The 72,089-nt window shown below is 44.1% G+C and overlaps 1 protein-coding gene and 1 pseudogene across 5 annotated transcripts; both read right to left on the reverse strand.

The window, feature by feature from the left end:
* Positions 1-18,655: 18,655 nt before the first annotated feature.
* LOC117865322 (probable cleavage and polyadenylation specificity factor subunit 1) lies at positions 18,656-48,652 on the reverse strand. Of its 5 annotated transcripts, none has more exons than XM_034749489.2 (26): positions 48,024-48,652; positions 47,774-47,911; positions 47,208-47,361; positions 46,801-46,927; positions 45,681-45,826; positions 44,734-44,829; positions 44,586-44,638; positions 43,048-43,179; positions 42,918-42,969; positions 42,699-42,815; positions 40,151-40,288; positions 39,830-39,955; positions 38,333-38,410; positions 35,693-35,812; positions 34,144-34,238; positions 31,031-31,227; positions 27,753-28,525; positions 27,181-27,261; positions 26,769-26,834; positions 26,604-26,681; positions 26,079-26,309; positions 25,869-25,997; positions 25,596-25,775; positions 23,801-23,986; positions 19,952-20,319; positions 18,656-18,995 (listed from the first exon to the last, which is right to left on the reverse strand). In XM_034749489.2, the coding sequence occupies exons 1-26, from the start codon at positions 48,359-48,361 to the stop codon at positions 18,881-18,883; spliced, it is 4,314 nt and encodes a 1,437-aa protein (XP_034605380.1). In that variant the 5' UTR covers positions 48,362-48,652; the 3' UTR covers positions 18,656-18,880. The 5 variants fall into 5 exon arrangements, with proteins under 5 accessions (XP_034605380.1, XP_034605378.1, XP_034605381.1 ...); XM_034749487.2 differs by having other exon boundaries at positions 39,830-39,952; positions 46,801-46,936; XM_034749490.2 differs by having other exon boundaries at positions 34,144-34,229; positions 46,801-46,936.
* A 5,537-nt stretch (positions 48,653-54,189) lies between these two features.
* Positions 54,190-72,089, reverse strand: part of LOC140223409 (uncharacterized) — a 20,971-nt pseudogene continuing 3,071 nt past the window's right edge.

A 72,089-nucleotide genomic window follows, 5' to 3' on the forward strand; every position in this document is an offset into this window, starting at 1 on the left:
CAAAGGCGGTTTGGACCTGACACGCGCCTGGGAATTGATGGGGACGGTGGACAAGTGAAGCTATGCTTTGTGGTGAGCGGATGTCGTGGGATTATTTCCACTGATGAGGACATCACATGCTTGGATACAGCCATATTGGCATCTTTTGACTCCGAGGTGAAACAATTCTTTATCATAATTATATGTCATACATTTGATGAATTGATGCTGCACCATGATGTGTATTCGTTGTCAATTTCAGAAATACATACATGGATCAAAAATAGTGTTAAACACACATGGAAGGCATGGAGGACCAAAGAAGTAGATTGGAGGCCAATTCCAAGTATTACCAACGTCCTCCATCAGGCCACCACGTCACTTTTGGGCCAAGGAAAGAAAGAGTTCCAATCCAACATGTTTTGGGGCTGGATTCGGACTGCAACTCTATGCCAACTTGCAACAGCTGCCACGACCACATCCGGACTCCGTTTTGAGCGTTCAAGTACTCCTTAGAATCCTTATGAAGTCTATTTTCATATGGATCTAGACCCATGTCTATATCTATTTTGAGGCGGCCGCAATCATCGAAATACTACCAAGAGGTTTTCTATCCAGAGGTGCTGCGTCGCCTTATTTTGGCCCAATGGGCCGTGTATCAAGTTGGGTCCATTAGGGATATGTCCTAGGGTTGGAGCACGACCCCAACACCCCCCTCTCATCCTCCTAGGTATTAATAAGGATTAGAGCCGCCATGAGCAGGTTGGGTTTTATTTTGTTGAAAGTTTAGCCATTGCTACTTCCTTGTAGACGCGTGTGTCGACTAGACCATCCGTTCTACTCGATTCAGAACCCCAACTTTGTGATTTTAGATTTATTTTTCATCTCCATATTTGCAATTGAGTTGCTTGTTCTACTTGTTCTTGCTTGTTCTTCGATTGCTTGCAGGACGAGTGCCCTAGTGGCCGGGTGTCGCGCTCCACAAGATCGCGGCAGCCCTTGGAGGTGGTGTATCGGTTGCTAAGGCGCAGCTTGGAAGGCTATAGTCGGGCTGTGAACATCATCTTCATTGACCAATCGAGTTATCCCACGCCTCTCATCGAAAGATCGGGAATCAACCCTAGCGGGTCCATATCATCCACCATGCATGGTTAAACTTGGATCGATTCGTCTGCCTCTCACAGCTTGAGACTACTTGATCACTATGCTACACTGAGTAAGAAGAGGACATGTTGATGATGATAATGCTAATGTTTTCTATTAATTGTTTGTATAACCATGCTTGTTCAGTATGAGCTGCAAATGTAGAATGGTTAATGACTAGAATTCATGGCTAAAATGTTGAAAGTAAGGATCCACCACTAGTCGCTTTTGGCAAAACAACCCCTCTAGCCAAACAGCCTGCATGTCTAGGTGTTGGTGGATTAGTACCACCGACGGGTAAGTCTTGTTGAGCGTAGTCGCTCAGCCTTGTTGTGGCTTATCTTTTCAGGTTTTATTTGGAAGAAGGTATCGCTTGGCCCTCCCAGCTCCCTTCGGGATAGACAGTCGAGTGGGCTCCCTCCTCGGACGGTGAGGATGGAGGTTACTAATGTCGTGACCGGCTTCGTCATGGTGTTGGGCGTCGACATTTAGTTACTGTTGTTTATTTCCGCTGCTGAACACTTTGCAAACGTGTGTTGAATTTCGAACTCTTTTGTTGTAATAAACTTATGCACTTGTTAAAAGAATGGATTGTTGTAATCTCTACAACCGCTCACTCTCGGGTGAGTTCGCTTTCGCGATTCTGTAGCGTGGTTTCATCAGAAAGAATCCGACAGACGACCAAATTGGCTTGATTAAGGTGCACGATCGCATGTCAGGTGACTTAAGTGTGCTTTAGCCAAGTTAATTTGGGCGGTTCTGCCACAGTAGCTTTCACCTCAGAGTATTCCAAGGGTATCGAATCCAAGAGAATGTGTGTGCACTAACTTCTATTCTAGTCGGTCCAAGAACACACCAAGATAGGTGGCGTGTGTAGATAGGATTACTAAAGGTAGCACTTGAGGTAAGTTGAAGGTCGATTTCTCGACTATGGATACTTAGCTTCAGGCACCGGCTTACCCCTGGTCTGCCAGATGACTTTGGCTAACGGCTCTATCCTATATCTGCACATGGAGGATTACAAAGGGCCAATAAGGCTGTCACCACCTATGGCCTACCTCTAGCAACCTTTGGGATATAAGATAAATGAAGGATAACCCCTAGCCTAGACACCACATCTACATTATTGATTACTACTACAGTCTAACTATGACTGACGTCCCATAACAAACTACAACACTCTATATAAATATAGAGCGATGAACCTGCAAGCAAAGAGATCCGATATCACTTAGATATAAGTACTACTAGTGTATACTGTATCAAGGTCTAAAGGCATAAATGAGAGTGTAAAAGTCTATAATATGATGGTAAGGGTATATAACTAGCATTCGAGCATATAAACTAGTTGTATCAACATAGCAAGGGCATAGGACTAACTCATGTATAAGAACCAAGTATAACACTATAGGAAGGAACCACGAATACTCACTTACTTTACTCCGAAGCAAGCCAGCATCCATAGAGGTAGCTGGAAGGAGAGTGCTAACACCTCATTACTCCTCCCGAGCACCCCTCACTCTCTCCCTATTCTAAGCACTAGCTAGGCAGGGCTTCGCCTTTGCAATGGAGCACTAATTCTCTCTTGTGTGGTGTGTTGAGACAGGGGGTAGGGGGTCCTATTTATAGTGTGGAGGTGCCTTGGGAGAGTGGAGATGCTCCTACATCCAAAGGGAATATTCTCTATCTCTTCCTCTTCTTGTGCCACCTAGCATTGTTTGAGGTGGTAACTTCACGGCGAAGCAGTCATAATCACCTTTGGGATGCCACGAGGAGCCAACACATGGAAGATGGCCACGAGAGGCCACCTGAGTGGTTTGGCCCAACATGGGGTTCGGCCAACCCCTAGTTGGCTCCCCTCGCACCGCCTTTCATCCGAGACATTACAAGGTGGGTCCCCAAGTGGGTACATGATGATTGGTGGTAAGTTTAGGCAATTTAACCCCTAATGTGGGCCTATGAATCCGTGTGCTCTCCCTTGATTGGCTGGAGTTGTATTTCTTTACTCCTTGGGTGTATTTTCTTATTCTTTATATTGATAAATCACCTACATACAAATATTCACCAACACTTGTGGAAATGATTAGTAATAAATCCCTACCACTAGGTTTGGTGATTGATCTTGATAGCTTTTATGAAGGATTTGACGGTCAAATGTGGTACTTAAGGACCGTGAACAACATTGCTAGCTGATCAAACCATGCATGATATGGGTGCTGGTATGTGTAAGATTGCTCCCTAAGATTCAAACCAAACTAACTCCTCATCACCTCGGCTATCTTTCTTGCTAAATCCTTGTTGCCTTTCCCACCTACCTACTGAGCTTGAATAGGAACTGTCTGCACAATATTTCCAGCTCCCTGGAGACTTGGTCCACTTATTTGTTGCTGTTGTAGGGAAATTGGTTGTACATTATTCCCAGTGCCTTGATCTTGATGAGCTCAAACAGATTACCTCCAGAACGAGCTCTCTGGGTGTTGAATACTGCTTCTCAGTCTCAATAGTATTTGATGCTGGAACAATTTGAGTAATCGGCTGGCCAATAATTGGTCCTACCAAAAACTGTATCGTCGGCTATCCAGAGGACCGTTGGTATAATTAAAAAATGCGAATAAATCTGCCAGTGTACGAATACCTTTGTAGCTTTCACCTCAAAGTATTCCAAGTGTACCGAATCCAAGGGAACGTGTGTGTACTAACTCCTAGTTTCATCAGTCCAAGGAGACACCAAGATACGTGGCAAGGGTAGAGACGATTCCCAAGGATAGGTCTATAGGTGAGTTAAAGGTCGATCTCTTGGTTAAAGAACTCACTTCAGGCACCAGCTTACCCTAAAGTAGTCAGGCGCCTTTGGCCAACGGCTCTACGCTATATCCGAACATGGAGGACTACAAAGGACCAATAGGGCTGTCACCACCTACGACCTACCTCTAGCAACCCATGGGATATAAGGCAAATGAAGGATAACCCTTAGCCTAGACACCATGTCTACGCTACTTATTACTACTACAGTCTAACTACGTCTGACGTCCCATAGCAAACGTACAGCACTCCGTATAAATATGGAGCGGCGAACCCACGAGTAAGAGAACTGATCTCACTCAACTATAAGAACTATATAAGAAATGAATCACGAATACGAACTTACTTCATACCAAAGGAAACCAATATCCGTAGAGGCACAAGCTTGGATATGGGCGCTGACTGTAGGGATACGAGGTAGGCTACGCTAGCGAAAAACAAAAAAATTTCTACCGCGTAAACCAGGAATAACTGTTGTTATAAATCATGGGATTACCACTCGACGCACAATTGCGAAAGTTGTAGATATGCGTCGGGGTAGCAAAGTCGATCACACGTCGATGTAGTGTAGTCGAACACGTCGACGTCGAGCAGCTCGTCCAGGTGCAGCGACTCCCTCCTCGCACCACAGCTCATCAGGCTCATCGTCGGCTTGTCGTCGGCTCGTCAGGTTCCTCATCGGAGCAACACCTCCAAGGTATCCACACGTGCGAGGAGGAAGCGTCGCAAGCCGGACTGCTAGGTTTGCAGGTTGCAACAAGGCAAGCGTTTGGGAAGCGCAGCTGCTCTTGGTGCGAAAGGGATTAAACCCTAGGGCGCCCCCACCCTTAAATATATAGGGATTCCTAACAGGTCTCTGGGTCCGAGGCCCATTAGCACTCCTAAACCTAGTCCAATTTAGATCACATTCGAATTGGGATTCTAGCCCTTTAAGTGTGCTTGGAACTCTTCTAGCTAACAGCACCACCGTTTAGCATAAACACAAATCCTGATTGTGATTTTGAATCGTCTCTATCGGTTTGGAAACTAGAATTGGTGTAACCTGTTACAATGAGCTCCTCCTCACCTCCATAGTCGAAGAACATATCTTTAGTCCTTCTGAAGTACTTAAGAATGTTTTCCACCACCTTCTAGTGACTCTTACCTAGATCAGACTGATATTTGCTTGTCATACTTAGCGCATATGAAACATCTGGGTGACTACTTATCATTGCATACATGATAGATCCGATAGTCGAAGCATATGTCACTCTACTCATGCGATCCCGCTCATCAGTAGTCGAAGGACACTAAGTCTTGCTAAGGTGTATGCCATGTGACATAGGCAAGAACCCTTTCTTCGCCTCTTCCATGTTGAACCATTTCAACAATTTGTCAATGTAAGTATCTTGGCTTAATCCTATAAGCCTTCTTGATCTATCTCTATAGATTTTGATGCTCAGAATATATGCTGTTTCCCCTAAGTCCTTCATCGAAAAACTATTTTTCAGTGAAGTCTTTACGGACTCAAGCATAGGAATGTTGTTTCCAATCAGTAATATGTTGTCCACATATAAGATTAGAAATACTATAGAGCTCCCACTAACCTTCTTGTAAACATGAGACTCTTCTTTGTTCTTAATGAAGCCAAAACCTTTGACCACTTCATCAAAACGAATGTTCCAACTCCTAGATACTTGCTTCAACCCATAAATGGATATCTGAAGTTTGCATACCTTCCTAGCATTGTTCGGATCGACAAAACCCTCGGGCTGCATCATATACACGTCCTCAATTAGATTTCCATTCAGGAAAGCTATCTTGACATCCATCTGCCATATCTCGCCTCCACGATCAGATCATAAGGCCTTAATTTTCGTGCCACGCTGATTTTTGACTTCATTCTTAAATTCCTTGAACTTTTCAAAGGTTTTAGACTTGTGCCTCATCAAATAGACATAGCCATATCTACTAAAATCATTAGTGAAAGTTATGAAGTATTGGAATCCTTCTCTAGCTGTCGTGCTCATTGGTTCGCATACATCGGTATGTACGAGTTCCAACAAGTCTAATGCTCTCTCAGGAAAACCTGTGAAAGGCGTCTTGGTCATCTTGCCTAGTAAGCAAACCTCACATGTCTCGTATGATTCAAAATCAAATGAAGTTGTCCATCAGAATGGAGCTTCTTCATGTGCTTTTCACTTATATGACCCAAATGACAATGCCATATGTAGGTAGGACTCAAATCATTAGGCCGAGGCCTTTTAGGACTTATGTTACAAACATGTGAATCATCAAGATTTAAAACAAACAATCCATTCACAATGGGTGCAAAAGCCATAAACATATCATTCTTAGAGGTCACATAACCATTGTTTTCACTTGCAAAAGAATAACCATCCTTCATCAAGCATGAAGGAGACATAATGTTTCAACTTAAACTAGGAAAAAAATAACAATTATTCAACTCCATAATAAATCCTGAAGGGAGGTGGAGTTGCAATGTCCCGACGGTCAACATAGCAACTCTTGCATTATTGCCCATGCGGAAATCAACTTCTACTCTTTTCATGCTTCTACTTCTTATCAGTCCCTACATCGAATTGCAAATATGAGCAACCAATCCGGTATCAAATACCTAAGAATTAATAATTGTATCAGCAAGAAATATGTTGTCTATAACATTAACAACAAGCGTACCTGAGGTGGAAGTATTCTTACTTCTGCCATTCTTCAACGAAGCTAGGTACTGCTTGCAATTTCTCTTCCAGTGACCAAGTTCGTGACAATAAAAGCACTCTTTGTTTGGAGCAGGTCTAGGTCCAGCTTTAACCTTGGGCGCTGGGTTTGGCTTGGCAGCCTGGCCCTTCTTCTTCCAATAATTGCTCTTCTTCTTAAAGCTAGGCTTGTTCTGTATAGCTATCACATGGTTGCTACTATCACTTTTCTTAATGTCAGTCTCTGCTGTTTTAAGCATCCCACACAATTCATTTAGACCCTTCTCCGTCCCATGCATATGGTAGTTCGAGATGAAGTTCTCATAGCTAGACGGAAGCGACAAAAGAATGAAATCAGTGGCCAACTCATGGCCCGCGGGAAGCCCAGCTTCTCCAACCGTTGAGTGTAACCAACCATTTTGATTACGTGTGGTCCTACTGTTATGCCTTCTGCTAGCTTGCTTTCCACAAAGGCCTTAGACAAATTGAACCTTTCAGTCCTAGCCTGTGTTTGGAACATGTCTCTAAGCGCCATGATCATATCGTGCACCTCATGGTTTGTTTCGAACTCCATCTGCAGCTCGGGTTCCATGCAAGCAAGCATAAGGCAGCGTACTTCGAGGTTAGCATCACATGCTTTCTTGTAAGCATTCTTAACAGCAGCAGGTGCACCATCAGTGGGTTCTTCTCGTAATGGGGTGTCTAGAACATCTTCCTTTTTCTCAGCCCTGAGAATAATTCTCAGGTTACAGATCCAATCCAAGTAGTTTGTTCCATTCAACTTGTCCTTCTCAAGGACCAAACGCAAAACAAATGGTGTGGTGTTGCTAGGTGCCATCTACAATAAAATAATAATGCAAAATACTAAGACAAACAGAACCATGACAGAGCAAATCACATTAAACTATTTAACAGAATCTACTCCACTAAAATCAATATCCCTCTATTGATACTTAGTGATTTAGGATCCACAACTAACAAGTCTACTAGTGAGCTTTAGCATCACCGCTAGCAGGCAAGGTAGATCGGTAAGCAACTCCTTGCTAATCATATCACATATGACTCCTGTGTTGGGTGACATCTCCATGTCTTGGCTCATCGTTGGAGCTCTTGTGCAGCGGCTCGTCCAAGTGCTGCAGATGCAACACCTCCAAGGTATCCACACATGCGGGGAGGAAGCGTTGCAAGCCGGACTGCTAGGTCCCCGGGTTCAACAAGGCGAGGGCATGGGAGGCGCGGCTGCTCCTGGTGCGAAAGGGATTAAACCCTAGGGCACCCCCACCCCTCAATATATAGGGGTTCCTAACGGGCCTCTAGGTCCAAGGCCCATTAGGACTCCTAAACCTAGTCCAATTCAGATCACATCTGAATTGGGCTTCCAGCCCTTTAAGTGTGTGACCCTATAGGTTCATATACGTATAGACATGGCCCGAGTACTCCTACTCGGCCAATAGTTAGTAGCAGTCTCTAGCAAGACATACTAACTCCTATACGCACGTGAAGATCATATCAGACGAACCATCACAACATCACGTACATACTATTCCCTTTGCCTCACGATATTTGGTCTAGCTCCAAGCCGACCACTCTTTCTCGATGCTGTGATTTGGAATCCCTTTCTAGGTTAACTCTTATCCTCATGTAGCATGGTCATGCATTTCTGGATTTGATCACTCGAGGGGCCTAGAGATATCTCTCTCAAATAGAGAGGGGCAAATTCCATCTTAACTGACCATGCCTCACAGTATGCTTCTTGACAAACCCGAAAGCTACCTTTATGACTACCCAGTTACGGTGTAGTGTTTGATAGCCCCTAAGTAAGTCGATCCACATCTTGAGTACGTGCGACAGTCTCAGGTTTAAGGACAAAGCGTACACGTTGTGTAAAGAGAGAACTACGTAACTCATTTTGGGTCAGTCCTAGCACATGTCTCTACACGTGTCCACATTATTAGTTTGACATCTTCATGTGCATGACTTGTGAAACATAGTCATCAACTAATACATGTGCTAGTCTCATATTCATGTGTGTCCTCATATGAACTCCGACTAGGGACACTTTTAGAATAACCATACAAGTAAAGAGTTTCACATACAATTCACATAATTGCAAATCAATTCAAGTAGCCTTTAATGGATATTCAAGGAACACAATATAAAACATGGATACAAAGGAATATCATCATCTCTATGATTGCCTCTATGGCATGCATTGGTACATTTTGTTGCTACCCGGATGAATAGAGAACTTGGAGAGATGTGCCTCATCAAGGATTTGTTTTCAGAGATAATGATTCTTTGGAACAACCATGCAGTCCTAAAACCATACAACTCCCTTCCAATCTTGGTGGAAACATTTATATTTCTCTTCCCCTTGAGAGAGCTTCTGCTTTATAATTTTTATACCTTCATCATCTAACTGTGCCATAACAATTTGATCATGCAAGGTAGGTTCGATAGAAATGTGATTCATTGTGCCTTGGGGAATAATTTTGTTGGGGGGAAATATTAACGACCTCCTTACGCCCCTTAAAACAACAATCATGAAGGCCTAGGCCCACCTGCGGTAATGACGATCACCGCCAACCCGGCATGGGCAAGGAGCATCCCACTCCGTCTCGCCCAACCCAGGGCCCCGGGGTTGGACACGCCCGACCCCTCGATGGCGGAAATTTGCCTCGCCCGACCCACGGTCCCAGGGTCGGGTACGCCCGACCCCTGGCGTAGGGGGTTGGACTCATCCGAGCCCACAAGACAAGGATCCGCCTCGGGCGCAGACCAGCAGATGAGCGTGCGGATCTCGTGGGGCCCCCACCGATCTTGCCATAAATGCATCGTGGCTCTGGCACACAAAAAGGTGCCCGCGCCCCTCGACGTGACCCGCCACAAGTACCCGGGTGGAACACTGTAGCCACGACCGCACAGGATACAGTGGTCGTGGCTCCCCCTGATTCGCCATAGGGCACTCATTGCATGCGCCACTCGGCACAGGAGGGAGCGCCGCCCGTTCTCGTGCTCGGCCTATCTAGCGATAGGGACGTGACGTCCATGTTCCGCAGGCCATAAGAAGGACAACAGGGGTCAGCCGTCTCCCCCAACTTGCACAGTTGCCACGGTCGAACACTATCATCATGTTCGGTGGCAACGGTCGCCCGGAGGATCGGTGACAGGATCCGACGACAGCCGCCCCCCTTCGGTAGCTGCGCTGATAGGAGCCGAAGGCCGGAGCAGGAGGCGGCGGTCCAGGGACTTGGTGCTTCTCCTTGTATTTTATTTTACTTAGCTTATATCTTTTACTTCTTCACAGACCCGGCTCACCTATAACACTGAGCCCTCCTTGCGCTATAAAAGGAGAACTAGGGGCCCCGAGACCGAGAGGACTCTCGAGAAAACAGAACCCACACACCCTCTTCACGAGCATCAGTGCATACCCAAGAGACTTGGGACCAGCTCCCTCTCTCGTCCGTTTGTAACCCCTACTACAGACCTTGCGTGAGCAACATGAGCAGCTCCTCATACTGGATGTAGGGCTTTCCTTGCCCAAACCAGTCTAATCCCGTGTCCTCTCACGCCACCATCCGAAGCCTTACGCGCATAAAAGAAATTTACTAGCCGTAGTCTTGATTCGCTAATCTTGACAATGACAAATTTCTAAATTAAGCTTCCTCATTTCATGACATAGAGTTTTTGTAAAGGATTCTACGGAAAGGCAATTGCAATGAGCCTTGTGGCTTAATGCATCCACAACCACATTGGCCTTCTCTGGTTGATAGTGCACCTCGAGATCATAATCCTCAATTAACTCCAACCACCTCCTCTGATGCATAATCAGATCGGCTTGGGTAAAGATATACTTGAGACTTTTGTGATCTGTGTAGATATTGCAATGAACACCCATCAGATAATGCCTCCAGATCTTTAGAGCATGAATGACAGCCGCTAGCTCGAGGTCATGTGTTGGGCAATTCTACTTGTGAGGCCTAAGTGCACGTGAAGCATAAGCAATGACTCGATTATCTTCCATAAGAACACAACCGAGACTAGTGCCAGAGGCATCACAATAAATATCAAAGGGCTTGGTGTTATCGGGTTGAGCTAAGGCTGGTGCTGTCAGTTGTTTTCGCAGAGTGTGGAAAGCTTCTTCACACTTTTTGCTCCACACAGACTTGACCTCTTTCTTTAACAACTCCATCAGTGGCATAGCAATTTTTGAGCAATCCGGAATGAAACGACAATAATAGCCCGCTAGACCAAGAAAACTTCTGATTTGATGAACGGAAGTGGGCGGCTTCCAATCCATCACTTCTTGTACCTTGCCTGGATCAACGGCTATGCCTTCACTAGAGATGGTGTCCCAAGAATTTCACACTATCCAACTAAATTTCACATTTGGAGAATTTGGTGTAAAGCAGATGATCTCTATGGCGTTGGAGAACAATACGGAGATGTTGGGCATGTTTTGAAAACCAAAGTGAGCTGAGTGTCTAGGAAATCCTGGTAGCTCACCACCTGGGTTGGATGGATGTTTCGCCCACCCTGGTGCTGCTGTTGTTGTTGCTGTCCTTGGACAAGTTGTCATAGCAACTCGGTTTGGGCAGCCAAAATTGCCTCCATGGAAGGCGGGGGGGGGGGGGTGGTTGCCGTTGCTCACTGCCACTACCTCCAAAACCGCCGGGGTTTTGACGTGTCCCATTCACCATCTGCAGGGTGAACCCTTCCATTAGTCACATAATTTTTAAATTTGCTCACAAAAAGATGAAACAAGGTAGAATATGTGCAGAATATTAAAGTTCAAGATGCAGTTAAATAATGTGGGTCTCATCTTTGGTCAGTGAGTAAGAAATTTAGTATGCTACAACTTTGGTATTCAACTCAAAGACCAATTCAAGGGTTATATAGGCCGAAAATTCCATCTTTGCCTCTCTGTTCTGGTTGTTTTTCAGCAGGCTGAGCTTAATAATTCCATCTTTGCATCTCCATTGCCATCTCGAGTTGTAGTTTAATATTGCCAATCTTTCACTGTCCCTACTTCTGAAGGACCTTTGTGAGGCGTTGTAGCTTGAGAAATAGTCTCTCAACGCAATTTGTCGGCACAAGAGCTTCCCAGTTTTGTTGCACTCCTTCCATGGAGCAAGAGTCCAGGTGCATGCTCACGGTGTAGAAGGAAAGGAGCTAGTTTTGTGCGTGAGAAAGGAAGAGAGGCGGCATTTGATTTTCAGAAGGAAAAGGAGGATGCCGGCCGTGCATGATGGTGGGTTTGCACAGAGAAAGAAAGAGACATGAGAGAGGGTGGAGGTCATGTGGACTGGGCTTGGGCCATGGTGGCTGATTTTTTTATCAAGGGTGACAAGGAATGATTTGGTTTGGGATAAGATACAAATTAGGATGCCAACAGGTAGAGCAAGATCAGATTGCGCTAACATGGGCTGCTGTAGATTTTGGCAGTGCATAGGGTTATGGACCAGCGGGGTTTTAGGGTGGTTTAGGAACCAAACGAGTCGAGCTACACACTAACTCGAAACATATTCGAGTTTGAAAATATTTGAAGTAATTTTCTCACTCAATAAACACTATGCATGCCGGTATGAATGCAACAAACAAAATTTTATAACCTATGTTTGTTTAATTTGTATTTAGAAAATAAATTTATTTTCAATTGTTTAGACACACTTGCTAATCCATTCTAACAAATTTTAGGAAAAAAATTTAAAATCCTAGAAAATTTAAAACTAGGGTGTTACAAATATTTGGGGGAATCTCCTCTAACCCATGTAGGAAAGCCGTCAACTGCCACCATGCGTCAGCTAGAGACGAGGGGAGACATAGGTGGTTCAGCTGAACCCCTAGTTCGACCGACCCTCTCTTGGCCCCACTCGCAACCACCTTCGTATGGTAGACTTCCAGGTGGGTCCCAATGATGGTTGTGGGTGCTACCCACCTCGGTAAGGTGGTTTGCTGCGGTTTGTGGGCTCATGGATCCGTGTGCTGCCCCCATGGCAATCTCTCATTGGAATTGTGTTTCTTCGTCATGGGAGTGTGTTTTCTCCTTCCTTTTGTGCTTATTCACGTGCACCCAAATAATCTTCAAGGACATGTGGAACTACATTATTCTAAACCAAATATGCATGTAAGAAATGCCAATTCTTCTTTATTCTTAAGAATATTGATGGTCATATTTTGTACTTAATGACCGTCAATAACGGCGGAGCGCGGCGGCGGCAGCGGTGAGCGACGGTGGCGACTAAACCCTACCAAGGGCGGGCACCGCAAGTGACCTTGCAATAAATGGGGAACGGCGGGTCAGCACGAGTGACACGATGTTGGATAAAGTCATAAAGGTATAGTGCGCAGCCACACAAGATGATGGGTAGGAATTTTCTACCCAACCTTGTTCTAGCATAAGGATATTCCGGTCTTTGCGAACATCCCAAGCCAGACAAATAGTCAGGCAAGTTACATTAAACGACAGGATGTTCCAGTGTTTGACAATATACCGAACCGGATAAACAACCAGTCAAATAGGCATTCGAAGATTTTGAAAGACGTTACATGATGTTTCGGTGTTTGAAAATACACCAAACCAGATAAACAGCTAGCCAAATGGGTGTTCAAACATATTGAGATGCGTCAAAAGGATTTTCCCACAACTACTAGGATAAAAAGTCTACATCCACATATTGGTTCATATTTATACAACAAATGAGTTCAGATCGGATCAACCAGAACATTAATTGATTTCACTTGCTAGTCCTCGTCATCGTCAGGTACAGGATTTTCATCTTCAAGATAGTTTCATCCTCCTCGTCATCAAAATTGATTTCGTCCAAATCATCCATGCTTTGCTGGAGAATGGAAGTAACTTGATCCGCTGGAATGACAGTCCATTCCTCCTCGTCAACAATAGGCCCCGGAACCTCCGAACCATCACCAATACCATCATCACTACATTCTTCAATTTTGTCATCTTGATATGCAAGTCCCATGCCACTAGGCTGCTCAATTTCATTAAAGCTCCACAAATGTTTGTGCTCAAATTTTTGCACCACTCTCCATGGGTCTTGTAGTAGGGTGTCTGGCAAGTAGAATACCTTCGTTGCTTGTTTAGCAAAAATGTAGGGATCACTTTTGTACTAGTAGCTTCCAGTTTTGATGCTTGTGAAGTACCCATCCTTTCTAATCCTTGGTTCCCTCTTCGTCCCTCCCAAATCATACCAATCACAATGGAATAATACAACAGTTTGATTTATGCCACGTTGTGATGAGGTATACTGTAGCTCAATAATTTCTTTTATACAACCATAAAAGTCAAATAGCTCACTGCTGCCATAATCCTACTGTTCTGTGTCTTTCTATTTTCCTCTCAGCCATGTGTGTGGTACCATACACCGCCAACAAGACATGGTGAATATTTTCATCCTTGTCTATCTAGTAAAGCTAATAATGCATATAGGTCCTCGGAGACCTCTCCTTCAAGCATCTTTTCAATCTGTACAACAAAACCATAGTTTCTTAACTATACATGTGACTTAATTTATATACAGGTCCATATATAGGTCCTCGCCAGCTAATACACTTACATGCGATTTAAACCATCAGGCAAATTCTTTCTGAATTCTACTGTCAATAACCTAGTCCGACACACCTTTCGCTTTTAACTAATTCTTGTATATCCTACAAAAACATATCCATCTGAAAATTAGACTGAAATAATCGCAATACAATAATTGCAATACGGATTACATACTCGATATGGCTCAACCTCTTCGCAATTATTTAGCACATACAAACTAGCTTGTCGTAATCTGAATCAAGGTTCGAAGTCTTCGGTGTTCCAAGTACATCAACATTATGCTAGAAACCATAAATCGCCTTATCATAACAAATCAATATTCTCTCTATTCCTTCTTTCCTGATTGAATTATCTGTCCCATGAAATGCTTCAATGTGCATAGCCTTCTTTCGACAGGATACATCCATCCATACTGTACTGGGCCTCTTGGGATTGCTTCCTTAGGCAAATGGACAGCCAAGTGCACCACAACATCAAAGAAAGTAGGAGGGAAAATTTTCTCAAGCTTGCACGGAATTATTAGGATATTTGTTTTCAGTTTTTCCAAAACATCCAACTTCAGAGTTTTGCAACATAGTTGCCGAAATAAGTTTCCTAATTTCCCTACAGCTGAGTATATCTCCTTATCCACTAAACCTCGAAGGAAAGAAGGCAAAATCCTTTGGAGTAGGATATGACAATCATGAGTTTTCCGTCTTTGGAGTTTGCATCCATCAGCGGCAATACATCTTGATAATTAGAAGCATATCCATCTAGGAACTTCACCTAACTTATAAAATCACGGAACACATTTTGTTTAGTTTTACCTATTGTATATGGAGCTTCTGGCATTTTGCATGACTGTCCTTCTGTAGCATTCTACATGTGTAGATGTGGTCTAATGCCCATCTCTTCCAAATCAATCCTATCATTAATCGTGTCCTTTGTATTCCCAGCAATTTTAAGCAATGTTCCAATAACGTTTTCGCATATATTTTTCTCAATATGCATGACATCAAGATTATGTGGTAGCTTCAGAGTTGTCCAATACGACAAGTCAAACAAACAAATCCTTGGGCTCCAACACTATCCAGATTCCCGCTTCCTTTTCTGACATTGATGAGACTTTCTTGGTTTAACATCTTTAACCTTCTCTAGTTGCTGTTGAAGCTCCTCAGGAGTAAATTGCTCTGGCCTCTCTCAGTTTTCAGTATTACCATCAACCTCTGCTTCTTTCTTCTCCATGGATGGTCAATTGGAAGGAAACGACGATGGCCAATATAACATACCTTGTTCTTCAATCTCCTTTAGCAAGGATCCTTGTCACAACACACACAGGCATAATAACTCTTGTGACTCGCCCCACCGATGTGCTCAATGCTAGATAATCATGTATGCACCATATAACCGCAGCACTCAGAGAAAAGAGTTTACCACTACAAGCATCGTATGTATCGACATCCTTCCAAAGGACCAATAGCTCATCTACGAGCTCAGCCCAGAAATGAATAATGCCATCATGAAGTTTGATTCCTCCATGCATACCCATGATGGCATGTTATATGGCACAACAAATACTGGCCACATACTATATGAGTTGGTCATGTTGTCAAATGGATTGAAACCATTGATTGCAAATCCAAGTCTAATGTTCCTAGCCTCTTTTGCAAAATCTGACCAAGTTTTATTGAAGTCTTTCCATGCCTTACCATCAGCTGGATGGCTGAGCTAATTGTCCACCTATTTTTGCTTCAACTTGCGCCATTGTGCATCCTTTGCGGTTTTCGATGAAATAAACATCCGTTGCAGCCTTGAAACCAGATGAAAATGACTCAATACCTTCTAAGGAATGTGCATCATGGTGTTTGCATCTTTCCAACTTGAATCCGCTTCACAACACACTAGGTACACATCATGTTTTGCTAGGTCCTTGCGAAACGATACACAATTATTCTTGCAAACATGGATAGATTCATAGCCTCATATGTAATTGCCTCATGATGTACTTCATTGCCTCATCGTAAGATGTCGGAACACACGCATCCAGGAATGCAATGGATAACACCTTCAAAATCGCATTGAATGCGACATTGCTGATCCGATAGAAAGACTTGATATGAAGTAACTTCACAATAAATGAAAATTGTGTATCTCTAGATCTCAGTGACACCTTTGTTTTAAATGATCCTTAACATTCTAACATTTTCCCTTCACAAGCTCCTAAGCCTTGCACATGTCGGCTATAATTTCAGGAAGTCCATCTTCAGTGCCTTCATCCTCCTCCATACCGATACGTGTTTGTTTTCATGAACCATTCCTTGATCACCATCTTGCTGCAGAATTGCATTATCCTCAACCCCCTCATCCAGCAAAATTGCAATTTTCTCAACCCCATCATGATGCAGAATCGCATTTTTCTGAACCCCGTCATCCTGCAGAATTACATATTCCTGAACCTCATTATCCTATAGATTTGCATTTTCCTAAATCCCATCCTCGAATGTTTCTCTATGATGGATCCACCTAGTGTAGGTGCTTGCCATACCATCGTAAGTAAGTGCATACGCACCTCTCGTACAGGACATCTAAACTAATTCAGGCATCCACGACACGGGTATAGTATTTGTTCATCCTCAGAGTATCTACTCTTAACAAATTCCATGAAATCTTTGACCCCTTTCTCATGCTTGGGGTAAATAGTTGACAACCATGTATCCAACGTCTATTTATTAAATGCTCATTGTTTATCTTTTGAATCAAGCAGTAGGTTGGAAGTGCCTTACATCGAAAGATCTTAATACGAAATGAAATGTAGGCGAATTCAACTTAAAATTTTGACCACATTGACATGCCGCAGTAGGAAGCACCAGATTTGTGCTGCTGTAAGACTGAGCTGCCGCGGGGAGCCGCAGATCTCCGTCAGAGTGCTCCGTCCTTGCTGCCTTCTCTCTGTTCTATTTTCCTATCATGCGAGCGCGGCAGCAGGTAAACCAGTTTTTGGCTGCAGCATGGGCTTTTTTACCACCAACTACCAAACTCACCTGAAACTTACATGTGGGATCTGGTTGCGGTAAAGACTTCCCATTTGATCGGTAATTGGTTTGACCACGTTTTCCTTTTTTATTTTACCACCCTATTTATCAATCTAAACTTACATGTGGGACCCTAGTTGGTTTATTACATTTTTGTGGATCTTATATCGTCACAAAACCACCATGTAACAACGAGTGACGTTTTCTTTTTAGCTTGGGTGGCAACTTTTATGACGTTCCGTAATTTTATCACTAAATTTGCTCAGATGTAAAATTTTATGACGCTTTCAGCCAGAAACATCATAAATTTATGACGAAAACAAATATATCATAATATTATAGTCATAGATCGAAAGATTTCCTGTAGTGAAATTCTGCATCCACAAGTAGCGGTCCCGAAGAGGGAGCGAACTGTCGAAAGTTGACTCTATAGACGACGATGCAGCCGGGCGGCTCCACACTCGTGACCATCGGCAAAAGAACAAGCCTTAACGCAACCGCATCGGGAATGGGGATAACGAACGTGCTGTCTTTGCCGCCCACCATCATGGACGATAGGAATAAGGTGGTGAAGACTAGCGAGAGGCTCTTCATCTAAGGGTGACACGGCTCGTAGCGGCTACGAGACGCGGGGCGAGGAGACATGGCAGATGTCATCTCTGCCTAGGGGAGACAGCGGATGGGCGACGGAAGCAAGCATGGCTCATGCGGTCGAGGAGGTTGGTCACACAGTTGAACCAAGACACGGCATGGTTGGCGATTTGCTCGAGCGGCGAGGACTCCGCACTCCCAGTGACGCACAGGGAGAGAGCAAGGACACCAGATGCTCGAGGTTGCGAAGGTCCGTCTCAGCGGCCTCTTGGAATGTGAGAAGCTCGTTGGCACCAGCAGCTCTGCAAGAGACGACTGCACCGGCAAGGAGGGCGGGAGTGAGGACGGGAAGGCGAAGGAAACAACAAAGAAGCAGGCGCCGGATCGACAGCCACAGCCTTGCCATCGGTAGGGCCACAACGGCTAATGAACAAACTGACTTGGGTACTTTATTTAGAGGGCTAATAGATAGAGTAGTACTGGATCTACAGGTTTGGGCGGCTTCCTAAACTTCTCGCCGCTGGGAAGGTCGCTGGAGGGAAGGGAGGGGCCCATGCTGTTGCAGCGCTAAGAACCTAGGCGAGAGCGAGGCAGAGGAGCTAGAGAAAGAGGCGCACTAGTGGAAACAGATGAACCTGTTGCGTTTCGTGCACTGAATTATGCACCAACTGTAGATCCTTAATGCTTTCGTCAAAGTCAGTTGTTCAACTAAGACCGGCGGTGTACAACCCCTCCCCACTCATTTTGCTTCAAGCTCCGCCATTGGGCTTGCTAGTGGGTGAGCTTAATTAGATCTAGACTTCCCTAGATAATCATGTTTCGTTCTCGTACCAACTCTTAGCAACACACTACAATCCCATGAATTCAGGTTCAATACTAGCGGCTCAGATAATTGGTTTTTACTGCATCGTTTCCTAATACCAATAATAGGCTAGTGAAAATCCAATGTCCAGTTACACCATTAAAACCTAAAGTCCAGCAACCATGTTTACAATAGATTTGTTGCAAGTGGTGTCGATTGAACTGGGACTAATTCTTCACGCAGCTACTGAATTACCAAGCACCAGTAACTTCCCCATCAGAGTGACTTACAAGAAACTCGTGCCCAATGAAAAGTCACTGAAATTGGAAAGAATTTGTGAGCGGGTGGTTCCAATCTGTTGGGCAATATCAAGCTGTTCTTCTAAAGACATCATCTCATAGCTGCAAAAAGAGTGAACAGAATGGAAAATGCGCGTTTAGGAATTTATGAAATGGTAAAAAGGTTAATAAGGAATGCAAGAACTTCCCACAATGGCGATGGTTTACAAGGAAAAAATTGGAATTGTATTTGATGTTTATAATACACAAGTAGTGGATGTAGGTTTCCAGGAAACACTATCAAGCAATTCATTTAATGTTATGCATCCAGAACTGCATTTCAAAGATCACTAACTTTATAAAAATCATGTTCGGATTATTCGAGAAATGAGTTCATTTTTTCTAGTTCCTATGTAGAAGTACTAGTACTTGGTCAGTGCGGATGGTGTGCTACAGGCAAACATTGCAGAACAGTTATTAGCTTTCTTTTTGTACAAAAGTATAATTCAATATAATGGTACCAAATCAGTAAGAAAATATATTTTAATCCCAAATGGTAGACAGACATAATTGCAAGTAAAAGCCAATGTGAAGTGACAATCCATATCACTATTAAATGATATGATACAACCACTACTCTTTTTCCAAATCATTTACTAAACATAGTGCGAGAAAATATGGCAATAACTAAACTCTTGATATTCTTAATGAACAAAAATTGTGAAAGGTTTTCTCTGAAACTGTAGGACAAACACAATGGAATGGAGGGATTTAGGTAGAACTACATGATTACCTACTTCCAAGTAAAAGCCACTGTGAAATGATAATCCATTTCAATAATAAATAATATGATAGCGCTTCCTTTTTTTCAGAGCATTTACTTAGTGGTAGTGTGTGAAAATATTGCAATAACTAAACTCTTGATATTCTTAATGGATAAACATTGTGATTTGTGAAAGGTTTTCCCCAGGGTCATGGACAAAAATAATGGAATGGAGGGACTTTGGTAGAACTCCATGATACCCCTATGTTACTGGATGAAGAAAAATGACAGGACAATGCAATGAAGATTGACTTACTGAGAAAGAAGCTCAAAGTCAATGATGTTATCCGGTCCAGGTCGATGTGCCTTCCCATTGGACTTAAAATGCCTAAATGATCTTGGATTCAGGCCACACACGTGGGGGACAGCATCTACAAGCTTCCTCTGTAAGCTCTGGAGCCGACGAAACGTTAATTCATCAACAGGTGCAATGCACCCAATGCCACCATCCAACGTTCCAAATACAAGAGCAAAACGATTTGTCTTTTCAGATACCAATCCTTGTGTGGGCAACATCTGTAGTCTCAAAAACTTCGCCACATTGGCTCCAACATGAAACTCTGCTCTGGAAAGGAGCTTTTGCCCCTTCCAGCTCTCCACCATCTTGGGGGCATAGTAGAAAATCTGCATGGTGTTATTTGTTACTCTACTGAAATGTAATTAACTAATCATGTGAAAAGTAACCTCATTCAGATGGAAAAAGAAAGATATGGTAGAAAAAATTGCAGAAGTCTAAACTCTAAAGGAACCAAACATGGCACATGGAACATTATTATACAAAGAATATAGGATTGCAATCTGTGTTAATTGTTTTGGTGTCAGCAATTTACAAATATCGAAAATCCATACAATAGGTTCTTAGTAATTCACAGGTGTGAGCAGACATTTGATTGCGGAACACAAGGAGGCATGGCTGGCCTCTTATCACCTGACTTAAACTGAAAGTCAGTAGTACATGAGGCTGGAGAAGGATAAAAGAACATAATCTGGGAGCTTCGGACGCAAACTTGCTCTAAGCCTCCAACCCCTTGGGCGAAGGGACCGCCCTTTGTCGCTCATGCTCCGTTGAGGACTTGAGGAGTATACTGAGCAGTTCCTTACTCAGAACCCTTGGGTGTGGTATCACTAGCAGATCAAAATTTACGCTACTGGTCACAGTGGGCCTCAAGACCTATGTTGAGCTACTGGTGCCAACGACTTTGGGGGATGCTTATAGTATTGTGGCGGCTACTTCTTAGGAGAATGCGCCTGACGGTGTAACCCTTGTGCTAATCTCTTTTGCTAGACTTTTCTATCCTACAGGCCAGCTTCGCCACTCAATGGGTAATGCAAACTGTTGATCTAGTATGGGGCAGCCATGTCTCCACTTGTGCAACAGTCAGTAGCAAAGTAAAAAAATGATCATTGCCACGGTCAGTAGCAGTTGTAGTAGTGGGAGCATGGTATCCACTGTTGCAAGGTAGGCAACACTTTCATACGGAACCTTTGCAATTAAGGGTCTGTTTCGTTGTTCCCATTAGTCTAGCCAGGCTTAGAATCTAAGCCAGGCCAGCACAAGCCTGGCTTGAGCAATGCAATCTACTGGTGTTTGGTTTGCATGTATAAGCCAAGCCTGTATTGCAAAGATGGTGTTTGGTTGCTTGCCTACAGAAATACAGTGACCTTGCGCTCATTGGAGGTGGAGTTACCGCACATGCCTCTCCGAGAATTTCTCTTGCACTACTCGAGCTCGCTGACCTCACTGCCCAGAGCACGGCGTACTTGTTTAGGCCAGGCGGAGCTCGCAATTATCACCGCACATGCCTCAAATTGCAGACAATCAATGAAATCGAAGCATATGAATTCTGAAACTCCTGTGAGATAAAGCAACAAGGAACTCTCTTATTCAATCGAATAAACAGCCCCTGGCACCCATCCCACCCTCCTCTCCCCTTCTGGCAACGGTGACCCCAATCCTGACCCCAAGCTGAAGCTGCCACTCTCCCAGCATCCAACGAATATGACTCGGGCGATGGTCTGTCGGCACCGAGCTCTGCCACCACCCCCTCTCCCTCCGCGCGGACGAATCAAGGGGATTCGCACCACCAGCACCATATCGGCAGTCGACCACCGAAGTGAGCTGACTAATTGAGAGGAACAGCGACGAATCAAACACTACATGGACCGGAACGAACCAGGCATCTCAAATCCATCTTGCTGCCACTCAAATCAAACTAATTCCCACTGAATTGAAGTTCGTTCCTAACAAATCGTGCTTTTCCTCCATTGAATCGATGTTTCCCAGGCCAAATTGAATTTTTGCCAACCCAAATTGAGCTAACAACCATCCAATTCTAGCTAGTGCGCGAGCAGGCTTGTACAGTCCCTGTAACTGGCCATGGATGCCTCGGCGGTGCGACAGCCTCATTGCCGGTACAGTTCCTGGTGCACAGGGAGCACAGGAATACAAAGTTGCTTGGCTAATCACTCTGCCCATGGAGGCCACCGCTGCACCTGTGCCATCCTTGCTGGACGTCTCCTCTAGTGTGCCACACCACCACGCCGCTGCCCTTCTCCTCCTCCGGTGCGGCTTCCTCCCAGATGCACCTTGGTCGAGGGTGTGGCCATTGGCACTGGCAGGAGATAGCTTCACTAGCACGCACAGGCTTTGCCGGAGCAGCAGCACGGCCATGCTACTATTGCGGTCACCTCACCTGTCAGGCCAGTCTAGAGCTTCTCACTGTCGCCGCTGCACGGGCCCTCGCTGGTCATGTGGCAGTGTGGGCGAGCTCCGTCAGCCGTGCACCATTGCGCGGGCCCCTGCTGGCCGTGTAGGCGGGGCTCCACCGGCCATGCGGGCCAGCTCCTCCACGTGGGGCCCCGCCACCGCAAGAGCCTCTGCCCAGCGTGTGCCGTCCGCACGGGCCTCGGCTGGGCGGGCGAGCTCCACCGTCCAGGCTGCCACTGGCTGCAGGGCAAGCTCTGGTGAGACGGCGATGTTGCGCGGCACAATTTTCTCGAAGTGGTGCCGGGTGAGTTAGAGCAGCAGGTGAGAGGAATCACATGGGGGCGAGACGCATGCGTACGGCTGGCTTTAGATAAGCCTGGCTCCGCTTGTATGCAGGAGTGTCGCCGTTTGGCTGGAGGCAGTCTAAGCGGTGAAGGTTGCATTTCTGGAGCCTGGATAAGGGTCTAACCAGGTAACCAAACATGAACTGGTTTCTGGCGATGCACGTAAAGGATTAAACTCTCTCATCATCCTTGGCACTTGGTGCATCTGGAAGCACCGCAATGACTGTGTCTTTAATGGGGTTGCCCCAAGTGTTGGCACTGCTATGAGCCACGCTAGGGATGAAGCCCAGCTATGGGCTATGGCAGGAGCTAAGGGCCTGTCCTTGCTCTCGGTTAGGGATGTTGGTTAGGTTTACAGGTCTTGGGTCGTTCTGTTTCTGTAAAAGGCGATGTAATCTCCTTCTAGAGTGTGTGTGTGTGTGTGGGGGGGGGGGGGGGGGGGGTCTTTCTGTTTGACTCACTTCTTCTACTATTAATACAATGATACACAGTTCTCCTGCGTATTCGAGAAAAAAAAATGAACTGGTTGGCTCTGGGGAGCCTGGCTAGGAGAGTTAGCCAGGCAACCAAACAGACCCTAAATGTAGAAGGGATCAGCTGGGATCCTTGATCCAGCAGCATACAAGCTCTTGCTCATCTAATTCTAGCTCACGTTCATGAGCATTGCTAACAGTGCCATGCAGGTGGCCCCAATTCATCCCCATCATGCACATAGACTTTCACAAGGGCTTATAAGTCAGCCATCTAGGTGGTTCCTCAGCACCATCCGTATGTCAGCCTAGTACTTTCTTGAAGACTGATTACAGTTAAATTTATTTTTGGCGTCAACAAGTATTGAGTGCTAGGTTGGCATACCAAGGAAGAATATACCTACAAGAACTATTCCTGAACTAAGTGAAAATGTGATGCTTCAATCTGCCAACAAAGTTGTGAACTAGTATCATCGACTTATATTTCTTTGCAAGCAAATTGACAGTTAGAGGGGGAAAGAGTATGTGAAGACTGATGTATGGTTCTGCTGATGAATAATATAAATGGAAAGAGAGAAATTTACCTGCACATTCTTATCAGAATCTGAAACTACAAGGCTCAAGGTGCTTCCATCAATTAAAAACTCAGTTGCAAAAGAATCAAGTGACCCAAAATCTTTTGCCAGAAGACTCAATTGAGAACCTTGCTCCTTCCAGCTAAGAAAATATATGCTTTTGTGAATATCACCAAACAAAACAAAGTTTTTCACCTATTAGGATATTGAAAGAATGTCAGCCATCGTAATTACTACAGAAAATACAAAAAAGCACACATCATTGCAAGGACAATGAACCAAAGTAATGGTACAACTAGATAAAACAACCAAATTTGAGAACTGGCACATGATCGTTATGTACTCCCTCAGATTCCAATGTACCATTCCAGGATTCTTGTAACCTTGTCAACCAAACTTCTACAATTTGTCCCATCAAATATATGAAAAGTCATATACGCTAACAATACATGATTAATACTACTAGATTCACTATGAAACATACTTTCATAATATATGATTCAATATGAACTGCAGAGCTAGCTCCATCCACTATCACTCATTAATGCAAATTCTCATATGGCACAGAGCAATCATAGTTAGAGAATTTGTTGTTCATGCAATACATATAGCAAATGAAATTGAAAGTAATATGGCTCGGGAATAGTAGATGTACTGATGCAAAGCACTGGGGTTACATATATAGGCTAGGGTCTCCAGGGTTTATAGAAACACCATCAATCAGGAGATCCTAGCCTAATACGATAACATCTATCTAACCCTAGGGGCGGCGCACGCCCAGCAATGGGCTGGTGCGGCCAGCACCCAAGGCCCATAGGGCCGGCCTATACACAACTGTCTCACAGAAATCACAATTCTAGTAAAGTATTTCTGTCAAGGCTTTAAAGGCCATCAAGAAGTTAATACATTTAGAATCACTGAAATAGGGACTTTTAATAAAAACAGCAATATGACGAAAAACCGTAAGCCAAATAACTTTTTTTCTGAAGTCAAATAACAGCACATTCGGTCTGGCCCAGGGATTCTTATCTTACAAGTACAACATTAACAATTCCTAGTATTCGCTCATGTTTGTGTGTGTGTGTGTGTGTGTGTGGGTGGGTGGTGGTGGTGGTGGTGGGTGGGTGGGTGGGTGGGTGGGGGGGGGGGGGGGGGGGGGGGGCTGTTAGCTATTTTCCTACATTGCCTACCGTGCTGTACTAGAACTCTGCCCTAATGGCCTTGTATGAGTCTTCCTTTTTCTTCTTAATATAACAATGCACAGCTCTCTTGTGCGTTGGAGAAAAAATGTTTAATACAAACCAAATTAATTAAAATATAGCAATCAGCCATTAAAAGCACCAAGTTTTACATCCCATTGTATTTGTAAAATTATGGCTTACACGTACATTATTGAAATTATGGTATCTCCAAGAGCTGCTGTTAAGGTCACATAAGAGGTAATCTCTAGGATCAGGAAACAGTAAGAAAGTGAGGGCAATCTAAGAAAGATGGAATGTTTTGAAGTTGGCCAAACATCAATTAAAGTTCGCACCAGTTTTGGTTTGCCATCTAAATGTAGTTTCAAAACCAAAATAAAGATGCACTAGCTACAGCAACAAAGAAAAAGAATTAACATTTTCCGTGGTCCTTGTCTCCTTGATAGGTTTGTCCTTACTAGCAGTCATGGAAACATATAAAGGCATCAGAAAAAAATACAAAATTTAACTTGGTACCAGGGAATTTTTTTATAACTATCAAAAGCAAAATCAGAGGTTCTTAAGCACAACATGTAAATAGAAATGAAGTTTGTTACTGAACTTACAATGTTCAGGCTCACAACATGCAACGGGGCATCATAGAATGCAACAGCGGTCAATTCAGAGCCAGTCCATTTGTTCAGTGTGATCTTAGGACCAGAAGCTATCAGTAGATGACCTTGAAGAGAGGCAACAGCTGATACAGCACCTTTACTCTCTTTTGAGTAAACTTCCCTAACCTGAAACTAACATTGACACGTTACCAGATGAACATCGTAGTGATTGAAATAGCAGCAAAAATTTTATTTGAAAAATTCCATAATGCTCCCTTCAAGTACCAGATTCTGAGAATTTTCACTTTTACTGAAAGAGAACAGAAGGACCCTTCCTTTAGCAGCAACATCCTCCCCTTGAACATAAGCAGTTCCAATCGCCATCAGGGTTTCATTTTCCTTTGTGGTTGTGTTCTGAAGTGAAAATAAATAATATTTTGGTCAATAATATTTTAACTGAGTGCAGTATCCATAAGGACAAAAAAAAATACATACTTGCAATGTAACAATGCGCACTGTTAGAGCATTTTCAAATGGTTGCATCGGAATGGTGACCCTTGTCTCCCAATGTCCACTGGCTTTCTCCAACTCCATAATGCGAACCTCAAATTCATCAACAGTATAAACCTTTTGGAGGTCATCACCAACTGTAACATCATTCTCTGTGTGCAGACCCAATTCTTGATCAGCCATAGAAGAAAGAACTTGATTTAGGGGGCGAACAACCTGCAGCAAAATAAACCTTAAACTAAACAACATTATCCAACAATCAACAGCCTGACAACCACAATCAAAGATCACAGTAAACCAGGAACCAAACAAAAGTGTCAATTCCTCGCTGAATTACAAACTAATTACAGGAACAGACAAATAAGACAGTACAACACATACAGTACATAGTATTGACACGCAGCTCTCCTGCGTGTTCGAGAAAAAAGACAGTACAACACATGCAGGAACAGACACCATAAGACAGTACATAGTACTTACAGGAACTAACTAGCACTATATAGTACTTACAGGAACGGAGACGATAAGTGGATAGAGGGACTGCTCTGCATAATATGTGACCTGATGTGGGGTGGCATGCAAGGGGACCTACAAAAGTGCAATGAATAAAACTTCTGTACGAGATAAAATTCTTCAAATAATGTTAACATACAGTCACATGAAAACAAATTTTACCTTTTGAACAGGCCAGTAGTTGTCATAGTTATATGCTGAAGGCAACTGGCATATCTTCAGAAAACCCTGCAACTCATAATTCATGAATATCAAATGATTTTAAAATGGAAGCAAAATAAGTATCTAAACACTACTCCATTTTGCTCGGTTTGTCCTTGGCCTTGGGAGAATACATTGCACAATGTTTGTCCATTGAGGACATCAATATAGTTATTGCAATGTTTTCCACTCATTACCCCTATGTGAAAGAACAGATGTGGTTATAACATGTTACTAATAGGGGTATGGGATGGTCATTTCACATTGCTTTTTTCTTTGAACTAATACTTCCTTGATCCAGTGTATATGGTGGACATCGTGAAACAGAGGGAGTACTATGTTTACAAAAATGCATATCTAAACAGCACTTTACCTGTGATGTAACATATATAAGGCCATGGCAACAATTGACATTGTGGAGAACGGTAAAGGCTACAATGGGACCATCACACAACTGCAAAATGTAACTGTTTAAAAGAAGAAAAAAATAGAAGAATAGTCCAAGTTGTATGTAATTCCTATTTCTCGATAACCTAAGGAAAGACAGTCAGCTCAACTGGTAGTATTTCAGATGTGTAATACATAACAAATAACATGATATATGCTTTTGAAGATGAAAGAAAAAAATATAAATACTGATGGATTAGCATTTAGTGATTTAGTCCAATGCAAGTCTAAGAGACTGGGGCGTCAGGATAGACCATATGAAGTAGAACAAACAATATGAATAGTTGAAAACATCTACATGAAAAGACAACAACTTTTTTTTGTCCTTTAGATTGAATGAAGATGAATTCGGCTGAATAACTGAGTTAGGTTAGCTATGAAATACTCAATGAAAGAATGCCATTGCTTCCTTCCTAGCCATGGAAGCATACAGAGGAAAAAGTTGACGTCTCAGATACCCAAAAAAAAACACTTGAGCTTGAGCATAACGTTACATACCTGTGGATGCACCCGAAATCGTTGTCGGCAAACAAAAACCCAGGTTGGCCTCGGGCCAGAAAGAAATAATCCCTCATAACCTCCAACATTATTGAAAATTGTTATTCTTGGTCGTGCAAAACTTGATATGTCATCTCGTGACGAGACATCAATTGAAACTCGACGAAATCTTAAATTTTTTAGTCTTGAATCACTGGCATTGTCAAGATCAGATGAACCATGAGGTGACAAAGGAGCACATTGTGCGTTACTTTCTGAACCTTCATAACAATAAGCGTGGTAACACAAAAATGTCCCATCATTCAATAATCCGAAGAGGAATGGATGACTGAACAGACCAGACCATCTATGCATTGCAAGCTCAACTATCTTAATGCTATTTGATTCCTCTTTCTTCACAGAAACTTTAGTAGCATCTGGAACTACTATTACAGCATCCTTGGTAGAAGTATGGGAAACGTCATCAAACAAAATAGCTGGTCCGGAAACAAAATTTTCCACAGAGAACACACATTTAAAACTGGGCACTTCAAAAATTTCCAGTTTACCGCTTTCATAACAAATTATGCAATATATATCTGATTGATCATGAGAAGAACTATCATTGCCATCAGTAGCCTCTCCAATACCAGCGGATAGCCATGCATCAGTACGCGCCTTTCTTAGCCATGGCTCAGGGCCTCTGTCATGGTAAAGTGTACATGAAGATATTCGCTCACTTGGGCTTGCAAATGTGGCAGGAGCATTAAAAGAAATAGTACAGGTAGAATGATCTGCGTCAGAAGATAACATGTATTCAAGTTCCTTTTTAACAAAAAATGATAAGAAAAATAGAAGTTCCAGTGGTTTCAGCTATCTGGCAAAGAAAAAGATATAGACCATGAATTGGGCATGATAGGCAACCTAAAGAATCTAGATTAATCCGAATAGCACAGCTTCTATTTAACAGTAGAAAAATTTCCTCAGGATTCTACAAGGGGAAGCATCTAGTATATTTGTGTAAAACCAACCTTCAGTGCTAATATGTGAACAGTGCACCATTGCATAAAATGATCTATATCCATCAGAATTCCATGTGGCACACATCAAAATTCATGTGACAAATCGATCGAAAGCTAATCACATCTAAACATCATCAAAATTATCATCTTAACGCTGGAGTATGGATTCTAACAAGATACTCTCTCCATCCCAAATTAGTCATTCTAATTTTGTCCTAAGTCAAACTTCTTTAGCTTTGACCAAGTTTATAGAAAAATGCACAAAGATCTACACCATCAAACTATTTTCATTAACTACAACATGTAATACATATTGGTTGTTCATTTATTGATACTGTAGATGTTAATATGTTTTTTCCATAAATTTGGTCAAAGTTAGATAAAATTGACTTGGGACAAAGCTAAAACAACTTAAAATTAGGAACGAAGGGAGTACTTATAACTACCCTAAACATGGATCCCAATAGCTGTGTGCACAGTTTCCATAACTGTTATAAACCCAAATGCAAGAAAGGAAAGGCTTGTCAACTCTACCGTCAGCACTTGGCAAACTATCCATAGCAGGTTCCTTAAGTATGTCAGCACCACTCACCCTCTGAAACTGAAAGATTATCTTAGTTTCAACTTTCAAAATGGCTAGCACTTAGCCAACTATCTAAGATCCATCAGCGTAACAGGAGCCCAATTGTCAGTAACTTTGTATTTATTTCAGCCCACCATGATCTCTGTTCGCACTGGTTCACCGAGGCACTCTACCACACACACCCAACATCAACTACACTACCACACAATCACTCCCAAATCCCAACAACTCTTCACCCCAGCTTGTGTCAGCATCTCAGGGTCACTATCAAGTGTTACTTCCAATCTCTCAGATGCCCACCACAAGAACTTTCTCACCCTCTGTCTCTGTGACACCCAAATCTCAAGTTCTCGATGATTCCAATGTGAACCTTGCATATTTTTGGTACTATGTGCTTCACGCAACACAGGTTAATGGCACCGCATAAAAGGAAGCGAATGGCACCACAAATTACGAGTAGTAAGCATGGCACAAACAATCAGTCAAGTCTGGTATCTGATGGTGCATTAGATCTTTTAACAGGTTAAGCATGCCAACAGAACACAGAAACATGTTACTGTAATAAACATAACGTAATACGATGCCACATTGACATTGATGCTTAAATTGTATATCACCAATTAATCTATTAATGAGTACTACAATTGGATACAACAAAAAGTGCAACAGCCGTGAAGAGTAGAAAGGAGACACTGATATAGACATTTGTGCTTCGAGAAAAAAAAAAGATATAGACATTTGAGCAGCCCTACTAGTGTCAAAGGATGACATGAGCTCGAAATGTGTTGGCAAATGATCTACCAAGTAGTTGCTAGTTAAGTTGAACCAACTACGGGAATTTTCCTCTACACCACTGGTCTACAGGATACTGTTAAAATTTTTCTTGTACGACTATAGGACAAATAAAAAAAGACTGTCCCACACGATTTTTTGAGTGTCCTAAAGACAAAATTACAGTAGTGTCCCCAGACAAATTTCCCTATTTTCTTTATGCCACAGGGTGGTACTTCAGCCCACATTTAGAGGGAGAACCCAGCAAGGAAAGGAAATTAAAATAAAGAGGTTGAAACCCTTTGTTTTAATGCTTAATTGTCACAACAATTTTACTAACAGTCTAAATGTTGGCTATCATCAAGATCCAGCTCAGTGGATACCAATTTACTATCTTTTTGCAGAAATATGGATAGGAACTTCTTAACTAAATCCATGACTCTCTGTTTCAGTATGTTTGTCCAAGGCCTTAGGGTAGCTGTTTCAATACGTTTTGCACAAGTGAAAAAGAATTTGTAAAAATGTCGCTATGTTATCCAATGACCTCTAAATTTGATAAATGGTCAGCAGATTGGAAGGAAACATAGCAAGCATTTAAGTTTGTAGGTTACAAGGAGATACGGGCAAGGGACAGTATCGTGTGTGATGGTTTTCCCTTGCATTGATTAAGGGTGTATGAGTTTCCTTGGTCTGTGCATAATGGTGGGCATGAACAAACATAGCGAAACAGGGAGTATTGTCATAAACCTCATGTTCTTGGTTTACAAAGTAGAATATGCCTAACTAATTTTTAATGTCTGATCTGCTCAGCAACATTTCTGGCATTACCATCTCCCAACAACAGACTACTTTGGCCCATTGCACATTGTAATTAAATTACTACAGTTAAATTTCAACTAGTGGATCTTCAAAATATACCATACCTCCAATGAGAAGTCGAATGGTTCCATCAACCATCTTCAAAAGAACATATGGATCTGCAATTGAAGCAGAGGCGGCAGCAAGAGGCTCAGAACTCAATGAAGATTCCGAAGTTTGCATAGTGAAGGTTAGCTCTTGTGTCATGAAGGAACCATCAAGCACACGAGCACCCTTGGCGTATACCTGTATGACACGTCGTCTGCAAAAAATTAAATAATATTAGGATGATAAAGAAAAAGTTCTAATGGTGCTGACTGCTGACCATTCACCATTTAGTAATGGAGCATTTTTAGGGATGAAAACAGTTGGAAACGATCAAAAGTTCTCATTATCATTTCCTAATCATATTCTTTTACTTGGAAACTAAATCGGAAACAATAAGTCCGGAAATGATAGCGATAACAAAAAAACTGGTAAATTGGAAATGAAACTATAGGGTCGAAATCGATAATTGAAATCAAAAGTTGTGTGCATGAATACACATAAAGAGAACATTTCAACCTCAAAATCGAAAGTTGTATGTTATATTATTGCTTGTTTGAGAAAAGGCATAATATGTACTTTATCATGTTTGTGGTGTAATTTATGGTGTATGTCTCATATATTAGAGGAAACCTCAAAATAGAGGGGAAAAATTAAAAGCAGGTGAAAGACCAAATTGCCCTCTAAGGCTCCAATATTATCTCTGGCTCCCGTGGCTATTGTCATCTCTCTAATCTCTCATCTCTATCATCTCTCTCTCCCATCCCTCGTCTCCGTTTCTTTCACTCCCCCATGATCGAGCGATAAAGCGGCAGCAGGGCCAGATGGATGAGGGTGGTGTTAGGGCTGGTGCGGCTCGCACGGACGAGCGGCGCAGCACGGATCAAGCGCAGCGGCATAGATGCGCGCGCCATCACGTCCGGCGTGAAGCATGCTGATTTTCGCACCAGAGAGCTCAAGTCATTGCCGAGCGTCGAAAGAACAAGGTGGGGTACGTTGTTCGGAATTTTTCGATGGAAAATTTCTGAGTAAAAACGATATACCGACGATTCGACAGTACAAACGTCGTCCTGTTTCCGTTTCGTTTTCCAAAACTTTTCCTGTTCCCGTATCGTTTTCGAATGATATCCTTTTTCGTTTCACCTTTCCAACGGAATTCTGTCACTGTTTCATCCCTAAGCATTTTGATTCATAACTCTAAAAAGATACTAAAGCCAGCAATGACATGTGAAAAGTACTAGTAGCACTTAAGGTAAACAATGATAACAAGAGTTGCATTTAAAAAAAACATCAAAGTCCATAACTCTAGTTGGCTTCATGATTCGTCAACTTATGTACAAAACCTTCATAATCTAGCAAGAGTAATGAAGGCTCTGAATATCTCTTCCCCCGTCACTCTTCTTTAAACATTCACTGTTATATAGTGTTCCCAGGCAATGTACACACACTAGAACTACATATAGAATAGAAAATAGCCTTTGTGCAAGGGTACCGTCTAACTTAAAGTAAAGAACACATTCAAAAACAGCCAATCAAAAAAGGGCCAGGAAGCTTTATCCTACTATTAATTGATATAACTAGATGCTCCAACATCTGAAAAAGTAACAGAGCACTTTAATATTGGCAAGGAGCTTCCATACTCTCCCAACAAAAAGTTGTAAAAAAATATAAGAGGACAAGATTTAAAAAATGTGAGATCCACTATTAACATTGTAGGAAATGTTCTTTAGTAACTACCACCTCCAATCCCAAATATAAGTTCATTTAGATTTGCCTAAGTCCTATTTCTAATTTTGACCATTAAATCTACAAATCATATAGATTGATGGATGTAATATTGATATTACTAGATTCTATTGAGTTGCATGCACCAATTCAACCCAAAACCTTAAGCTGATGGGGAGAGGTGGGAAATTCACTTATAATTCAACACTCCCCCTCACATGCAGGCTCCCTTGGTCGCATATGTGGAAATTGGAATTGGCTGCAATTATTTTATTCAATCGAACTTGCGAGGATTCGAACTCGAGACCTCTGACCCTGATACCATATTCAGTTGCATGCTCTGTTTTGCGTCGTCTGCAGTGTGTTAAGACCTATTTCCTAAATTCCATCACATTAGTTGCATCAGTGTCAATCCAAGTCCAATTGCACTCTTGTAGTTTGTCAAAGTCGTGCGTGTCCACAAATTCATTGTCAGTCAGCCATTTTCTTCCTTTTGTCTTATGACTAGCTGAGTCCCATTGATTTAGCTAATCATCATCATTGTTGGCGTGACAATGACCTCTTTGTCCCTTTCGTATCCATCTTGCTAGAGCCTACACATCATGATCAATGACCAATTATTTATCCTCGTCATCTTTCTGCTTGCCGTCTTGCAGAAGCGATCTCTATTCTCAATTTGGCTTGATTTGACACATCTCACTATCATTGCGTTCAAAGTCTCCAAAGCAAAATTCATGTTTGAAGAGTCGAAGTGCCGGTTTGTGAAGACTAGAGATATTTGCCGAAAAACAAGTTGTGACAGCAATACCCTCTTGTGTAGGAGATTGTTTTCTACATTGACATGTTCAACGCTTCACCTTTGATTTCGAACTTCGAATGCTATGGTTCCATTGCACTCACGTTGCATTTTTTTTTTGGGGGGGGGGGGGGGGGGGGGGGGTACAATAGTCAAGGTGAATAGTGTAATATTCTAGTTGAGGGCTCATGTGTCTTTCATGTACTCTATATAGTGTCGTTTGGGCCACCATCCAGCCTCTATTATTCATAACATGTGCTACTTTTATCTTTTGTTGCCACTTCAGACTGCCAAAAATTCACATGATATTTACAAGGCAAAAAAAACTAATTGGTCTAGCTTGAAACACATTTAATTCGTAATTATCATTAATTGAATGTAACCAATACAGTGTAAAGGTAAATAATAGGAATTTAGTACAATATAGCAAAGCCATCCCAAATAGTCACCAGATATTAATGGCCACAGGTGTAAACATGGGTCAAATAGAGTAGTTAAGAATGAGTGACCCTAACCAATCCGAGTCAACAACCTTTCCACGTATGCATGTACTTATACAACATCAATATAAAGTGATAAAAGAAAAAGTATTTGGTTAGCAGTGGGGCATACCTCCCAAATAAGTTACCAGCAGTAATTGTGTTTGTTTGAACATTATAATCGACTGTTTCAGTAACTTCTCCTAGATCATCACCTGTCTGAAGTACCTTTGAAACACAATAATGTTGTGTAGTTAGTAATAATTTTATCAAGCAATACTAGAGGATGAAGCCAAATTGAAATGACCTATATGTTAAATAGCAAAATCAAGAAGTAATAATTTTGTTTAAAGAATGGTGGCAACCCCAATGGATATCAAACATACATAACTCACCTAATAAATCAAACAAGTACACATTTCGTCAAAGGAAATTAGAATCAAGCCCAATGGTATGGTAGCACATATTGCTAAACACCAAATCAATTATCCTTAAATAAAAAACTTAAACCATACTTCCGTATGACATGATCATATATGGAAATACTTGTTTTTAGAGAGAACAGGATGGCAACACAGCTACTTTAGGAAGACAGGCAACTCTATATACATCTTGCTATGGATAGAAAATAATGATTAAATTTAGGAGTGATTTCTTATATGCCACTGAATAACTTAATATGTTGATCCCATGCTACTGATATACCAGGGCCCATGTTCAAACACACAATGAGTGGCATACCGTCTATACAGTGGCACATAAGAAATCACTCCTAAAATAATAATCAGGCTAAGTTTACGGGCAATTTCGTATATGCCAGGGAATAACTTCGTATGCTGTTCGCATTCTATCGATGTTGTTCAACCACACAATGAATGCCATAATGTCAATTATGTAATTATTAAGTGGCATGTTATGGTATTTCTATTTCATTTACTGCCGGAACTTTCCATATTATGTGATCACTTTTGTGTATAATGTATTCTGTAGTATGCAAGTATGTGCCGATATTAGTCACCATTTCGAATAAAAGAATTTCGTATGAAGCACAAGACATGCACTTCAGGAAGCAGTAAGGGTGTTTAAAAGATGCATCAACAATTTCTCGACTATGCAAATGCACAAATTAGACGCAGAACTGTAGCAGCCTGTCTAACAGTTGTGCATCCTTTGATTTTAAATTCCACAAATAACGCAACAGGAGTGTTAAAAAAATACAACCAACATTATTTCAGAAACATACATAGGCTTTAAAACACCAGCCAAGCACAGTTCAAAGAGAGATCCAGGTCCCAGTAAATCCAACCAAAGTGGAGGAATTATTTGACTCACTGTTCATGGGCAACCCAGCGTAGTCAGTGTGACCTGGACCTGCCCCCCATTCCTCAGGCTTGGGTATGCTGCGCGAACCTAGCTTTTCAAACCATGCCTTTTTCAGCCTTGGCATGGGGTTTGAACAGGTCCATACTCCCAAGGCCCATAGAGAGATGAGGGCAAGAAAACATTCGAATATTGTATCTTGCAACAATCAATTAAACTCTCTAAAATTCCATATTCTACTAAATACCAAGACTCGAGACACTATTATCTTTAGTTCCACTTGATCATAAAGATTACATTGCATAACTCAGTAACTCACTGTAGAATATCTCCAAAAAAATAGTAAATCGAAATAGACTTACCATTGTGCGGTTTTCTAGGCTTATTATCAAATAAGCATGATATTCATTATCCTCGGTTGTAATTCCACGAGAACTCTTGTAGTAAACTGTCCAAATACCTGTGCAACTTGGTAGTTCTACCTAGACACATTACGAACAAACATAAGAAAAATACTTAGGATAACGAAATTGAAACGTCAGAGAAAAAACAAAGAGAATGATCCAGGTGTCAACCTATAACTGCACGATGCTGCTAATTTCCACCATATAACTTATTCTGGTACTATAGACTTCCATGTTCCCACTATGTCTACTCCCCAACTTTTTGTCAGTCTTCACAATTTGTCTTCAGCTAAAAAAAGAGGGAGGGCGACCAAACGTCGTACATCGTCACCCTCCGCTCGCTCCCTCCACGCGACACCACAAATCATGCACCCACCAATCAGACAGGCGGGCGCGTCAACCTTCACCTTGCCATCTGGCACGCATCGCCGTCGGATCGATTTTTTTCGCCCAAAAACTTGATCAACACACATAGTCCTCCGCGATACTGGTGAAAATTGTGCTGCACGCTCTCCTTTCGGTTCCCTGGTCACAAATAAAGCCGCCCCTAACCCAAAGCAAACTTCCCCAAATTTCCCAACCTTAACCCCAAATCGATCCAAAGATCACCAAATCGAGAAACCCTAACCTCAAATCGCCCCAAGGTTCGCCGCCATCGCCATGGCCACCATAGTGCGCACATGCGCAGCCACCACCCGCTTGGTGGTCGCGCACATCAACAGCACCACACACAAGCTCGTCGCCACTGGTGGTGTTGTCACCGCCACGGAGACACGCCTCCCACAAATGTGTCGTCTTCTCCCGAATGCTAAGGGTGATAATGCGGAACCCCTCGACGGAGACGCGTGCAGGCTCGACCACACACGCACTCTAGTGAGAGGGCCTGCGACAGCGCCGCTACTCCCTCTCCCTCTGCTGCGACGTAAGCTCCGGGACCGTCGTTGTTTCTCTCCCTAGCAGCGGATGCAAGCGAAAAAAGCGGAGGAAAACTAAGCAAGGGTTTGGAATCAGGCCGGCGTCTCAAGTTTTGTTCGAGGGCGGAGATACTGAATTGTTGGATCGAAATCAACGACTGAGATCAACTTAATCCTAGCAGGTTGGTGAGATTACATGGCCCAAAAGGAATGCACGGCCCAGGCCCAGTTATACATGCTGCAGGATGGCGACGGTGGTGGCGGCGGCAGCAGCTGTATCTCGCGAAGGTGGCGATGGGGAATGAAGCCGTAGCAGCAGGGGCCACCTTCTGGGCACGCACTCGGCGACCACCTCTTGCCTGGGGAACTACTATGTGGGGAAGCTTTGCTAAGTCGTGGTCCCCTGTGATCTGGGGTTGTTGACCACCAAAACTCGGAGCCCAGCGAGGAGGGAACCGCTTCATCCTATGGCCATGCCACCGTTGCCATCCAGCTTGGTATCTTGCTGGTTTGATGAGTAGGTATGTGCTCTCCTTGTTTCAGTCCACACACACGCAGTAGATTTGAAACTAATTGGTCATTACAGAAGGATATTTGCATATGTTCAGTTATTAGCATTTTCGTTGGTGATTCAAGGACCTGATTGATTGCATTGGTACGTGAATGGAAAGATACATCTTAGGTCATGAAATTAGCTTTTTGAGTAGTACATGTGCGTGATGTCATGCCCAAGTCAACTGATGTCATTAGATTCTCAAATTGACATATTCTTTGGAATGGATGCAACTACACAAACTCAGACAATGGAAATACAAAATTATTCTATATTGCCAATGAGTTAAAAACACAAAAGGAACATAGGTTCCAATTAATTTATACAGTTAGTTGCTTTAGTTGACAATGTCATCTGCATGTTTTAGCTATTTTTCTCATTTATTCTCTTTCAGGTAATTGACAATGGTGTTGTTCCAAGGGAAGTTAGACTCCCAAATTGTGATGGTTTTTCAAAATTATTATTTTTTGCTTGCTCAATCTGGACAGAGTAATTTGTCATCAGTCCTCAATACACAGCAGGGTGCTCAATCTGGACAGAGTAATTCAGGTTACTGAGAGGGATGAGTGTGCATATCGAGAGATCATTACCCACATTCCCCTTTTCTCCATCAAAGATCATGAGGGTAAATGGCATGACCCCCTGTGGTTGTTTACATATTGTAACCTCGATGGCGGATGTTAAAATTAACAGAACTGTGGTTTTAGGGACATTTTGAATAGTTTAAACAAGTAAACCATTGTATCCTTGCCATTTTTAGAATTGTTCACAGAGCAATTGATACTTAAATTGTTCACAAACCAATTGACACTTTGATTTACTAGGTGAACTTAGGCATTTATACTTTAAGTAGTAGAGATGCAATCATCAGGTTTCTAAAATGGCCCGAGTCTGTTAAGTGGCCCAGCATGATTTTGCAACATCAATACCAGGTGTAATAGTGGCATCAATTGACAAAGGAACAATACCAGGTGTAATAGAGTCTAAATGCAACTATGTCCAAAGGAACAATACTAGGTGTAATAGTGGCATCAATTGACAAAGAAAGAAAATTGCATAACAAGCATTATCTTCTTCCCAAAAGAGTGAGAAAAAGTGAATGACCAAAAAAACAGGAAAAAAGGTATGCACCTCGGTAATTAAATCTGGGCGAATAGATTGTTGAAGAGCTGACAGTGTTCCATTCTTTCCATGACCAGAACAACACACCTGAAACAGTAATGTTGTCACAAAGGAAGAAACTCAAATGAAGAATGACAGAAGTTATACAGCTCAGCAATTAAACTAGGAAATCATGATGACTGGATTGAGTTCATGACGTGGTTCCACTAGAACAACAAAGATTTGATGCAAAGAATGGTAACAGAAAGTAAATTATGAACCACATTAATCAACTAAAATGATTAGCACAAATTCATTAAGGATGTGCGATGCAGACAGAGTGTTGGACTGTCACACAGCATATGCAATGTGCACACAACAGCCAGGCTTGAAGCATGGACCATGCTGGTTCAAGAAACAGCAGCAAGAATGCCATCTATATGTTAGTTTGTTTACGTTCGAGAAGAGTTAGTTTGTCTGCTTCAGCACCTAGAATTCTGATTGGATCAGTAAGTTAACCTAAGGATAGGATGTGCTAGATCTGTAAGTTAGGGCTGGTCCTACATAAAGTCTCCTAAAAGGATAAAGTGAAAATAGCAAAATCTAGTTCCTTCGTTAACCCAGTCTGTCTCCTATCCGTTCCAAGCAAACAGAGACCCTGGATTTTCTTCTCAGAGTGTTTAACCCATCAAAAATTCGGTCAATGACATAAGAGTATGGAAGAACCCTCAAAGAGCAAACAGAGACCATGGATTTTCTTCTCGCAGTGCTTAACCCATCAAGAATTCGGTCAATGACAGAGTATGGAAGAATCCTCAAAAAGTTAACACATACATTAAAATGAGAGGAAAACTTAATCTATAGCTGCTGACCACAGGTGAGATTATTTACTTAGTTCTTTTGAGAATTGAGAATTTTAAGTTGCAAAGGGACCCTCTGAGACACAATTTCCAAAAACAGGCCCAGGAATCCAGCTCTAATCGTCATCTGGCACCGAAGGTATACCTCAGTGCTGTCGCAGTTAAAGCTGGCCCTGCTGTAACCCTATATACCCTGAGCAGTGAGCACCATCCCAACAAGAGCCAAGCTCTTGCGCCCATTTTTCAAATTTGATTCCTGGGAGGGTCCATTTGCAAAATAAGTTTGTTTGCAAAGGGCAAGTGTGAAAAATAGCACTGGATCATAGATATAGAAGATATTCATTTTTCCACTTTTTAATATAGTATACAGTATTCATTGTACACACTTCAATTTTTCGCTTTGTAATTGTTGTAAAGATTCCATTAATCCATTCAGGAAACAATCCGGGGCCTGCAGGGAAACTGTGCACTGCCAAGTTCTATTGTGAATTCAAAACTCATCTGGTATTAGATCCCATAAAACACTCAAATTTTCAGCAACTGGATGTAACCAACCACTTAGGACCCGGATTTCATACCTTCTCTCTAAAACCAATTATGAAAATATATAATAAACTATAAATGAATTATAACCAACAATGGAAAGGTAACAGTTCATACAACTTACCAACTCATAATTGCTTTGTTTTGCAATGCCTGCCGCATCGGGATCCGAATTAGTTCTTAAACTATATGCAAAATCTTTCAGAGGACCAACATTGATCAGAGCATCTCTCACAACAAATGAGATCTTCTGTAAAATTTACGTGAAATAAATCAGCAATAGGAGAGAAAAACGGCAAGCAACTATGCAGCAGGAAAGTCATCATGTATAATAACTAGAAAGAAAGAAGAAATTGTTAACCTACAACAAACGGAACATATTACAGCACTGCAGAAGGTGGATATAAACAGATAGCTACCATACAAAAGAAAGTATTCTTCATACCTGTGCTGAATCTAGACTATCTGGGACTGTATTATTATGAAAAGAAAGTTCCTCAACACTGTTCACATCTTGTAAGACATCAGAGGGAATCCTTTTTAGACGCTTTGCGAAAGGCAGGTCACCTTCAATATCAGCAGACTGTTGCACAAGTAGATAACTATATATCAGTCACCAAGGTTCAAGGGACAGACTTAAGTTTAGCATAATTTCCAAAAGCTTGCCGCTACATGTGTTACAAATGATTCGTGCATGGCTTGGAAGATGCATGTTAGAGTATATTAGGCAACTCCGAATATGGTTAGTTTTAGGATTGATTGTAATCCCGGGATAACCTTCCTTATCTCTAGGAGAGGCTACTTGCCCTCCAAGCCATATACCCCTACATGTGTTACAAATGATTCGTGCATGGCTTGAAAGATGCATGTTAAGAGTATATTAGGCAACTCCGGATATGGTTAGTATAGGATTGATTGTAATCCCAAGATAACCTTCCTTATCTCTAGGAGAGGCTACTTGCCCTCCAAGCCATGTACTCCTATATAAGCAGCCCATGGGGCTCAAGCAATACATCCCACCATTCACACGCAATCTACCATTCCTACATTGTATCAGGGGCAGAGGAAAAGAGGTACCACTGGCAGGCGCGATTAAATAAAATAATTGCAGCCGACTCCAATTTCCACGTATGCAGCCTGAGGGAGCCTGCGTGTGAGGGGGAGTCGAAGTATAAAGGGAGTATTGCGGCTTGCCCCTATTTTGAACCCCAATTGTAATTTTACCCTCAGTTTTTGTTCACTTTGTGATTATACCCCTACTTTTTCAAAATGGACACTCCATTTGCCCCTATTCTTGACCCTGTTAGTTGCATCTGGAATAAACCAATTAAAAAATTAATAAAACCCTTCATAATATGGCCGAAAGACAAAACTACCCTTCATCCCTTCCTACCCCATCTACCTCCTGAGCATCCATCCCACCCTCCGAGCTGCAGGATTACGGCAGCGGGCAGCGCGGGCGAACGACAGAAGGCCGGGGCAGCGCAAGTTCGGCGCGGCTGGTGAATGAGCGGCCAATGGCGCGGGCGGACGGGCCCAACACCTGGGCACGGCCGGCGACGGCGCAGCCGGGCCATTGGCGCAAGTGGACAGGGGCGCAGGTGGCAAGTGGAGGCGTGGCCTAGCTAGTGGCACGGGTGGCCTAGGCGCGGGCGGCGTGGGGCTGGCCAGCTAGGCACGGCTCGGCCAAAGGATGCAATGTCTGAATGAGCGTTATGCTTAAGCCACTGCACTCATGCTGTTTGATGCAATGTCTGAACTCAAATACGCTTACCTGATATTGATCTATTCCCAGCTTGTCAGGACTGGCATATGACACATATATTTTAGCTGTTTCTATCATTTCTGGAGCAAATAGTCAAGCAAATTCCCAGTCTTTTTGTGTCATGATGCTTTCAAAATTTCGACAAAATTTGTCAATCCTTACTCATATTTTATAAATACACTATTGATTGGTAAATTTCTTTTCAGATCTAAAATAATATCTAAATATTTGATGTGAAATAGGGGTAAAATCACCAAGTTCTAAAAAAGTAGGGGCATATTCGCAAGGGTAAATTTGTCTTCCTTCAGCTCATTTGACACTGTTACGAGCTGTTAACAGAGTAGGGATAAACTCTCTTCAAATTCAAAAAGTAGGGGTAAAATCACAAAGTGGATAAAAACGAGGGTAAAATCATAATTAGAGTCCAAATTAGGGGCGAGAACGCAATAGCACCAAGTATAAACGAATTGCCCACCTTTTTCTCATCAACTTAAGCTTTTGGGTCGAACTGGTTTGTGCATGCGACTCAATAATGCAGTCATGTACAGAAAGATGATACATAATAGAAAACAAAGCAAAAAAAATTGGTAAGAAAATACTTGCTAACAATCAGTAAGAACAGACGGGAGGGGTATTATTGGCAGTTAATGGCTCAAAGCACCCCCTGGGAACTCATTAATAGCTATATTTTCAGACAATTTTTGAACGTTAAGACTAGCTACTAGTTATATTTTTGGGCGGAGGGAGTATATTACTATTGCCACTTCACACCACAACGCAACATGTTTGCAGTGTGCCACAAAGGGGACGTCGTGCTCACCGTCATTTAAACACTGGTACAATACTGAATGAGCAGTAGTTCTTGAGAGTTAAGAGGAGAGCAATGAGGTCAGCATGTAGAGCATGACATGCAGTATGGAGAGGTACACATAAACACAAGCCGAAGGGAGATAATAAATGGAAAGAATGACAAGACAAGAAAAAAGGAGGAAAGAATATGAAGTTCGAAAGAATCATAGAAAACCACATTACTGAATGTTTGCATACTAACTGCAAGTATGATAATAATTGCACTTTTTGCTATATATGTTTCGTGCAGTAACAGTAAACAGCTATGCATGTTTTGTGCAGTAATAGTAAACAATAATTCATTTGAAGTGAGCAGCACAATTTATTAGCATACAAGTTTTCCAGTTACATGGTCATGGAGAGAGATCTCAAAACTAACCTCATCTGTTAGATCAGGTAGAATAGATGTTGGCACCCCACAGGAAAATTGCACAAGAAGGCTGTCTGCCAGACGACTGCCAAGAAAGAAGAACGAACTTCCAAGAGTTGTAGCACCCTGTGCCAGTTAGCAAGCATAAAAAAATATTATCCCTTCAGTTGAGTAGTAAATAGTACAAGACTAAACCATATGAGCACAGCAAGTGCATAGGTAACTGACCGAACTGAGAATAGATGCCTTTGATTTCATAAGATCTAATCTTTGCACAGCTCTGTAAATCAAGAAAATTAGATACCAATCAACATAAAGTCTAGAACACGTGTACAAACAGGAAGCAATAGTATCATACCGCCCATCATAAACCACTGTTAGTAGTAATATTTCTCCATTCTTTGATGAAAACATTACGATGTCATGGGATAACCATGTTGCTTTAGCCGCATCAAGCTCCACACAGAAACTTGTTTTAGGAGTTTCTGGGCTGCAAAGTTGACAAAGAAACATAAAGTCACCTTAATGAAGACTAAGGAAAATAAGAAACAGCAACTTATGGTAGCACAATCATGCATGGATCAAAGTAAAACATATTGTATATCGGACCCAATTATATACTTGCAATATTAGACTAGGCAGGCACCACAATTTTTTATGCAGAAAAGATGAACTTGAGCTGCAGCACAAATGACACCCAGTTAAATACTAGCAAATATTGCATATTTCACAGGAACTGCCACTGGTAAATGGTCTTTTCTAAGAGAATAGGGGAAGCCCTCCCGTACGCTATACTCAATTGAATTTTGCAATATCACGCGACAAACTTTCTCTATTTGGTAAAAGAACCATGCCAAAAGCCTTTCATTCAAAAACCAATAACAATTCCATTCAGTCTTCAACAGCTAATTTCTCTTTTTTCCCCGACCATTGACAATTATGCACAATTTAATATCAGGCAACAATGAAACAACAGGTTTGCAGACAACATGGAGCAACAGTGCCTGCCGATTCTTTAGAATAATAATGGAGGCAGTACTGGCGATGGTCTAAAATCAAATCAATTGATGCAAATATATACTCATATGTGGATGTCAACAATGCAGTGGAGGAAGTCACATCAAATACAGCATCTCATTCAAATAGCATAGAATGATTAATACAGTTTCCTAGTAAATACTGGTGCTACGTACACTACACTAGAAAACATCAGCAGACCATAATGGACTGGTTCTAAAACTCAGCATTTCACTAATTATACCCTTTATGCCAATGGCCTACAACTAAAAAAAGACTCTAACAGGGGGAGAGATGTCCCCCTGATAACCCTTAAGAATGTTGTACCAGCATATAATGTGATCCAAATATTTTTGAAGGTCAACAGGCAAAACATGGTCACTGTTCAAGACTGTTTCTTTTTTTCAGGTACATGGATGGTTATAGTTTTGCAAGAATTTGTCCACAGAAATGACAGCCTTGATACCAATTCAGCATATTCACTGACCCACACAAGATATTTCTGCTGAATTTAGTATTTTAGAAACCTGCATGCAGCCAACAAAATTTGATAGTTGCTTTATTTTTGCTAGCTTGGTCTAGATCAATTTCCAGTATGCATATTCAAAGAGAGCAAACATTACGTCCTTGAGAGGTTTACAGATGAGTGTTAGTGGCCATGCCCCGTGGGCATTATCATCTAATGGTTAGTGTTTGTACAGGGTGCTAAAAAATTAACATAAATATCTTAGGAGTTAACAACCAGAAACAAGGTATATTGCTTCTCTGTGTGACTTAAAAGAAATAACAAGCAAGCACTTTCCCTAATGCAGGAAGTAGGAGTAAGCCAGTCATAAGGAAAATAGGATTTACAATTTTAGGCAAGAAGGCATACACTACCTGCCATCAGGCTGGGATGAAAAACTGTTTAAGGCAAGTGAACAAGATGTGGACTGCAACAACCAAGAAAATTTGTGAATCAATGGCTACAGATCAACAATCAAAGAAACAAAGTTCGTCAGCCATAAGTATTTTTAGGTGGACAAACCTGACTATGATAATGGATCGAATTTGCACAGATCACAAGAATGCCGCTAATAGGCGGAGGAACTGCAAGAAGTTGGTATGCATCATGCGGCAGTTTCTGGAGAGAACAAATAGTACTTTGTAAACATTATATTGAGTCCAAGAAAATGCATTAATTAAGTGTTCAAGAAAAAAAAAGGCATTAAAGTGGTTGCTTCTGTGAAGAAAAGAAGCACGATAAACCCATAAAGGAAAGAAACACAATAACCCCAGCAGGCTGACAAGGTACGAAGTCAGAATCCATGCTAAAAACAATAGACAATCACAGCAACAAATAGCAAAAGGCACTGTCAGACAACTCAAAAATTAATACAACTTTTTGGAATCCCATGACAATTTGGACACTAAAAAAAACTTGAACACAGCTCCATGATGTGCATTCCTAAGAAGAATTTGTGGACAAATAAATTGTTTGCTTTAAAACCAGGTTTACACCTCAGATAGCCCCAATCAACTACATATCTCGAAAGTTAAGTGCAAAATAATATGAGCTTATCAAGCAATGATGTACTAGGTCTGGAGTCTGGACTCAAAACAACAAAACGAAGTCAAGAATAACCTAAGCCATTGCTTAAACCTTTAAACAACTTCTAGCACAAAAAAGTATACGATAAGTACAAGAAGCAAGTAGTGAGAACCTAAATTTCATGGATTTAGAAGTAAGTATTAGTTCTGTAAAGCAGTGCAAGGATTGATGATTTATGTGAAATTGTACTTGTAGCACTTATCATTAAAGCAACATTAGCATATTTTATTGACAAGAAATAACAAATGGATTTTATAATTCTTGAATACCCAATCCATATATATATGTTACAACTTTTTTTGGTGAAACGATGTAGGAAGATATAGACTAAAGACAAGAAATGACAAAAGCTTCAAACTGATCTTGTGATCTTGCACACTTACAGCAGCAGACCATATCATCGGATGTTGCTTTAAACTCATACTTATACTAAATGCAGATATCATGCATGTTTGGTTCTTTGATGAGATACGCCCAGCACATGTAGGCTCTTGCTCATGAAGTATGACCAACACAGGCTCAATATAACCTGAAGGCATCATAAAGTAAAGATAGCATGAACGAAATAGTTCTGAATATGAGAAGTCTGTACCACTAATAACAAATATATACAGGAACTGTATGACAGGAAATTAAGAAAAGGAACACATGATACACAGAACTAGAAGCAGTGGACAGACCAAAAGAAGAAAACAATTATAGAACTTTATCACATAAAGCAATTAAAATCTTGAACGACAGATGGCTGCTTGGGCAGAGTAATAAAGAAATTGCTCCTTAGTTGTTTGCATTGATCCCGAAGCGACATGTTAATAAGCGAACTGTTCTCAAAGCCATGACCAACCAGTAATGGATTCAAGACATTCCGGAGGCACTATAGTGGGCTATCTTCATCTTTGGGACTTCTTGCAAAGGTGGACCTACAGCCAGGTGTTCCTGATTTGCACATTTGGAGGTTCTCTAGTTCTAGCGAGATTCCCACTTTTAAGAAGGAAAGTAGGGGCTCAAGAGTAGAGACCCTTGCTGGAGTTGTGTGCAAAAAATGAGCCCGTATAAAGTAGGGAGAGCCCCTACTCAGGAAGAAGGGACCCTGGAGTAGGGGCTATTGCTGGAGTTGCTATTCATCTTAAAACCAGTTACATTTCCTTCTGTTAGTAACGTAAGCATGTTAAGAAGATGGAAAGTTATGATTTCTAGGTATTTGTGCACAGATTTACTGATGTCCTCATTTGTGTCAAAGAAAAATGTATTCTCATTTTACCTACTTATTTTGTGAAACCCTATCCTGCTGAAAAGCTGAAAAACAAAAACATCTAAATTATGAAGTGTACCAACAAGCAATTTTAATCATATTATCATATATGATGATCAACCCTAGTAATTTAAAAAATGCAAAATTTATCAAAATCAGATGGAGGAAGAGTTAGAGAGCATAATGTCAGCACAATCAACTGATACACAGTTGGTAATAATGCAAGACATTTGCAAAAGATCTTATCTCACCATGCACAAATGTAAAATCTTTGATGTGATTTATTTCTAAAAGACGCAAGTTGATCACATATGAAGAATCAATCCGAACAGCAGCTGAACTCAACACACGTGTTGGTTCATCTTCTCCAACTAAGCTCTGCCCAACCTAAAAAGACACAAACACGAAAAATCTGCCCATCAATGTACATGTTGTGAGAGGAAAGTAAAATTTTCATATTGTACTGATTCGCAGGCAAATAATAAAACATCACATTAGCAGTTAATTTCATAGATCCCCATTGCAAAATAAGTTATCAAAATGGTAAAAAAACTTGGCTGAGGTTTATGGTTAAATCAATCAAGATTACAAGAGATAGAAAGCCACAAATAGTTACACTTCAGGATGACAATAAGAGACTAAATCAAGGAAAAACGACCTGCGCTGCTTGCAGAATAACCATCTGCAGTCCATAAACAAGTGCAGCACCACATCTGCCTTGAGGATCCGCTTTTATGACAGGACCCCAGGCAAACGATTCCCTGCCTCTTTTCAGATGCAGCCAATCAGGGCCTTCAAAGCAATGCATTGAGCTGAAAGATCAGGAATCATAATCTGTCAGGCAAGGCAACCATGACAATGTTAATTTTAGTTTAGAAAGAGAGTCAGAGAAGTAAAAAGGTGTACTTATAATTTTATCAATTTGTGAGAAACAAAAATAAAGGTGCTACAGTACAAGCCAATAGCCATCAGCATCTTGATCCTTCAAACCTATACAAGAACAACAACATCTAAGCATGTCGGGGTAGGCCCAACAAAAGCCACCAATAAAGAGAAAACAAAATAGTATGATCTCTAACAGATATATAGGTAGAGAGAGAGAGAGATGCTGACTTATCATTTAGTTAGTTAAAAGTTAAATTATTGTGGCCGTCTACGGAGAAGGAGAAATGCTCTATGCTCCTCAGTTGTTCAAAGTGAGAAACCAATGTGATACCTGCATACCTTGTTCGCAAGCCACTGATGCTGTCATCAAACTCCAGACATGCTATTTTTGCATCTTTAAATGCAAGCGTGATGGAGTCTCGTGTATTCTCTGTGCCATCCGACAACACAGCCATCGACTCAATGTTACCGTGAAGCCTAAATGGCATCAGAGAATGATTAATCCTCCAGTAAGTTAACAACTTAACATCACTACCTGAAATCTAAAGCCAGAAGTAAATGCAGAGAAGCAAAAGCACGCCCTCCACACCTGTAATGGCACACAAGCTCCAGTCGAGCCCCAGAGATCCCGTCCAGGACGGCACCTGTCGACGAAGAAGATCCCCCATCCTCGGCCCCCGTCGCGGCGTCAGTCCTCACGGCGTACACCTCGAGCACGTTGGCCGCCGCCACGACCAGGTTGGGGGTGGGGCCCACGCGCCGGGGCGCCCTCGCCGCCGCGGAGTCGACGTCACCGTCAGGCCTGGAGGTGGCGGGCGCCGGCGAGGAGAAGGTAACCGCTTCAGCGGGGGAATAGGTGATGAAGCCGGCGGCGCAGTGGTCGATGCCTGTGGGCCAGTGCATCATCTTGTACGCCGCATAGCTCATCTTCGCGGGATGGAGGGCGCGGGCGACGGCTATGGCCCCGAGCTTCTGGGATTTGGCAGCGCGATTCGATCGAAACGCGATGGAATGGAGCGGGGATTCTTACCAAAACCCTAGAGAAACCCTTGGCGGAGCGAGCAACATTCGTCGCGCACTTGCCCTGGCTCGATGTGAGTTTGGACGACTTGTTCGTCGCGGGCAAGGACGGCGAGGCCAAGGGCGGCGGCGGCGTAGCGGAGCGGAGCTGAGGGCGGCGGCGGCAGAGCACGATGCGGGCAAGGGCAGCGCGGCCAGGGGCGGCGGGCTAGCGATTACTTAGGTGGCGTTTGGTGGGCCAGTGTTGGAACCTTTTTATTTTTATATTCCTTCTATTACGATTTTGCATAAATAAATAGTCGTTAGAAAAATTTGGACAAACGGAACTATGCCGCCGGTTGAAACGGCGATAACGCCACTACCGCCAGTTGAAATGGCGGTTGGAGAGCCGGATCGCTGCACAACCTCCTACCGCCATGTGAAATGGTGGTAGCCTGTTACTGCCGTATGAAATGACGGTAGCTTGGCTACCGTTGTTTGAAACGGCGGCACGTTCTATAGCCAGTTGAACCAGCTATAACTCTATTTTAATTTTTAGTAGTTACTTGTCGTGTAATTTTGTCTAATATTTTTAAAACTGAAATATGGAGATACATTGTTGTTTCCAGCTTCATAGTAGCCAGCACCCCCAAAGGATGGTAGAGACGGGAGGCGATCCTTATTGTGGTGGTAGCAGTGTTCTTTTTAGCTCCAAAAGCAGTAATTTTATTTCTTTGTGTTATAGCTCTGAGGACTTAATCTTCGTGCTGGACAAGCTGGTCTGAATACCTCTGTCTTCAAGGGATCCAGCATATCCTCTAAGCATCCTAGCACGAGACCACTCTTTGTAGCATCATCTTAGAGCTCTCTTCCAAGCTGAAATCTACCATTCCTATAAACTTTTCTATAAGCAGGTCATATATACGTCCACTAACTCACACTCTTCATGAGCCTGAACATATCAAGAGCATGGTCAACTTTCTTAGTTCCACAAAGGACACCAATAAGACCATGGAAAAACTTAGCAGTTGGAAGCACCCCACTTTCAAGCATAGCATTTACAAGCCTCTTCCCTCTAATGATTCTCCTAGTCAAATAGAAGACCCTGACCACAAGATAGTAGCTAACCCAGTCGGGTGAGCATCCTGCCTTTCCCTCTATCATCATCAGTTATAAGATTCTATAAGCTTCTTTCACCCTTCTTGCTCGGTGTAAACATGAAAATAATATGATACATAGCTGTTTCTTGCTCGGTTTAAACGAAATAATTAAAAATGATTTAACTTCCAGCCATTAGATTACAACAGATACAAACGAAATTCATGCACAACATATGAACAAGAATAACTCTAGGGTGAACAATTAATTATAGATTGCAGTGGCATGTACAGCACATATGCTATTCTAAACCATTGCCATTGCTAAACCTACCATGCCTTGGGTAATTGAAATAGCCGGGGATAGAGCCATGTCTACTTCTTGGTAAAACTGTCTCTGCGAGAACTGCGACGGTCCAGCTCCATAGTAGGCAACACCCTCAGAGGATGGCGGAGACGGGGGGTGATCCTTGTTGTGGTGGTAGGGGCACTTGCACCATGGATCGGTACAAATCAAGTCACATGCGATGTTAACCGCCCAAGAATTTGCATCAACTTCGAATTAAAAATCCTCGACCTTACGCTCCAGGTCAAAGATCTTGCACTTGAGGTAGTGGATGTACTCATGGGTTGGCTTAGGAAGTGGTGGATTGACCTACTTGGGTTGGCTCAGGAAGTGGTGGATCGACCTACTTGACTCACCAAGCCATACGGGCATCGAAAGAAACGCCGGCTTACATCACTATAGCCATCATAGAGCTGCACGACACAAGCCATGCCATGGTGATAAGAGCGTCGGTTTCCACCTCACGTCGGTGTCGACAAGAGCGTCGAACTGACCGACAAAGTCTGGGTACGACCTTTTCATCTGCACCCCAACCCACGATCCCAACAAAAAATAAATTCACGAAAAGATTCACTAATTGAAACCTGAAAGCATGCATCATATAAATTGAGTAATTGTAGGTGTAGTACCGTACCTTTCTCAAGCACCACAACGACCCCATCGTGGGTCTGTCGAGGTCGTCGTGGTCGAAAGGCAGCTCCGAGTAGGGGGCCACGTCAATCCATGGCCGACCTATCGAGAAGCGCTCGTATGACCACAACTGAAGCAGCAACGAGCACCCAACGAAGATGGGCTCCATCGAGTTTACCTTGCAGCAGCCCATGCAAAGGTCCCTGTAGGTCGCTGCCAATACAGCTGAACCCCAGTTGTACTATGGAACCTTGTCGAGCGGGACATCCGCTATGGCTCTCGCATAAGGAAGTAGGTGCTTAGGCACCGAGTTCCCCTAGGACGTGCAGAACATGATCCACCTGAAGAGCCACAGCAGATATGCCTCCAAGTGCCGTGCAACTGTGGCGTCGGCGGCTCTCATGTAGTCGGTCTGCACAACAATAAACGTTAGTTGACAAATTCACAAAACTTAGCAATGATGATATGAAAAGTTAGGTAAGTAACTACTCACACTGAACTGCATGAGCCACTTCTTCATGGGCCCGTGTGTCGAGCTGAAGGTCTAATACGTCTCGGCCCGATCGTTCCATTGAACGTGGGCAAATCGGGTCAAAAGCTCCATATGCCAACTAACTGGCACATCCTCTGCAGCAACGACCCTCCTAGCACAAGGAAGCTCAAGAAGGAGCTAGACATCCTCAAGTGTCGGAGCCATCTCACCCACTGTGAGGTGGAACGTGTGCATCTCGAGCTGCCAACGGTCTAGAAGAGCTGTTAGAAGTGACATGTCAAAGTGGAAGTGTGTCGATTTCTCCACCCCCTCATGCGCGGTGTTGACCATGTCTCCCTCAACCAACCTCGCTATAGGGAGGAGGCCCACAGTGCGTAATCTATACCATGCATACCATTTATTAGTTCAAACAATGCAATGTTACAAGTTCAAATTTATTTAGTGTACCTCGGAATCCAACATGCATCGATCGGCATCGTCGAAAGCAGGACAGGTGCCCGAAGCATGCCAAGGTTCGCACCTCGTACGGCTGACATGAACGACATGTGAAAGTCGTACAAGGTAGGGTCGAGCAACTCGGAGTTCTGATACCCCTCTGCAGCCTCCTCCGCCATACCTGCAACACGTAAACTATCAATACGCGACAAAATAATAACAGCGGCAAAACATTTCAGTTACTTCAAATACTACATATATCAAATAGAATGCACTAGACATGAGATATTCAAAATACACCATAAATGAAATAGTACACGATATACAAATATTACAATATCTTACTACTACAACTTAGGTTACATTCCACCATCTAAGAATTACAGGAGTCTCTCGACATACAACAAACGTCACGAATTACATTACATATGACAAGGTTCGGTAGACGTACGGGTTCACAAACATACAACACACATTCCAAGTACTGCATACATGAATTGCAGAAGCCCGTCATTGTTGCTACATGCACGACATGTTGGGATACGAGGTAGGCTACACTAGTGCAAATCAAAAATTTCTACCGCGTAAACCAGGAAAACTGCCGTATAAGGATCACGGGATTACCACTCGACGCACTACTGGTGCGGAAGATGTAGATTCGCGTCGATGCAGTGAAGTCGATCAACGTAGTCGTACGTAGTCGATCATGTCGACGTCCAGCAGCTCCTCAGCAACTCGTCCACGTGCAGCAAGATTGCCCTCGTGCCGCGGCTCGTCGTCGGCTCGTCGTGGCTCGTCGGCGGCTCGTCGTGGCTCGTCGGCGGCTCGTCCAAGTGCTGCAGGCGCAACACCTCCAAGGTATCCACACGTGCAGGGAGGAAGCGTCGCAAGCCGGACTGCTAGATCCATGAGTTGCAATAGACGAGGGCGTGGGAGGCGCGGCAGATGTGTTTTGCCAAAAAGGTGTAAACCCTAGGGCACCCCCACCCCTCTATTTATAGAGGTTCCTAACGGGCCTCTAGGTCCGAGGCCCATTAGTACTTCTAAACCTAATCCAACTCGGATCACATCCGAATTGGGCTTCCATCCCCTTAAGTGTGTGACCCTATGGGTTCGGATACGTATAGACATGGCCCAAGTACTCCTACTCGGCCCAATAGTCGGTAGCGGCCTCTAGCAAGACGTGCCAACTCCTATATGCACACGAAGATCATATCAGACGAACCATCACAACATTATATACATGCTATTCCCTTTGCCTCACGATATTTGGTCTAGCTTTAAGCCGACCGCTCTTTCTCGATCCTGTGATTCGGAATCTCTTTGTAGGTTAACTCTTAACCGTACGTAGCATGGTCATGCATTTTTGGATCCGATCACTCGAAGGGCATAGAGATATCACTCTCAATCAGAGAGGGGCAAATCTCATCTTGATTAACCATGTCTCATAGCATGCTTCTTGACAAATCCGAAAGCTACCTTTATAACTACCCTATTACGACGTAGCGTTTGATAGCCCCTAAGTAGATCGATCCACATCTTGAATACATGCGACAATCTCAGGTCTAAGGACAAAGCGTATATGTTGTTTAAAGAGAGAACTACTTCTCGTGTTGGGTTAGTCCTAGCACATGTCTTCACATGTGCCCACATTATTAGTTCAACATCTCCATGTCCATGACTTGTGAAACATAGTCATCAACTAATACATGTGCTAGTCTAATATTCATGTGTGTCCTCACATGAACTCCGACTAGGGACAACTTTAGAATAACCATACAAGTAAAGAGTTTCACACACAATTCACATAATTGCAAATCAATTCAAGTAGCCTTTAATGGATATTTAAGGAACACAATATAAATCATGGATACAAATGGAATATCATTATCTCTATGATTGCCTCTAGGGCATACCTCCAACACGACGACCCTGACCACGCACTGGAGCATTTGCGTCACTGCTTGATGGTCCGGCTTGGCTACCCCTGCCTCCATATGTCGTTGCATGGCAGTTTTTATAGGTGTGACCGGCTTTATGGCACTTGGAGCAGAGGCGAACATCAGAATCGGCTTCAAATTGATCCATGTTGTTCCGGATGCATTTGTTCTTTTGCCGCCCGACCCCTTGGAACATTTCTTGATCAGGGTCAGGAATGTAGCGCGCGGCATTACCGAGATTGTTTATGAAGTTTCAGTAAACAATATCCATCAATCTCGTTCCTCCAAGTGTGCCATATAGTTTTCTTTAGGAAATAATGTGGCACGAACTGACGAGGCTGAAGTCCCCCTGCCTCGATGCATGCTGCAATGACATGGGTGCAAGGCCTGTGCAGCAACCTTGGCTTCTAACAAGAGCAAACACACCCTTCATTGGTGATGTTGCACTCTTGTGTGTGCTTCTCGCCGTTCCACGGCTCCCACTTCATTAACACGATGCTTATGAGCCTTCTTAATCGCCTCCTCCATGTACTCTATCATCTTGTACCCATAAATTTTGTGATTGTCGAGCATTGAGTTATCAGCCACCGCGTACCTTTCCCTAAAGTACTTCATGGTGCGGTACAATAAGAATTCCATGATACCAACAATGGGCAGTCCCCGAACACCGCGTAGGACCCAGTTGTAAACCTCAGCTAGGTTTGTAGTCATTAAACCTTACCAAGCACCTCCCTCATCATAGAGTAATGCCCACTTTTCCTTCGGCTCTTGCTTAATCCACTGTGAGAAACTCTTGATGGACCTTCCCCGTCTCCGCTTGACATTCGGACCATACAGTCTGACGTCCTCCAGAGACACAAGGGCGTCGGCCTCGCTGGTTACCGGCCTCTTGCCTAGATCTTCGGACTGTTTCTTTCATAGCAAGTTGAATTTCCTCTCCTGATTCTGGGTACACAGCCACTTGAACATTTTCATAAGGGTCTTGTTCTTGAATTGATTATAGAAGTTTGCTCCTGTATGCCTCATGCACCACCTACTCTTCAAGTCCGGCCATATCGGCACCCTAAAACGCTCCACACTACTATTCTATAGGTTTTCGATTGCTTGTAGAATGCCTTTGTGTCGATCATGAATTAGACAAACACCTTCCATATCCTTCACAATCATCTGCTTCACCCTCTCTGGGAACCAATACCAGCTATCTTAAGACTCTTTTTCCACAAAGGCGATCGCCAGCGGCAACACCTGATTGTTACCGTCGGACCCAATAGCTATCAAGATTGTGCCTTTATACCTTCTAGTCACAAATGTGCCATCAATGCAAATGACTGGACGACATCACTGAAAAGCCTCAATGCAAGGACCCAAGGCTAGGAATGACCGCTGCATGACCTGTTTGCCTGGAAACTGAGCACATGGATAGGCTTTCAGGTCGTAGTAGCGTACTGGGTTCCTCTGGCATATGGTGTGCAATAGGAGAGGGAGGTTGTCATACGATGCTTCGTACGTACCCCACTTCATCTCCAACACCTTTTTCTTGGCTCGGTAAGCTTTGTGGTAGGTAATCTTATACTTGAACTTCTCCTCTATGGCACAAACAATCGACTTGGGCTCGAAGCTGGGATTCTCCACTATCTGGGGATACATGTATTGAGCCACAAAATCAATAGTGAGGTTGCGGTGTGTTCCTTCCAATTCATCCAGCAAGCATTGGTGCTCAACCAATCTAGTCACCTCCCAGTAATCCTTCCACTTCCCCTTGTATGCGTGCACCCTAAACGGGCAATTGCTTCTCACACAGCAGACATTATACACCGTCGGGTTGCTCCTTACCACCCTGAACTGCCACTGCAAAGATAAAGTGGACCATCGCTTCACAGCTGTCTTCACCTCATCCCCACTAGGGTACAAAGCACCCACGCAAACCTCATTCTTCCTATGCTCCCAAGGGACATTTTCCCCTACATTGACCTACAGGGCAGAATGGTCATAAGTTGACTAGTTCCACGGGACAGGGTAAGCATCTTTCTCATCCGATGAGTCATCATCCATCGCACCATTGGCCTCTTGTCCTTCCCTCTCCACCTGCTCAACTAACTCACGGATGTCTTCCCCCTCAACAGCCTCCCCATTTGGCTCACGGGTTGCAACATCATCCTCTGCATCTCCCTCTTCTGCCCCATCTTCATCATATTTTTCATTTTGCCCATCAGTACTCTCCACACCTTCCTCGGGTTAAACTTCAACACCTCCCACTTCTTCTTCCATCTGACTACTAGACCTAATCTTCATGAACACTTGAACATACAATATCAGCGGTAAACTGTGCTTCATGCAACCATTTACATCAGCCCGGTAGTTCTGGGTTCCTTCAATCGGGATCAGCTCCCAAAAGTTTATGTCAGGTTGTCTCCTCACTACAGCCCTAACAGACAGATCCACTTGATCTCTATCAAGATCGAAATCCTTACAAAGCCACTTGCATATTGAACCCCAAGTCCTCTCTCTTCCTCTTAGTAAATTCTTGCAGAACGACTAAAATTCAGACAAATCTACCTCTTTTGGATCATATCTAACCTCCCCTCAACTATAAAACACTTGGAAATATAAACTTTTCGACATGCCTGCCAATATACACGACACGAACAGTGAAAATTACTCTCAATAACTTAAATTAGTTAATTGCAACGATACCTACATTTCAATATACGGTACAAATATGTAATTCTATCATCGACAATAATAACCATTTTAGAGCTATCCAAAATTACGAAGTAATTCATTTCATTTTACCTGGTCAATACACACGATAGTACCATAGGCAATTACTAAATTAATCTAACCCTAAACAGCGGGTCAATATACGCGACAAGAACAAAAATTCTAACTACATCTAATAATTCCAAGTACCCCTGAAACAACTACATTCTGAATACCTATACATAATATAACCCTAGCATTGCAAATAATATTCATCTAAAATTAATTTACATAAATCAACAAACTAATTTTACTGTAAACTAAATACCTTAGCTAAATCCACTAAACTGAGTAAGCTATATTTTTCTATGTCTCAAATCCACTAGAATAACTAAGCTACATTTTTCTATGTCTCAAATCCACTAAACTAACTACTAGATCTATCTACTACGAGCTAACCTAAACTACGGGATTAGAAAAAATACCTCTAACGAAGCGAGGAACGGGACTTCAATCTCCTCTCCCCTCCCCTCCTCCCTCCCTTCCTTCTTCTCTCCCTCCCTCCCTTCCTCTTCTCTCCCGCAAGCTCACTCTCACTCTAGCTCTGCTTCTGGGCCCGGGGCGGGGGGGGGGGGGGAGGTGTCGGTGTTTTAGATCGGAAACCCTCCTAGGGGGTACCCTAGGTGGTCTTTTATGTGGTAAGGGCTGTCGAGAATCAAGGAATCAATGGTGACGCAAGGAACACGATTTAGACACGTTTGGGCCGCTAGATCGTGTAATACCCTACGTCCTGTGTGTTTGTTTGTATTGATGTTAGATGCACTTGGAGTTATTGTTTGAGGGGGGTCCCTGCCCGCTCTTATATACACGGGAGGGCAGGGTTACAAGTCCGAGTCCTAGTCGAGTTAATTACAGAGTTCTACTCGGCATGGGCCGAGTAGTTTTCCATGTGCATACTTGACTAGTCCGAGTGGGATACGCCTATCGCTTGTCTTGATCATATCCGAGTACGTCCCTTAGTAGGCCATTCAGGGTCTACTCGTGGGCCTAGGGTGCATGCCCGACAAGCCCCCGAGTACTTTGTAGTCGTGCGCCACAGTCTCGCGTACTGTGGGCACTATCTGAGTAGTTCGTCATAGAGATTGCAGTGTCCGAAGTGCTTGAGTACTGTCGCGTGGCTGGAAGGTACTCTTCTTGTCCCTTTGCTTATTCCAAGAATTTTATATGGTAGTACGATGACAATCGTACTCCATATGGAGTAGCCCCCGAGCCTTAGGTTGAGTCGAAGAGTCAGGCTTACTGTCAATCCTGTTCCTTAGCTGTTTTACTCTTGGTAATCTGAAAAAGAAAATTCTGACCATCTGTTGGCACTAGAAATCGGTCAACCGAATCCCCAGCGTCTGACACACGACCCGGGAGAATCTGCTTAACTCCTGTTCGGGTGATTGCCCTGGTGCGGTTCGCGCGGCGTGCTAGCCAATCTGACCTGTTGATTGGCAAGGAAGAATACGTGTCAGGTCCAGAAATCACGATCGGCTAAGTTTCCGATCTCGAGAGAGCTTATCAGCGAATCGACCGATTTGCCGTAATAAAGAAATCGGCTATAAGGCAGTCGATCACTGTAGCTTTGTAGACAGAAAACTACTGGAGTAATCGACACAATGCTATAATAACAACACTAGGAATAGATCTAATCGGTAATATGTAAAATAAGCGAGTTTAATAGCAGAATGTAAAGAAAGCCCAATCTGCCGATTCCTAGCTGGATAACTGGTGATAAAACTAGAAAGACAGGTAAAACCTATGATTCTAGTAAATATCGATAACTAGTGAATAAATCTAAATGAAACGACAGCGATGCGCCCGAAGTTAAAACTTAGAATTTACTCGGTAAATGGAACTTACAAGATCGGCCGGAGATCAAGTTGATGCAGCCCTGCCAACCCGTACGAACTCATGAAAAAGGAGAAAGTATTTGGCGAAGTCGCCTGCTCGAAAGTAAGTACGAGGAAATAGTAGTTGGTTGTATTGATTTGTTGATGATTACAGATTTACAAAGGTAGCTATTTATAGCCCGGTACAGATGACTCCTTAACTGACTAGAATTCTATCCCTAATTCAAATAGAAAACGAATATTTACAAGCATGATTCGTGCTAGGTTGGTTATTATACGCTTCACGGGCTAATCTTCCCTTCATCCTGCTATTCCTTTCCAAGCCCATACCGGCCCAATTATCCCAACCTCCTAATCGGCCGATTCCTTATCGGCAAAAAGGTAACCGATCGGGAACCTGACGTGTCCGATCCGAACCCCAAGGGTTAAGCGAGGCAGAAGTCATCGACCGATCCCGTACTGTAGCATTAGCCGATCTTGGACTGTAGCGCCATTCGGTCGATTCCCAACTGTACTTTTCCAATTTCCTCTTCTCTTGGCGCCGATTCTTCTGGTGACGAAATCTGGCGTCAACACATGCCCCCCAGTTTCGGAGTAAAACATAGTCTTTTACTTCGAAATTCTTTTCAACTTTTCCTCCGAAACAGCCGCAATGAAAATATCCTTCCGTTTCGCGGTCTTCCAGCTGATGATTGTAATCTTTTCGAAACGGGCGCCCACGACAACCACTACTCCCGAAAAACTCGAAACGCCGGCGCGGTAAAAATTCCATTTTTACCCTTCTTCAGGCGCCCTTTAAATAGCAGTCCACCCCGCACTTCACCTTCAAGCTCACGTCTTTCTTCCTCAGCGCGCGCGCCCTCTTCTTCCCTCAGCACTTTTCCCTTATCGCTGAAGCTTCCCAGCGCCATCCTCCTGTTGCTTCTTCTCTTCCCCTTCAATGGCGGCCCCTTCAGGCAGCTCTCCAGCGCGCGATGCTTCGGAAATGGCGCCTCCGGCGGTAGTGGCGACAACAGTTGCTCCGTCGTCAGAAGAAGGAGCTTCATCGGAGATCCCAATGGCAATCCCCATGGCGGCCTCATCCTCCGCAGCTGCACCAGCGGTAACGCCGACTACTAGGAACTTCATCCCAGAGGTTATTACCGAATCCTCCTTTTATCGGCAATGCATTTACTTTTAGATCTGTTTCTTACTTTTGCACTCCCTCTTTCCTTTTTAGGCGATTAGACACCGTATCACCATTCATCTTACCGGAAATCCTAGCCTTATTTGCCTCGGACCCATGGGGAACCAAGATCCAATAGAGCTCATTAATTTAGAAACCCACAGAATCCCCTTCAAACAATCCACCATGGACCTGGATCACTGGTTAGGCACCTTTAGGTCTTGGCCGAATGAAACCCCAGGTTGGAGGGAGTGGTACCAACGGATAGCCGAGCCGAAGAGGGTCTCATGGGACGAGCTCAAAATCGGCCAGTGTATCAACCTGTCTTTGTCCTAGATGGAGCGAAATGAACCGTTGGTGATAGCGGCCTCTTACTTTTGGTCTGATGCCCTCAATACTTTCTTGTTTGGGCATGGACCTATGACTCCCACACTGGTCGATGTGGTTCTATTGACGGGCCTTGATATTTCCTCCTTGGACACACCTTTCCGCCTCTTAGCCTCAACGTCACATCGGCTGGACACAAGAGGAATTAGCGGGTGAAAAAGATTCATCAGATGCAACAAAAGAGCCAGGTCTATTGAGAATAGGGAGCACACGGCCTTTTTAATGATGTGGTTAGAAAAACATTTCTTTTGCGGAAGAGCAGCCGGCCCATCAACCAACATCCAGGCTTTAGCCGAAGCACTATCGGCAGGAACCCCTGTTCCCCTTGGGAAACACTTGCTAGGGGCGGCGTACCACATGCTCCACCAAATCGGCATCAAACTATCCAAGGGGGAGCCGATCGGAAATCCAGGCGGACCCTGGTGGTTCATCAATTTATGGCTGAATCTTTATATGAGCAAGATCACTCAGCAGAGGGTGGATCACATGATGTTCCCCAACATTGAATCGGCAGAAGATCCTACCGCTCGTCGCCGATGCACCTCTTATGGCGAAGCGGCATCGGCCTTTCCAGGTTGCACGTACTTTGCTACAAAAGTGGCCGAGTACTTCCGATGCTTTTACAACGGCTTTAATGAAGATGCAACCGTCTGGTTTCCTTATCAGCGGGATGACCCAATCTTTGAACTCCCAACCTGCTTCGACTCGACCACTGGCCGATTCGACGAAGAACTCACCGATGAGTTAATCAAGCCAGGAATCCTGCCAGCCAACTTGTTCTCAGGGAAAGATGCCCCCACGTACGAGTTCTACAACCCCTCTGCTGCAGCACGCCAACTCGGCATGGGTCAGCTGCCGATTCAAGTATATTTTGCTGGCCGAGTCAAGTTCAGAGATGGGCTCACAACAGGCCTGGACTACAGTCGGGTACGAGACCGGATCCCGGACTCCAACACTACTTCGCTGTCCAGCCATTCAAACTTTGGTGGGCCGAATGGAAACAATTCCTCTTCTGCAATTCGGCATCAACATACTGCAACCTCCTGGATCCAGCCAACATCGACCCGAATGCCGAGGTATTTTCCTTAGCCGATTTTTACTCCTTTTTTCAACGCGACTGAACACTAATGTTTTACTATTTCTTCAGGTTGAGAATTGTGTCCCTCCTACACATAGCCGGAGTGGTCGGCTAATAGAAGATCGTCATCCATACACCGCCTATCCTCTCATCGGCTATGATGCTCCGTCTGTGGACGTGATTGCCGGCTGATCGAAGCAGACACAGAAGAAAGTTACCAAGAAAACCAGCCGCCGAGTCCGGGCCCATATAGATTCGGCGGATCCTCCCATGCTCGTATCGGCAGAGACTTCGGCCGCGCCACCCCCTCAGGCTACCAGAGATATTGACACTCAAGTCGTCGCACAAGCTGGGGCAGCCGCCGCGTCACTGCTGTTAGAGGCCGTACAGGTAAACTTTTGTTTAATCCTTCCGATTGTCGTTTTGATATTAATCCTTCTTATCTTAGACTGCACAGAGTGCCCCCATGGACATACAACAATCGGCAGCAACCCAATCGGCCATCGATGCGTCCTCGCTTCCATCCGTCGAGGTACAACACAATTTCACCGATTCCCTTAGTATTTGAATAATATGCTTACTCAACCTTCTGACACAGATCATCGGCATGCCAAGCGCTCCTCAACCATTAGCTCCTACTCAGGAAGCTGGTCCAAGTACAACACCGATCATCGTGGAGTCCTCCTCTTCTGATGAACCCATGGTACCAGCCCCTAAGCCGAGCACAACGGCTTCCCGAATGCAACTGGACGAGATTCGATTCAAAGAGGTAAGACATCTTTCAACTTCATTCAGCCGATATGCTTTCACCATCAGCCGATTTATTTTTCTTCTTTACTACTTCCAGGAACAGGACACCCTTGACAACAGCCTCTTCTCATTTGCGGTTGCCCTCTCTGACGATGAAGAAGTCGCCTCTCGCCAGATCGCCCTAAGCTCCATCCCTGACGACGTCCGAGCCAAGCTTACCAACATCCGATCCCTTCTTCAAGGAGATATCGGCCGATTGGTAGAAGATGCCTCGCCGATTCGTCAGCTCTTTGGCGACGTCAGCGGATGAGTGCCCGAAGAAGTGGAGGAAGCATTAGCGCCGGCCGCATTTATCGAGTCCATGAGGATCCCGGTCTTCAGAGCCCTTCGCCACATGGCCGATCGCGCCAAACTGGCCAAGACTCGTGAAGAAGAGGACGTGTACAAACGTCAAGCTCAAGAGGTGCACCAACGTATTCATTTTCTGGAGGACTCCTACCCAGGGATCGTCGGTGAGATAGACCGCCTCAAACGCCGAAGGGCAAAGCTTGCCAAGGAAATGGAGCAGGTGACCAAGGCAATCAACGCCGAAGAGAAAAGGCTCCAAGAACTCCCTTCTGTTATTGCCGATTTGAAACAGGAGAGGCAGCACTTGGCCCATGAAGCCCTGAAGCTCCACCGTAGCGCGTCAGAAGTCCCCGGATCGGCGGATGAAGACCAACGGGTCTTGGACTCTGCCGATCAGATCCGGCGCCGGGCGATTGCGGCCATCGATGCCCTTCTGGGTAATCTGTAAAGGCACTGACTATTTTGTACGAACCTTTAATAACTGCTTTGACCGTCCTTCGCGACGCCTCCTTTATTTATTGCCTTTCTTATTTCCGATGGGACGCACCCTTACCAAATATCCACGCCTCTTTCTCTTATAAATGCCGGCCTAGACTCCCCCTTTCCGAGAGTACCAGCTTGGCTTCGGCTTCATTTTCTCACCCGTTCTCGTCGGCGCGACCTTCTGTCATGTCTTCGTCGACTTCCTCCTCCTCTGTCAACCAGGTGAAACCCTGGCCTTGATTCCCCTCTCTCTTTTTAATTCTTGCGAAGAGGATGACCCTTTTTAATCTTTCTCTCTTTCAGCCACGGCGTCTTAGCCCCGAGCTCGAACGCGCCATCGAGCTCATACACTCTGATGACCCGTTGTCGTCAGAGGATAAGGATTTAATCAGGGCTCATCGTGACGAACTTCAAGAACACGTCACTGCGGAAGCCCGTCGGGTCTTGGACTTTTTGAATGACAACACCCGCCGGCGACCTCAAGCCGACAGAAGCCACCCGCTTCCTCCACGGGTCGTCCTTGAAGATGCGGTGGCAGGAACTTCGCGCCCGGCCATGGATCGGAGCCACCCCCTCCCTCGTCAAGTCGAAGCGGAGGCTTCGATGAAAGAGACAGAAGAAGAGTACATTCGTCGTATGATAGAGTTAGGTCGGGCTGAGAGAGAGCGTAAGAAAAAGAATGGCGAGACCCTAATAGAGATGGACGAAGAGTACATCCGTCTCATGATAGAATTAGGTCGGGCTGAGAAAGAGCACAAGAAGAAGAATAGTTAATTATTATTTTTTGTTCTAAGGGCGACTTATACCTCGTCGGCCGTGTAACCCACCGTCCGTACCGAATGAATACATCGGCCGATTTGGATGATTACATGTTTTTTTCCTCGACGAACCGTTTTGTATCAGCTGTTCCTCGTTGATAGATCGGCTGTGCGCCGTGGCTACTCCTTTATGCTCCGACCCATATACTAGGGTAGTACCTTTTCAAGTACCTTCCGTTCAGAGCCCTAGTAAACTCTTCTCCTTCGATTGTTTCCAAAATATAAGCATTTCCTGGAGCACACCTGCCGATCTTATATGGCCCTTCCCATGTAGGAGACCATTTTCCGAATTTAGGATCTTTCGACCCAATCGGCAACACTAACTTCCAAACCAGGTCCCCAGGGGAAAATTGTTTAACTCTGACCTTCTTATCGTACCACCTGGCTACTTTCTTTTTGTTTTCCTCAATGCTTATCAAAGCTCTCAATCGCTGGCCAGCCAAGTCATCAAGTTCCCTTTTCATGAGTGACGAGTAGTCATCGGCCGTTAGCTGGTCTTGGAGTGAAATGCGCCTTGACCCCGCCCTTGATTTCCATGGTAGTACTGCATCGTGACCGTACACCAATTGATAAGGGGATAACTTGGTGGCCCCATGACAAGCCATCCTGTACGCCCATAGGGCTTCGGTTAAACATAGGTGCCATTTCTTCGGTTGCTCCTCTATTTTTCTTTTGATTAACTTAATTATCCCTTTGTTGGAAGATTCGGCCTGGCCGTTGGCCTGGGCGTAGTATGGAGAGGAGTTTAACAATTTGATCCCCATATCGGTTGTAAATTCTTCGAATTCCCCCGACGTGAACATTGTTCCTTGATCGGTTGTAATAGTCTGGGGAATGTCGAATCGGTAGACGATATGATCTCTTACGAAGTCGGCCATGATAGCCGATGTTACGGCTCTTAACAGAATTGCTTCCACCCATTTGGTAAAGTAGTCGGTAGCCACCAGAATAAATTTGTGTCCCTTGCTTGACGGTGGATAAATTTGGCCGATAAGGTATATTCCCCATCCTCTGAACGGCCATGGTTTGATAATGGGATTCATGGCCGATGCGGGTGCACGTTGGACATTCCCAAATTTCTGACAATCCTGGCATCCCTTATAATATTTGAAACAATCTTCGAGGATCGTTGGCCAGTAATACCCATTATTCCTGATCATCCATTTCATCTTATGGGCCGATTGGTGTGCTCCACATACCCCTTCATGGATTTCTCCCATTAGAGTCTTGGCCTCCTCTGTTCCTAGGCATTTGAGTAGGACACCGTCGATCGTTCGGTAGAACAGGTCGTCTTCAAGCAGCACGTACTTAGTAGCATGAAAACGTACTCGTCGTTCCACCTTTTTAGACGGATCTTTCAAGTAGTCGGCAATTTCTTTCCGCCAGTCATCGGCCGCGAGTTCCAGAGCCATAGCGCCTAGAATTGGCCGATATCCAGATGCGTGCTGGGCGAGCTTGTTGGCATCCTTGTTGTGGTCCCTTGGGATGTGCTCGATCACTGCCGATTTAAATCCTTTTAAGAGCTGTAGGCAATCTTCATAATAAATTCTTAACACGTCGTCCTTGCATTCGGACCTTCCGGTTAATTGATCCACAATAAGCATGGAATCCTCGAAGACTTCGACAGAATCGGCCTTGACTTCCCTTAGTAGTTGTAAGCCCTTCAATACAGCTCGGTACTCCGCTTGATTGTTAGTGGCGTTGGCTTCTATAGGCAGAGAAAAATCATAGCTTCCCCCCCGAGGCGATATGAGAACGATGCCGATTCCTGATCCGACTCCACATGACGACCCATCAAAGTATAAAGTCCAAGGCGCCGGCTCTACGAGGGTAACCTCTGGTCCGCAGTGTTGGGCGACGAAATCGGCCATGACCTGACCCTTGACAGCTTTTGCCGATTCATACCGCAGGTCAAACTCTGACAAAGCTAAGATCCATTTGCCGATTCGACCTTTCAAGATCGGCAGTGATAGCATGTATTTTACTACGTCGTCTTTGCATACGACCATGTATTCTGCCGACAGTAAATAGTGCCTGAGTTTGGTGCATGAGAAGTAAAGACATAGGCACAACCGCTCCACCGGAGGATATCTTGTTTCAGCGTCCAGAAGTCTTCTACTGACGTAATAAATCACTCGTTCCTTGCCTTCGAATTCCTGGACTAGAGCCGACCCAATAGCCTTTTCATCGGCTGATAAGTATAATTTAAATGGCTTACCAGTCTGAGGAGGAACCAATACCGGTGGTGAAACCAAGTACTGCTTGATATCTTCCAATGCTTTGCGTTGCTCTTCCCCCCATATGAACTCCTGGTCAGGCTTCAACTTCAACAGTGGTGTGAACGCCTGAATCCGCCCAGACAGATTGGATATGAATCTTCTGATGAAATTCACCTTGCCGATTAAAGACTGTAATTCAGTTTTATTCTGCAGGGCACGACTTTGTTGATAGCCGCTATGGTCTTTCGATTGATTTCTATTCCCCGCTCGTGCACCATGAATCCTAAGAACTGTCCGGCGGATACGCCGAAGGCACATTTATTGGGGTTCATCTTCAGCCCATGTTTCTTGGTGCATTCCAGCACTCTTTGCAAATCGGCCAGATGCTCTTCGTGTCCTTTGGACTTGACTACGACGTCGTCGATGTAGATCTCTACCAGAATGCCGATGAGTTTGTGAAATATGTAGTTCATGGCTCTCTGATACGTAGCGCCAGCGTTCTTCAAGCCAAAAGTCATCACCACCCACTCGAATAAACCAAGGTGACCTGGGCATCTGAAGGCTGTTTTGGGTATATCCTCTTCGGCCATAAGTATTTGATTGTACCCAGCATTTCCGTCCATGAAGCTAATAATCTTGTGTCCCGCGGCAGCGTCTATCAGCACATCGGCCGTCGGCATGGGGTATCCGTCCATCGGTGTGGCCTGATTAAGATTCCTGAAATCAACGCACACGCGCAATTTACCATTCTTTTTGTACACTGGTACAATGTTGGAGATCCATTCGGCATAATGGCATTGCCGAATAAATTTTGCTTCTATTAGCCGAGTTATTTCAGCTTTTATGTCTGGTAGAATTTTAGGATTGCAGCGCCGTGCGGGCTGTTGGTACGGCCGATACCCTAGTTTTATAGGTAGCCGATGTTCAATAATAGATCGATCTAAACCGGGCATCTCGTGATACTCCCAAGCAAAACAATCCTTAAATTCTCTTAACAAGTTTGTCAATTTACATTTGTATTCTGGGTCTAAATTTGCACTAATATAAGTCGGCCTTGGTTTGGTACCACCGCCTAAGTCTATCATCTCCAGTGAATCGGCCGATGTGAACCCGTGCCCTAGCTTCCCATCTTCTCGGGCGAACTGATCCATTTATTCTGAGTCTTCGGAGCCGACTGCTCGGATCGGCTGTAGGCCAAAATCGGTCACCTTCAGGAAATCGGTCTCCCATACTCTGCCGGATATGCACCTGACGGTTTCGCAGCTCCACTGCTGCGTGTCGGCTGCCGCGATGCTGTATGCGGAATCGGCGTTGACTACCTCGATGTTGTCGCCGACCCATTGTACAAGACATTGATGCATTGTTGACGGGATGCAGCAATTTGCGTGTATCCAGTCCCGGCCGAGTAGCATGTTGTAGGATCCCTTGCCATTAATAATAAAGAAGGTGGTGGGAAGGGTCTTACTGCCGATGGTGAGGTCGACGCAGAGGGCGCCGCGAGCGGGAGACACGTTGCCTTCGAAGTCTTTGAGCATCATGTCTGTCTTGGTCAAGTCATCATCACTCTTTCCAAGCTTCCGGAGCATGACATATGGCATGATATTGACTGCAGCTCCTCCATCTACCATTAATCTGGTGAGGGGGCGGCCGTTGACATGCCCTTTGAGGAACAATGCTTTCAGGTGTTGTCGTTTGTCATCCTCGGGCTTCTCGAATGTGGCTATCATTGGCTCCAAAGCTAACTGTGCCATCTGTTCTTCTATCGCCGACATATCCTGTCGATCGGCAGGAGTCATGAATTCCATCGGCAGTATAAAAACCATGCCGATATCGGCTGCCGATTCATCACCCGCCGATTCGTCGTCCCCTTTATCGTTTCTTTTGGGGCGCCATACCCGAGGCCTTCCTTCCTTCTTGTCCGTCGTGCTCTGTTGTTCCTCTTCCTGCTATTCCCATTGGCGGAGACGTTGGATTCTTCATTTTTGAGATTTGGTCAATCCATCGGGACACCACCTGGGGTTTATTGGTTTGGCTCCTGACCTGGCGTGTTCCCACTCCGGTTCGCGTCCTAAAGGGTTCTCGTCCGTCACCCGAGCGTCGGCCGTCTCTTCAAGCCGACTGTGAACGTTGGCCCTGTTTTCTGGCCGGTCGTGTCGATCAAACTTGCCCCCCGGTCTGTCACGGCGTCTGTCTTCTGACCGATCATATCGGTCACTTCTGCCCCCCAGCCGATCACGCACGGGAGGGCGCTGGTCATCTTGGTCGCGCCAGTTCCTGCTGATCGGTTCTGGTCTTCCGTCTTTGGAGCAAGACCTGTTAAACGGCCGATTACCACGATACGGGCCGTTGCATTCTGGGCAATTATCGGCCGAAGGTAGCCTGAGGTTGCTTTCCCAACAGTGGATGAAGAATGGGCACCTCCAGTGATCTTCGTGCCGTCGCATCGCTTCTTCCCGGGACCTTGAGCGTTCATGTTGACGCTGATATTTCTGGAGCAGGAACTGGGAAGTAATGCGTGGCTCTTCTGATTCGCCATCTTCGTCCTCCATCCGCCGCTTTCCTTTGACGTCCTCAGGCGTTGCTTGATTTCTGGGGTCTACGGCACCACTCTTTTTAGCCGATTCGGACATCAGCACCTTTGTTTGGAGTGAGTTTTTCCGCGTATCAACCATGTTGGTAGGAAAGGGGTGCTGGTCGATCTTCATCGGCTTGGCCGATTTTGTCGGCACTTCAAATTTAAGTCTGCCCTGCTCAATGGCCGACTGTATCTGCTGCCTGAAGATTTTGCACTCATTAGTATCATGGGATGTGGAGTTGTGCCACTTGCAATATTTCATCTTTTTTAGTTGTTCGGCAGAAGGTATTGTATGATATGGCAAGAGCTTGATCTGCCCTTCCTGGAGGAGAAGGTCGAAGATTTTATCGGCCTTCGTCGTGTCAAAACCGAACACCTCTGGCTCCTTTTTGCCGAACGGGCATGATATTGGCTTCTTTCCCTTGACCCACTCCGCAAGTCCGACCTCAACGTCTTCCTCGGCCTCCACCTCTTCCAGGAACGCCACTTTCTTCTGGAAATTCCTCCGTGGATCGAAAGAACGTACCTCCTGTCCAGACAATCGGTGGACGATTTGGCTTAAACTCTCGAACTCCTGTGAGGCGTATTTTTCTTTGATGTGGGGCAGGAGGCCTTGAAAGGCTATATCGACCAGCTGCGCGTCGTTTAGTGCCAGGGAATAGCACTTGTTCCTGATTTCCCGAAACCTCTGTACATATGAGGATATCGGCTCGTCGCTTCTCTATTTGAGGCTAGTCAAATCGGACAGCTTCATCTCATGTACCCCGGCGTAGAAGTATTTATGAAACTGTCTTTCCAAATCGGCCCATGTAATAATCGAATTCGGCGGTAAAGTCGTGAACCACTTGAAGGCCAATCCAGACAAGGATGATGAGAATAGCCGCACTCGTAGAGCGTCCTGCGTGGCCGCTTCTCCGCATTGGATGATAAATCTATTTACGTGCTCCATGGTTGAAGTGTCATCCATCCCCGAGAACTTGGTGAAGTCAGGCACTTTATACCGATGGGGAAACGGTAGTAGATCGTATGTAGACGGGTATGGTGTCCTGTAAGTGTAAGTTTGTACCTTCGGCTTCAAGCCGAATTGTTCCTGAATCACCTCTGCAATTCGTGCCGACCAATCCGGCTGTTGCTGGTGAACCGTCGCTGAGGTATTGGCACGTGCTGGTATACCAGAGGTGGAATAGCTTGATGTTGAGTGAAAGCAGGTGGCATCTGAGTAAAAGCCGGTTGTGCATTTAGGGTCGGCTGTTTGAATGAGCCACTTGCTTCATCATATAGTACGAGCTCTGCTGTTTTACTCATCTCTGGTGCAACAGGCTGGTACGGCGGCATGGTTGGTCGAGTGGCCGCTTGGAAAGACGCCTGGAATTGGGGACTTCCCTGATCGGCCGATTGATCCTGAACGGTCGTAGCTGATGGTGCCCCCCAAGGCGATGGGCTAACTGGAGGGAATGGCGCAGAGGACAGCTGGACGGGGTGTGGCTGAAAGTGTTGTGTGCCACCATACCCCATAGGAACCGATGATGATGAAGCGCCTGTACCCCCAACGGAAAATTGGATCGGCTGAGAAACTGAATTCAAATAAGCCTTGTTTGGTGGAATCGGCTGAGTATATGCCGGTCCCCTGTATCCTTGAGGTACCCCACTAGCGAAGGAGTTGACAACGGCATTGTACACCGTATTTGCAAGCACTGGGGATTGATCAATGAAGGCGTGATAAACGGACTGTTGGACCATATCGGCCATCTTGTCCGAGTCCTCAGAGATTGTGATCTGGCGGGGAGTAGGAAACGAAGACTTCTTGATAGTCTTCCTGCTTCTGGAGCGACTGAAAGACTGCAGGCAAGCTTTCCGGAACTGTGCCGTATGCTTATCCAGTTCTTCCTTCTGGTCGTCCTTTAGATCTGCTTCCGTCACTTCGATGACGTTTTCTTCGGAGACTTCAGCAGCCTTCGACATGGCGGCAGTTGTATTGGTCCCACTGGGCGTGCCAAAAGTGTGTTGGCGCTAGAAATCGGTCAACCGAATCCCCAGCGTCTGACACACGACCCGGGAGAATCTGCTTAACTCCTGTTCGGGTGATTGCCCTGGTGCGGTTCGCGCGGCGTGCCAGCCAATCTGACCTGTTGATTGACAAGGAAGAATACATGTCAGGTCCAGAAATCATGATCGGCTAAGTTTCCGATCTCGAGAGAGCTTATCAGCGAATCGGCCGATTTGCCGTAATAAAGAAATCGGCTATAAGGCAGCCGATCACTGTAGCTTTGTAGACAGAAAACTACTGGAGTAATCGACACAATGCTATAATAACAACACTAGGAATAGATCTAATCGGTAATATGTAAAATAAGCGAATTTAATAGCAGAATGTAAAGAAAGCCCAATCTACCGATTCCTAGCTGGATAACTGGTGATAAAACTAGAAAGACAGGTAAAACCTATGATTCTAGTAAATATCGATAACTAGTGAATAAATCTAAACGAAACGACAGCGATGCGCCCGAAGTTAAAGCTTAGAATTTACTCGGCAAACAGAACTTACAAGATCGGCCGGAGATCAAGTTGATGCAGCCCTGCCAACCCGTACGAACTCGTGAAAAAGGAGAAAGTATTTGGCGAAGTCGCCTGCTTGAAAGTAAGTACGAGGAAATAGTAGTTGGTTGTATTGATTTGTTGATGATTACAGATTTACAAAGGTAGATATTTATAGCCCCGTACAGATGACTCCTTAACTGATTAGAATTCTATCCCTAATTCAAATAGAAAACGAATATTTACAAGCACGATTCGTGCTAGGTTGGTTATTATACACTTCACGGGCTAATCTTCCCTTCATCCTGCTATTCCTTTCCAAGCCCATACCGGCCCAATTATCCCAACCTCCTAATCGGCCGATTCCTTATCGGCAAAAAGGTAACCGATCGGGAACCTGACGTGTCCGATCCGAACCCCAAGGGTTAAGCGAGGCAGAAGTCATCGGCCGATCCTGTACTGTAGCATTAGTCGATCTTGGACTGTAGCGCCATTCGGCCGATTCCCAACTGTACTTTTCCAATTTTCTCTTCTCTTGGCGCCGATTCTTCTGGTGACGAAATCTGGCATCAAAACCATCGGGTACGGTACCCACAGCCCCCGAGCACTTGGGCGATTTTTTTCGTTGAAGTGGTCAAGACCCATCGAGAAGAGTAGCCGTTGGGTGTTTAAGGCAATTAATCTGCTTAAAACTCGTCCGTTGCGTAACTGACGCTTGGAATCCGGAGGTGGCGAAGATATAACCGGAGGACCCCCTTTCGGTTAGGTTTACGCTCCACTGTTAATTAGATATGCTTTTCTTCTTCCCTTGCCTTTCTACTCCTCTTTTCCACCGTCGCGATTGTCTAGCGCCGCCGCCGCCATTGCAGCTCTTTGAGCGGGATCCGAGGTTTTCTTGCTCTTATTGCGGTTGAAGTCGGCAGATGCGCACCAAGAAGATAGGGAAGAAACCCGAGAATGCTCAGGGCAAGGCTCGAGCGGCAGGCAAGGTGAAGTCCAAGAAGGGGAAGGAGCTGGTGTTGTCGGTGCCGAAGGTGGGGCCGACGAACCAAACTGCGCCACCGCCGCCTGGAGCGACGTGACAGCATTCTGTGATGAAGGAGGCGGCCGTTCAGGCACTTGTCGACGCCAAGCTTCTGCAGCCAAAGCAGGTACTCGAGTGGAGGCCTACCTTTGCTAACGCATGGCAATTCGAGAAGCATCCGAATGAGACGGTTATGCTTGCTCACTTTGTGGAGAGGGGACTGGCCGTGCCTACCTTCGACTTCTTCAGAGGTATCCTCAAGTACTACAAGCTTCAACTTGTACACTTGAACCCCAATGGTGTACTGCATATGTCGATTTTTGTGCACCTTTGTGAAGTTTACTTGGGAGTTCCTCCTAGCCTTGAACTGTTTAGGAAATTGTTTCGCTGCAAGCCTCAGCCTAGTGCACTTAGGACGGAGGTCTTTGGGGGCACCGGGTTCCAACTCAGGAACTCGGGTGCGTATATTGACTACAATTTGACTGACTCCAATGGGGAGTGGAAAAAGAGGTGGTTTTATATTGGGAACCATAATCCTCGCTTGCGGGTGGTTACTAGTCACGCGCCAAAGCACGCGGATAACTGGGTGAGCGAGCCTGAAGATACCCCAGAGCTTGACCACTTGCTGCACCAAATTTCCGAGTTGAAAGCACTCGGCTTGACTGGAGTTAATGTGGCAGCCAGCTTTCTCAAGATAAGAATTCAGCCCTTGCAAAAACGGGCTCACTTGGGTGGGGA

This window comes from Setaria viridis, chromosome 7 (assembly GCF_005286985.2).
Source record: "Setaria viridis chromosome 7, Setaria_viridis_v4.0, whole genome shotgun sequence".
Taxonomy (NCBI): Eukaryota; Viridiplantae; Streptophyta; class Magnoliopsida; order Poales; family Poaceae; genus Setaria; species Setaria viridis.

What these genes read in the sequence shown, in the direction of transcription:
- LOC117865322 (XM_034749486.2), bottom strand. Translation starts at nt 48,361, where the DNA reads ATGAGCTATGCGGCGTACAAGATGATGCACTGGCCCACAGGCATCGAC. An exon ending in GAGCTTGTGTGCCATTACAG is followed by an intron (nt 47,912 to 48,023) that starts GTGTGGAGGGCG and finishes GATGCCATTTAG; the next exon opens with GCTTCACGGTAACATTGAGT. An exon ending in GCCTAGAAAACCGCACAATG is followed by an intron (nt 34,239 to 35,692) that starts GTAAGTCTATTT and finishes TGTGTTTCAAAG; the next exon opens with GTACTTCAGACAGGTGATGA.